The sequence below is a fragment of the Solanum tuberosum genome, unplaced genomic scaffold (assembly GCF_000226075.1).
Source record: "Solanum tuberosum cultivar DM 1-3 516 R44 unplaced genomic scaffold, SolTub_3.0 scf00157, whole genome shotgun sequence".
Classification (NCBI taxonomy): Eukaryota; Viridiplantae; Streptophyta; class Magnoliopsida; order Solanales; family Solanaceae; genus Solanum; species Solanum tuberosum.
The window spans coordinates 1,047,042-1,119,130 of record NW_006239084.1 but is presented as its reverse complement, the minus strand read 5'-3'; the positions used below and the strand labels follow the sequence as shown (position 1 = coordinate 1,119,130).

At 35.0% G+C, this 72,089-nt stretch overlaps 3 protein-coding genes and 1 non-coding gene across 4 annotated transcripts in view; 2 read left to right on the top strand and 2 right to left on the bottom strand.

Annotated features, from left to right (window-relative positions):
* The window catches only part of LOC102590671 (pentatricopeptide repeat-containing protein At1g09900-like), a 13,308-nt gene extending 13,013 nt beyond the window's left edge, over nucleotides 1-295 (top strand). The window contains exon 7 of the mRNA XM_015311463.1: nucleotides 1-295. This exon is cut by the window's left edge and continues 177 nt beyond it. The gene's annotated coding sequence lies outside the window, so the exon portion shown is untranslated.
* Nucleotides 296-14,839: 14,544 nt separating this feature from the next.
* Nucleotides 14,840-29,574, bottom strand: LOC102590327 (RRP12-like protein). The gene is made up of 18 exons (XM_006353716.2): nucleotides 28,936-29,574; nucleotides 27,571-28,102; nucleotides 27,108-27,365; nucleotides 26,661-26,752; nucleotides 21,086-21,295; nucleotides 20,596-21,000; nucleotides 19,264-19,478; nucleotides 19,072-19,165; nucleotides 18,937-18,993; nucleotides 18,443-18,577; nucleotides 18,270-18,341; nucleotides 17,420-17,533; nucleotides 17,166-17,327; nucleotides 16,950-17,078; nucleotides 16,680-16,781; nucleotides 16,510-16,589; nucleotides 15,944-16,093; nucleotides 14,840-15,799 (listed from the first exon to the last, which is right to left on the bottom strand). Exons 1-18 carry the CDS (start codon nucleotides 29,434-29,436, stop codon nucleotides 15,223-15,225), a joined length of 3,885 nt encoding a protein of 1,294 aa, XP_006353778.1. The 5' UTR covers nucleotides 29,437-29,574; the 3' UTR covers nucleotides 14,840-15,222.
* Nucleotides 29,575-42,507: 12,933 nt separating this feature from the next.
* On the top strand, nucleotides 42,508-42,559 carry MIR1886H (microRNA MIR1886h). The gene has a single exon (NR_127171.1). It is a non-coding gene; the product is annotated as a microRNA MIR1886h (primary transcript).
* A 2,659-nt stretch (nucleotides 42,560-45,218) lies between these two features.
* LOC102590014 (21 kDa protein) lies at nucleotides 45,219-46,250 on the bottom strand. The gene has a single exon (XM_006353715.2). It carries the CDS (start codon nucleotides 45,980-45,982, stop codon nucleotides 45,413-45,415), a length of 570 nt encoding a protein of 189 aa, XP_006353777.1. The 5' UTR covers nucleotides 45,983-46,250; the 3' UTR covers nucleotides 45,219-45,412.
* Between the last annotated feature and the right edge of the window lie 25,839 nt (nucleotides 46,251-72,089).

Below are 72,089 nucleotides of genomic sequence, written 5' to 3'. Positions count from 1 at the left end.
ATTTGGGCGCGATGCCCCAGTCTTATGCGGAGTTTTGGCTAAAGTTGATTTAAAAAGGACTGCTAGCTAGTTGAAGTAGAATCAGACTCTATTGTTCCTAACCATTATAAATAGACCCTTAGGGCTTCATTATTAGGGTTTGACTTTTTATTGGTGTGCAAGAGCAAGTATCTACGTTTGTAATAGGTTTTGATCTTCTAACTCTTCTATTTTTTGGAAATCGCATGAACAATTGTATTTTGTGATTTTCTAATAGTATGAGTGGTTAAACGCCCTAGTTTTGGGGTTGTAGCTACGAATGGATTGTTGATTATTAAAGGCTTTTTTGAATTAATTCTTGGTTGTCATTATAAGTTACTTATATATTCTTGTTTTAGTATTTTATGCTTGATCACCATGAGATAAATATATTGTCTAATCTTAAAATCGAGAGAGGCGGGATTAGATAGACCAGAGAATATAGAGAGCTCGGTCCACCCATTAGATTGAGGTGATTAGTGTTCAGGAGTGACGCCCGGACGAACACCTTACTTGGTTACAAAATAGGATGAAATATAAATGATCGTCAGTTAGTCTATTTATCCCCGCTCAACGATGTAGTTAGATAGCTAATTGGAGTAGGCGACGAGAGGTATGTAGCCCGACTCATATAATTAACCTTATAAACCAGTTACTTGACAACTGAAATTAGCTCTACGCTGATAATATGATACATGAGATTCAATACATTCTGCAGCCCTGGAATTGTCTTTTACTTGCTTGAAACATCATCTTTAAGTCGTTCAATCTTGGTTACTTTTATTTATTGCGAAAGTAGTAGTAGTTAACAATCAATCACCAACTCTTGAAAAGGTTACTGTTACTTTTATTTGTAGAATTGTGTGTTTAATATAAATTGATCATAAGTCCTTTGGGAACGATAACTCGTTTCTTTAAGAATCTATATTACTTGCGCGACCACGTACACTTGCGTGTATATTGAGAGCAACAAGTTTTTGGTGCCGCTACCGGGGACTTAGAAATTGATTTATATTCGATCTTCTTAAGTCTACAATTAGAATATTCAGGTATTAATTACTTGATCTTAACTTGTTTATTGCAGACACTTGATTTTCAGGTCTGGCTCGGAAGGGAGAACTTGTCGAACCTTACAACGAACCCGAAAGAGTTTTACGCCAGCGCAGAAAAATTAATCAAGGACGTCCAGGAGAATTGGGGTTAGGTGCTCAGGGAAACAATGATGATAATAATCAAGATAACGTGAATAACCCGAAGAACATGAACAACCAAGAGAACTTGAATAACCAAGGAGTACCCCTTGTCGTACCCGCTAGACCAGTCCGTGATGTGGCAGTCCCACTCATCGCTAATGTGGCATCTAGTATTAGGAAACCTCCACCGAGAGTAGATTTGAACTAAAACAGGGCATGGTACAACTTCTCTATTCTAATGGGCAATTTACTAGTCTCCCTCACAAGGATCCCCAAATCCATCTTAGGAACTTTATAGAGATCATTGATACATACATCCTAACTGGAGTCTCATCGGACTATGTGAGGCTAACGTTGTTTCCATACTCATTGTTAGGAGCCGCAAAGCATTGGTTAGATATTGAACCACCAAACTCCATCACTACCTGGGATTACCTAGCAAAAAAGTTCTTGAGTAGATTCTTTCCATCCAAGAAAACCGCACGGTTGAGGAGTGAGATATTATGCTTTAGGCAAAATCAAGGGGAGGACATGTACCAAGCATGGGCTCTTTTCGAACAAATGTTGAATGCTTTCCCGCACCACATGCAAACTAATGGGGTACTTGCTCACACTTTCTTTGAGGGTTTAGATTATAATGCTCGTGTGCTTCTCTTCTTAATAGTGCAGCAGGTGGACATGCCCTAGCTAAAACATGTGAAGAGTTGTTCGACTTACTCGATAGACTCTCTGAAGGAAACCCAGGATATGAGGGGGATAAGCCTAGAACCACAACCCAAAAGGCCGCGGGGATCTTAGATGTAGATCAAGCTACAACCATAAATGCCAAATTAGATGCAATGCAACATAACATGACCTTACATTTTAAACAAATGGCTCTAAACCATGCACCAGTAAACATTGTACAACAGGCAGCCAATTGGTGTGAGGTATGTGGTAGTGGAGCTCATGAAACTGAGCAATGTGAGGCAAACCCGGATTCCGTAAACTATGTGGGTAATGTGCAAAGGGGTAGAGTTCAGCAAAATTATGGTAACACTTACAACCCTAGTTAGAGGAACCATCCTAACTTCTTATGGAGTGGAAACCAAAACCAAAATCAGGCTCAAGGGGCTAACCAATACCGTTCTCAAGGGGATGGGCAACAATACCAAAATCCTAACCAAGACGCAAATCCTAGTGCATCAAAATGGGGGATGACCAATGAAGAGCTACTCCAAAAGCTCATGACTAAAATAGGGACCAAAATAAATGCTAGAATAGATAAGCATGATGAGAACATCAGAAACATCCAAATGTCCCAAATGAGTTTAGAGAAACAAGTTGCGCAAGTAGCTAATTCTTTGAACTTGCGTCCCCAAGGTAGGCTGCCTGGTGATACTGAACCCAACCCAAAGCAATTGCATGCGGTAAGTACTAGAAGTGGGTTACAATTAGAGGAACTAGCTCCAAAGAAGAGAGATACTGATGTAAGTAACAAAGAAAAGAAGGTGGAAGAGGTAGTAAAAAGCTCCAATGTTGAGGTACATGTTCCTCAAAAGAATTTACCACTTCTGTTTCCATAAAGGCTTAAAAAGTAGAATGAAGATGAATGTTTCGGTAAGTTTCTTTCTCTCCTTAAACATGTTCACATTAATCTGCCCTTGGTTGACATTTTGCAGGGTATCCCAAAGTATGCTAAATACGTGAAGGACATCGTGGCTAGCAAGAGGAGGCTCACGGAGTATGAAACTGTAGCACTTACTGAGGAGTGCGGCTCTAGGATTCAAAACAGACTATCCAAAAAGTTAAAAGATCCGGGTAGTTTTACTGTGCAAATTACAATTGGGCAAAGTGTTCATACCCGCGGATTGTGTGATTTAGGGGAGAGTATAAACCTGAAGCCCTTATCATTGTATCTAAAGCTTCGGTTGGGTAGTCCAAAATGAACCACTGTTATTCTCCAACTCGCTGATAGATCCATTGCTAGGCCTGATGGGGTGGTAGAAGATGTGTTAGTTCAAGTAGGTTCATTGATTTTTCCTATAGATTTTGTGGTCTTAGATTTTTAACCTGATTCTGAAGTTCCATTCATTTTGGGACGTCCGTTCTTGGCCACGGGTAGGGCATTGATTGATGTGACAGCTGGTCAACTAACTATGAGGGCACATGATATGGTTGAGGTATTGATGTTTACTGTGCTTTAAAATTGCCTTCTATCTATGAAGAGTTGTCTGCTATTAATGTGGTTGATCAAATAGTAGAATCACAAGTAGTTGTGCCTGAAGATCCCTTAGAGAGAGTGTTAATAGGTTATGGGGTGGAAGGAAATACTGAGACTCAAGAGATTGAATCATGCTTGAATCTAGCACTAGTTGACACTCGTAAGCCTCAAGTGGAGTCATTAGATCACGAGTTAGGTCCCCTACCAAAGCCATCGATAGAAAAAGCTCCTAAGATGGAACTAAAAACTCTGCCGGCTCACCTAAGGTATGCTTATTTGGGTACTAATGAAACTTTGTCTGTTATACTTTCTGCAAAGTTGTCTGATATACAGGTTGATGCGGCATTGATGATCTTAAAGCGGAAAAAGAAAGCAATTGGATAGCAGATGACTGATATTCATGGGATTAGTCCAGCGTTATGTATGCACATAATTTACATAGAAGAGGATCACAAACCAAGGGCATAACATCAACGTCGACTAAATCCTTTGATGAAAAAAGTGGTAAGAAATGAAGTAATAAAGTGGCTAGATGCTGGAATTGTGTACCCAATCTCTGATAGTAAGTGGGTAAGTCCGGTACAATGTGTTCCCAAGAAGAGAGGTATGACAGTAGTAAGAAACGAAAAGAATGAATTGATTCCTACTAGAACAGTGACCGGATGGAGAATTTATATGGATTACCAGAAACTAAATAATGCTACCCGGAAAGATCACTACCCTGTTTCCTTCATTGATTAGATGCTTGACCGACTAGCAGGGCAAGAGTACTATTGTTTCTTATATGTGTATTCCGGTTACAACCAGATCTTAATTTCCCCCGAGGACCAGGAAAAGACCACGTTCACTTGTCCTTATGGTACCTATGCTTTCAAACGCATGCCATTCAGACTTTGCAATGCACCGACGACTTTTCAAAGATGTATGATGGCCATTTTTCATGATATGGTGGAGGACTTTATAGTGGTGTTCATGGATGATTTCTTCGTCTTTGGGAAGTCTTTTGAGGTATGTCTCCGGAATCTTGATAAAACACTTGCTAGATGTGAGGACACTAACTTAGTTCTAAACTGGGAAAAGTGTCATTTTTTTGTTATAGAGGGGATAGTGTTGGGACACAAGGTGTCTAAGTCTGGTGTAGAGGTTGATAAGGCAAAGGTAGAAGTTATTGAAAAATTGCCCCCTCCCATTTCTATAAAATGGGTGCGTAGTTTTCTTGGTCATGCAGGCTTTTACCGGTGATTCATCAAGGATTTTTCCAAGATTACAAGACCTATATGTATCCTTTTGGAGAAGGATGTGAAGTTTGACTTTGATGCGATGTGTTTGAAAGCTTTAGAGATGTTGAAGAGGAACTTAATTGAGGCTCCCATCTTAATTGCTCCTGATTGGGAATTACCATTTGAACTCATGTGTGATGCAAGCGACGTATCAGTGGGTGCAGTGTTGGGACAAAGAAAGAATAAAGTGTTCCACTCGATCTATTATGCAAGAAAGACCTTTGACTCTACACAAGTTAATTACACAGTGACTGAGAAGGAGATGCTGGCTCTAGTGTTCGCCTTCGACAAGTTCTGATCGTATTTGGTAGGTACTAAAGTGATTGTTTTTACTGACCATGCAACTATCATGTACCTATTCAACAAGAAGGATGCTAAACCAAGGTTGATTCGATGAATATTGCTTCTCCAAGAATTTGACCTTGAGATCAAAGATAGGAAAGGTACTGAAAATCAGATAGCGGATCACTTGTCCAGGTTGGAAGATTTTTCCCATGTGAATGAAGGTGAGCAAATCCGGGAAGAGTTTCCGGATGAACAATTGATGGCATTAGATATATCTCAAGTGCCATGGTATGCAGACATTGTGAATTTGATGGTAAGTGGAGATTATCCTCCGGGTGCAACCACCCAACAAAAGAAAAAGCTCAATCATGATGCTAAGTTCTATATCTGGGATGAACCATTCTGTTCAAGCAAGGTGTGGACCGGGTAGTGAGAAGATGCACTCCGGAGTCTGAGGTTCACAAAGAGCTCAAAATTTGTCATGCTAGCCTATATGGAGGTCACCATGGAGGAGAGCACACTGCTCATAAGGTACTACAATTTGGTTTCTTTTGGACCTCGTTATTGAAAGATTCTATTGCTTTTGTGAAGGGTTGTGATAAATGTCAAAGGTTAGGTACTATTTCAAGAAGACATGAGATGCCGCTAAGTAACATTTTGAAGGTGGAAATCTTTGATGTGTGGGGTATTGACTTCATGGGTCTCTTCCCGCCATCTAGTGAAAACCAATACATTCTTGTGGCTATGGATTATGTGAGTAAATGGGTTGAGGTTGTCGCTCTTCCTTCGAATGGTTCAAGGGTGGTGATAAAGTTCATCAAGAAGCACATCTTCACTCGCTTTGGCACTCCAAGGGCAATCATAAGTGATGGAGGTAAGCATTTCATTAACCATCTAGTTAAGAATCTTCTTGCTAAATATGGAATTCGTCACAAGGTTGCTACAACTTACCATCCTCAAACGAGTGGCCAAGTGGAGGTTTCGAACAGAGAAGTGAAACAAATTTTGCAGAAAATGGTGAATGCGCAGAGAAAAGATTGGTCTGAGAAGTTGGATGATGCGTTGTGGGCATATATGACTGCGTATAAGACACCTATAGGGACTTCTCCCTATCACATGGTATTTGGGAAAGCATGTCATCTTCCGGCGAAATTAGAACACCAAGCTTATTGGGGGGTTAAGAGGTTAAACTTAGACCCCGAGCTAGCCGGTAGAAAGAGAGTGAATCAGTTGCATGAACTTGAGGAGTTTAGGCTCCACGCGTATGAGAATGCCAAGCTTTACAGAGAAAAGACGAAGAGGTGACATGACAGCACATAGTTGCTCGAACTTTCACTCCGGGAGAAAATGTACTACTCTTTAACTTTAGATTGAGGTTATTCCCCAGAAAACTAAGTTCTAAATGGAGTGGTCCTTTCGAAGTGATAAGAATGACACAACATGGGGTTGTTGTACTTAAAGGTGAGACTGACCCTACGTTCTTGGTAAATGGGAAAAGGGTGAAACACTACTTTGGTGTGGATTCGGATCGTGATCGGGAGGCTCTTGAGCTAAATAATGAATGATCCAAGTTGAGTCGTGTTGCGACGTTAAATCAAGCGCTACACGGGAGGCAACCCGTGAATGATATGTAATAAGTAGTATTTTTGCTTAATTTTGAAATTTTAGCTTAGTTTCAAATTCCTAAGTGTAGAGTTTTTATTTTCTTATTTATTATTTAGATAGGACTTTAGACGTTATAAAGAAAAATACAAAAAGATAAGTCGTGCCACGACCAAAACTAAGGCGCTGTATAGGAGGCAACCCACCATTACTATGTCACATTGTTTGGTTGATGCGCAGGTCATGGGAGGAGAAACCACCCGAAAATAGAGGAAATACGTTGAAAAATGCAGTTTGAGCGCAATTAGGGCGCGCCACGCCAAAGCTAACTTACTGGGCCTCTTTTTGGCGCACTGGTAGCACAACGCGCCAGGCCCCCCAAAGAACGCCGATGGCAGGGGCGTAATGGGCGTACCGCGCCACTTGGTTGGGCGCAGCACGGGCGCGCCGCGCTAAGGTCAAGAGACTGCGACCCATTTTGGGCACACTGGCAGCGTGTCGCCCCAGCCTGCCAGGCGCGATTTCGGCGCGCCGCCCCCGTTTCTGGTGAGTAAAATTTTCAGAAATTTTTTTGAAAAATTCGTGGGACCCACTAATCCAACCTTTTAACTCCTCCATCTACCCAAATAAACCCACTTTTCTAAATTCTCTCTCTCTCTAAACCGTTCCCTCCCCCAAATTCTCTCTAAACCCAAAAGTTCTTCTTCTTCTCCACTTCTTTCTTCCCCAAAATCCCAAATTCCTCCATTAATCCCAACCAAAGCCTTCCTCCCTTCCCTTTCCCTCAACTCTAACACCTTTAAACCCATTCTAACTCACAAATTTTCAAAACCCACCCACCCCACTGCCTACCCGACCCCATACCTCCTTTTTACCCATTTTTTTTCTTTTTTATATTCTTCCATTGTAGGGTGTAAAGATGGCTCCTAAGGGTAAGAATGTTGCTAGTGGTTCGGGTAATAAGAGAAGTAGGAAAGGAGCGGCTGTTGGAAGTTCTAGTCGGGAACCTAATAATTTGCCACCCCAAAAAATTCGGCGGGCAAGCTGTAATGCACTATAGAAAGGATTGGTACGAATGTCAACGAGAATCCAAGTACTTAGGTGATGAGTATGTAGATGAGGGGAGATTACGACAGGAATTTCCCAACATTCTCGCCAAAATCAATGCTTTAGGACTCCAATATATCTTCATGGATCAAGGTGAGTGTAATTTTAGTTTGTGAATTTTATGCGAATTGGAATACACGTCGTGTTGAGATAAACAAAGGGTTCATTAGGGATAGTTATGTTAGATTTTCTGTTGAAGCACTGAATGAAATTTTGGGTACTCCAAATTGTGACAATGCTGATTTTTTGACTATGATTTAAAGACCACCTTATCGTGATATTAGGCATACTTTGTGTGGGGTGAATTATGTTGCGCAGTGGGATAGGGTTAGAGACACGGGACATCATTTGACTTTTCTCTATGGTCACTTCAATTTGGAGGCTCACATTTGGTTAAAAATTGTGTGTAGCACCTTACTACCGTGTAAGCATGCGACTGATGTCACTAGGGAGAGAGTGGTGCTAGTATACCGTTTGATGAAGGGTTTACCGGTGAATGTTGGGGCTATTTTGAAGCAAAACATGCTTAAGTTTAGGACAAATAAAAGATGATGTTTCTGTTATGGGAGCATAATTACTAGGTACCTCCATGCTTTACAAATTGAGGAGGAAGTTCATGATGTGTCCCCCCCGTGCCCCCTACTTAGTGTGCCGCTTGGTTGATGTCACATGAACTAAAGCACACGATCCATCGCAAGGGCCTGTATTAACTGTTATTGATAGGCAAGCTCGTGATGATAGTTGGATGAGGCGTATGTTTGGAATAACTGAGCTACAACTGCGGATAGGTGGCCGTCAGGTGACTGAGGATGAAATGGCGACACTATCGAAGCGTTACCCCTTGACGGATAGTGCGATGTATATGTGTCGGATGGGCCCGGCTTTCCAAGAACCTATTGATGATGATGATGCCACTGCTGATGAAGAGGATAGCTCGGCGGAGGATGAGTCAGATGATACTGGCCCCGGAGATGATGATACTGATGCGGGTGATGGAGATGGTAATGCAGCTTCGATGACTATAGATTTTGCCACCAATGTGGCAACCCGCTAATTTGAAGCACCTGGCCTAGAGGTCGACAGGGAGTTCTCTTTTACCTTTGCACTTTATTTTATTTTGCACACTGAGGACAGTGTTTTGTTTAAGTGTGGGGTGGAAGTTGAATTTCATTGTATATAGTTTACTGCTTTATCGAGTCTTTTTAATTTTTAGGTGTGTTCCTCGCATTTTGTTTTCGGTTCTTTTCCCGAGGATAGTCGCATTGAACCGATTAGGAATAGTTTGTTTAGTTTTGTTGCGTCTTAGAGTTGTTGTAGGAGTGACAGTTCCCAATGATGGATGGATGACGACCGTCTTAAGGAAAAATTAGTCACTAGGAGTAGAAAAGTTGAAATCGACCTCCTTGGCACTTTGAAATCTTGTCTTGATAGTTGGCTAGACGTTATGGGTGGTAACACTTTGTTTGCAATATTTAAATGGTGACCTTGAAAACAAACATAATCTCTTTGTCTTGAGTCTAAATGGAAAATAAAGAATATGGGCTTAATTGTGTGGAAACACCGTAATGCAATTTATGTGAGCATGCCACAAGTATTGGGTCCTTAATGTGTGTTGTGATGCCATGTGTGGAGAATATTTGCTTAGTTTTTGTATTGGATAACATCTAGAACTTGCCCCAAGTGTGCCTAAGGAGTAACTTGTGTGAATTATGGAATATGATTGAGACATTTCTTTGAATAGCCAAGTTTGAATTTCCTTATGTGCCTCCAAATAAAATATCCCTAGCTTAGCCTCATTGAGCCTTGTAGCCTTGATTTTGTTCTAACCCACTGAATTGAGCTGAATCCCTTTTTATTGATACCATTAGTTTGATCCCAAAAGTAATCCTTAATGCACTATGTTGAGTTGAAGAAAATGATAACTTTGGTTAAAATGGATAGGGTGGAAATGTTTGGTTTTGTGGAGAAGAAAGAGAAAGGTAGACAAATGATACCCCATAAGTCCTAAAAGTTTGTGATTGGCCCTGGTCCCTTGGGACATTGTGCACTTCGATCAAGGCTAAAAAGCCTAAGTCAAAGGTGGCTAATTCGTAAAAAAAAGATAAAAAAAAATGGCCCTCCTTCTTACAAGAACAACATGCACCTTAATTAGAGTAAAATCGATAGGTTGAGGGTGGCTATTGTTAAGTGTGAAAATAAATAAATTTATATAAGTAAAGAGGAAAGAAAAAGGGGTGTGTGCAAAAAGAGGGCTCAAGTGAAAGTGAAGGCAAGGTGTTAAATTCAATTGGAAAACATCTAATGGGGAAATCAAAAGGGAAGAAAGAGTTGTGAATGTTAGCAAGGAAAACAAAACATGTGCATTAGGGAGGATGAGTCACTAATTTTATCCAAATGTATCCTCCTTTACCTAAAGCTGACATTACAGTCGAATGAAAGTCCTCTTGATTCTATGAGTAACACTTTGTGAAAATTAAAGTACACCAAGGGCAAGCTTAAGGCATGTTAGGATATGTGAAAACTTCATTTGTGAGTGTGAGAATGAATTTTATAAAAAAAAATAGTCTTATGATTGAAATGCATTGTTGTTAGTGTGAAAGAAAGGCTATACTTAAAGTGGTGAGGGAATTCACAAAACATGTTTGGTGCTTAATCTTGTTTGTCTTGTCTCTATGATATTGCATTAGCCCGGAATTATTTGATAAGAGTCATTCATCGAGGTTGTGAATTGTTGATTAGTAGACTATAAGAAAGAGTTGAAATTATTGCATGTAGTGTGTGCCACAAGATCATGATTAAATGTGTTTGGCCGATTGTAAAGCGAGGTGAGGAGTCTAAGGTTTAAGAGTGTGATTTGATAAGATAGAGTTTGTTCGAGGACTAACAAATCTTTTAAGTGTGGGGTGGTGATCTTAGGCATATAAATATGCCCAATTACTACAAATTACCCATCTTTAACGTAAGTTTTAGGACATTCACTAATCTAACTAGCATATTTTGGCTTAAGATTGCGATGATTGCATACTAACATACATGATTAGCAATTTTGCAGGGTTCCTAAGGGAAGTGATTGAGTCAAGGAAGAAAAAAGAGTTAAAGATGAAAAGCGACGCCAAGAGCAAAAGCTAGGCGCGGCGACCCAACACCACTGGCGCAGCAGGGGCACGACGCGCCAAACTCCAGTTGACTGAGGCCATTTTCGGGCACACTGGCAGCGCGGCGCGCCAGCCTTCCAGGTGTGATGCCCCAATCTTGTGCGGAGTTTTGGCTAAAGTTGATTTAAAAAGGACTCCTAGTTGAAGTAGAATTAGACTCTATTGTTCCTAACTATTATAAATAGACCCTTAGGGCTTCATTATTAGGGTTCGACTTTTTATTGGTGTGCAAGAGCAAGTATCTACGTTTGTAATAGATTTTGATCTTCTAACTCTTCTATTTTGTGGTTTTCTAATAGTATGAGTGGCTAAACGCCCTAGTTCTGGGGTTGTAGCTACGAATGGATTGTTGATTATTAAAGGCTTTTTGAATTAATTCTTGGCTGTCATTATAAGTTACTTCTATATTCTTGTTTTAATATTTTATGATTGATCACCATGAGATAAATATATTGTCTAATCTTAAAATCGAGAGAGGCGGGATTAGATAGACCAGAGAATATAGAAAGCTCGGTCCACCCATTAGATTGAGGTGATTAGTGTTCAGGAGTGACGCCCGGACGAACACCTTGCTTGGTTACGAAATAGGATGAAATATAAATGCTCGCCAGTTAGTCTATTTATCCCCGCTCAACAATGTAGTTGGATAGCTAACTGGAGTAGGCGATGAGAGGTGTGTAGCCCGACTCATATAATTAACCCTATAAACCAGTAACTTGACAACTGAAATTAGTTCTACGCTGATAATATGATACATGAGATTCAATATATGCTGCAGCCCTGGAATTGTCTTTTACTTGCTTGAAACATTATCTTTAAGTCGTTCAATCTTGGTTACTTTTATTTATTGCGAAAGTAGTAGTAGTTAACAATCAATCACCAACTCTTGAAATGGTTATTGTTATTTTTATTTGTAGAATTGAGTGTTTACTATAAACTGATCATAAGTCCCTTGGAAAGGATAACTCGTTTTTTTAAGAATCTATATTACTTGCGCGACCACGTACACTTGCGTGTATATTGGGGAGCAACACCTATCTTTAGTGTATAGCCTCCTATGTATAGCCACATATAAAGCAAATACCCATTTAGGACTGCCAAGATTGTTGCAAGTTAATCTTCTCCAAGAAACCTTACTGAATTCTCCTTTTAGCTTCTGATACATTTCTTTGATATTGAATTTTGTTTCCTCCATGATCTCATTGATCTGCAATCCCCTTTCATTCTAACCATTGTCCTGCTGTAAGGATTTTATTCACCACCCATGAAGCTTGCTTGATTGCCACCTCCCATGGCTTCCTACCCTTAAGATATAATGTATGAATCCACACAATCCATAAGAACAGAGAGTAATATGGAGGGAGGTTGGTGCCCATTCTCTATTTTACTCTCCAAATGTAGAGAATAGAGAGTAAAATAAAGATGGATTGGAGATGGGGTTAGAGAATGAAGAGTAAAATAAAGGTGGATTGGAGATGGGGTAAGATGTACATACATGTTTGCCGCCAGCACTATGCCAATGAACAATCTGTCAATGAAGCTGCAAAAATTGTCACTAGTTGTTCCATAACACCTAGGTTTCAAAGTCTGAAATATTGGTCTCAAATTCATGTATCCTTTTTCTTCTGTATATAGAAGTACTAAATGTGTTGCTTTAGAATCATAACACTTGGGTTTCACTCCTTAAAGTTTGAAATATTGGTCTTAAATTCATGTATCCTTTTTCTTATGTATATAGAAGTATTAAATGTGTTGCTTCAGAATCAAAATTTGCCAACAGTTATTTTAAGTTACATTACAAGACAATGATGACATCTTGTTCAACGCTGGTTGTATTACAGAATCTGTATCTTTTTTTTCAGTTCTCATTTTCGTCTAAGGTAATATCATGGCTAAATATATGTCTGTTTTCGCTACAACAACAAAAATTTCCATTTTCACTGAAAACAAGCATTTTCCGCTACGGTTTTCCTATAAATACCATTTGACACTGGTCTCTTTGCTTCTTTAAGAATGTTTGGGTTGAGTCTAATTTATATTTGAATCAGTTTAGAAGATCATATATTTAATAGTATTGACGGATCCCTTTCAGTCATCTCAACGAAAAAAAAATACTTACCCGCACTTGTTTATCAAACACATTTACGATTGTTTTGCCTCAACATTTTATCCAAAACGTGTAACTGCTTATTTTAGAAAACTACTTCAGAATTTGAGAAGTGTTTTTTAGTATTTGACGCTTAAAAACTATGTAAATTGAGCTAATAATCGGGCTTTATAGGTTAACTTTCTTGGGTAGATATGACAGAGACGTGTCACGGACTTAGAGTCTCACTAAAGCTCCGTGCGGCACTTGACAACTTACTCACTAATCTTAAAATCCCCTTTGAACTAAGATCGCTAAGAGAATGTAAGAAAGACTTGGAAAGTTTTGGAAAAAGGCTTTGTATGGCTTGGAAGATGGCTTACAACTTGTTTGATGAGTTTGGAAATGGGAGGCCTCTATTTATACTACTTCTTAGGGGCCTTTGTGTAAATAATATTTACAATATAAGTCCCTCTATATTTACACTTTGGTTCATATTCTAGAATTCTCTACACTTTCTAAGGAATTCTAAAGTCTTCTTGAAAATATCTAGGGGGTTTTAGAGTTCTGCATAAGCTTCTCCACAACTTTAGATTCTTCTCCCTATTCCGATGCCGAATTTGAGTGGCGGGACATGACAAGCGGGACTATATTGGTATATGAATTTTCCTCATTTTATTTTTCAAGATCACTATCTATTAGTGCACTTGGGTTTCATATATATGGCTGACAAGGTAGGGGTAAGGTCTGCGTAAACATCCTCGTCTTCTGACTCTCCTTGTGAGATTACACCGAGTGAGTACGTTGTTGTCCCTGCAGCTGTGAGATTTTGTTGCCCAAGAGTTCCTCTTTTCTCTGCTCTTTCATGATCTTCATTTTTATTTTCTTTATTCTTACATTATCTATACAGACTACAATCTAATTAGGTTGCAAGCTACCAGAGGCTTAGAATTGCTACTGTGACGTACTTTTAACATAAACTTGAAACTGGAACGCCTCGTCATTAGCTTCATATATAAGAATATCTATGCATGCAACTTAGATTAGTGGAATTATAAATTATAACTGAATTAATAAATCTAATTAATATGATTATTGCATTTGAAAAAAGTTCACGGAATTGGAATAAACGTTGAATGCAGTCAATTTATGAAATATTATATTGGAAGATCTTAGCTGACAAGAGAGATCTATGAACGTTGAGACTATCCGCAATTTGGTGAACTAGATATAATGAGTGTAAACAACTAGAGGCCAACTCAAATCTTCATATAGCAAAGGCCTGCTAAGTATTGTCACTCTGTTTGGATGGTTATTAAATATTGTTTCATAATGTATCGTATCATATTATATTATGTTGTATTGTATTGTATTGTATTGTTTTAGATCATATCGTTCTCCGTCGTTACATAATGTTATACATCAAGAATTTGATCCGTCGTTACATAATGTCATACATCAAAAATTTGAGTGATAAACCTACCAGGTAGGATACTATGAGAAAGTAGGGTAAAGGATAAATATTAGACAAAAAGAGAAGAAAATTAAGATAACACAATCACACCAAATCAATCGTTACATAAAATGTAACTTTTAATAGTTGGCTAACGATGAATTTAAACGATAGGCATTCCACCCCGTTTTAGTGGAGGGGCACGCTATTTGTTTACATCCATTAGTTTGCAAGGGATTCAATGCCGATTTTGATGGAGATCAAATGACTATTCATGTACCTTTATCCTTGGAGGCTCAAGTAGAGGCCCGTTTACTTATGTTTTCTCATATGAATCTTTTGTCTCCAGCTATTGAGGATTAATACAATAGAATTTAAGTAACAATCAAAATAAATATTGTATTTAAACTAACAATACAATACAATACAATGGGTAACAACCATCCAAACAAGTGTGAAAGGAAATCCCTCTTGGTTAAAACTGCAAAATGCAAATCAAATGCATTCATTAAATTTACTAGTATATTACAGATGACTCGGATATACTTTATGTAATTGCATCTTGCAATAATATATTACCAATAACTCACCAACTCAAGTAGCTTGTATTGAATGCATTTGCATACGTACACTCGATTTCCTACCTACAACCCTATCAAAAAAACAAATCACCTGTTGAAGGTGATATACACGGATGAATTAAATGAAAAAAGGATACGCAAAAAAACACAGGGTACTGGATATCCAGAAGCCCCAAGTACAAACTATGGCACAAGAGCCTCTGGACAGAGCTCTCCATCTTGACGTAGCATCATCAAATCAGACTTCACCTTCATCCTTCTATTTTTGAGATCTGGTTTTCTTTTTAGTCTTAGTTCTCTTTGCGGACAGCACAGATGATGCACTCTTGCCTTCAAGCTTCTTTGTTAGCTTCACAATGCTTGACATTCCTTTTCGTGCTGCTGCCCGATGTTCAGGCCTCCGGCTCATCATCTTGCGGTCAAGGGGCCAGTAGGCATATGGCTCAAGTTTGTCTTTCTTCTTGACATCACCACCTGCCTTCTTGCTTGCATACTCTGTTCCAGTGTACGCCCATCCTGAATCAGACGTTCTCCTCCGTTTCTGAGAATTCCTTGAGCTCTCTGAAAAGCGACTCCCTGCTTTGCTTCTTACATCTACTAAATCATCAGTAGCTGGCTTGACTCGTTTTTGCTTCTTATCTCCCTCGTGAATAATCAAACGGCCTTCAGAGTCTATTTCTGCTTCGTCTTCTGATTCAGGCTTCCTCTTGAGATTGCCAGATGCTCTAAGAGCTGACCTGGTCTTCTTCTGGTCAAGTAAGTCAAGTGGCTCATCATCTAATTGATCAAACAGATCTTCCTGCAAACTCTTGGCTAATTTCCGTGTTTTCTTGGACCTGGAAATATGACATACACCCACTCATCTTACATGTGAAATAGTCTAAGCTACAAAGCATCATTAATTTCCTTTAAAAAATTACATTTAACTTCCAAGTTCCAACGTACTGTAGAACATTACATCTTAAAACATTCCCACTCACCGTAATAAAGATGCTTTGGAGTCTGATACTAATGTAGCCTTGCTCCTACGACCAGCAGTAGTTTTCGTGTCCATATATTCTGCATCACTATTCTCAGATTCTCCATCATCGAACTCAGAAAATATTTTTGTATGATTCCATCTGCTTAGCCTGTAACAGGATGGAAAAGTTAATACCACAAGTACTAAAATAATACTTGACAAGATACCAAGGCATTGAAATGACTTCTTATCCATGCAATACAAACTACAAAGATGAGAGACCAAAGAGTCATTGTCCATCTTAACTGGGACAGATCTGAACATTCAACACTAACACAAACAGTCAAAAAGAGGCAAACATTTGTTTCATGATAAATAAATTGTTCCAACCAACAAAGGTATATAAAATACTCCAACATGTTTTAGTCGCTTCACCATGTGTCAGGCATCCAATATGTGTAGGTATATATGGAGGAAAGGAAACCACAACAAACATTTGTTTCATGATAAATAAATTGTTCCAACCAACAAAGGTTTTGTTCTCAACTTCAGTATGTAGGTACATATGGAGGAAAGGAAACCAACCTTGATGTTGTTGCTTTTGTCATACGGGACTTGCTTTCCTCAGAATTCGAGGCGAGGCTCCTGTCTCTTCGCTCCTTGATCTACATTTTCATCAGAAGAATAAATAACTCATCTGAACATTTAATATCCCACGAGCATTTTCACAGGTTTTAGTCCATCTCATAACTAACCTTTCTTATGTTAGTAAGGAGTTTCATATGCCCTTCAGGCATCACCTCTTTTACAGCATCCAATCCACACTTCTTGACAAGCATTTCAATAAGCAGCTTAACCTGTAAAACATAACATGCACCCAGCCCCCTTTCAATCAACAGCTAAGATTTTCATAACAGGAAAGAGATTCCACAAACCAGCTTTAGAAAAGACCACTGAAGATGGACTAATTGAACCAAAACTAACTCAAACCAAAGTAGTTTTGGATCTAGAAGAAAAGCAAAAACCTTGGCTTTGAAATGGTTCTTGGTACTATTTTGCCAACCAAGAAGGGCCTCTACCATGTTCTTTAAATGTGCTTGCAATCCATCGGCAGTCGATTTTGTGACCAGTACCTTCAACAGCCCTAAATTAGCCTGCATTCAAGACAAGTTTCAGGTGACATTCATAAGATGGCGGGTGAACATAGTTCGAAGTGTGTCCTAATACAGACAAAAACACACCTTAATTATTTCTTTGTTCTCTCTCTTAAGGAGAAGAAATGTTGATGGTAGGACACTGTAAGCAGCAGAAACAAGGTCTGAAAATTCATAAGCAAGGCGAGCTAGGCCTTTAACCGCTGCACTGATCATATGAGGTGTTTCCCCGGCAAGACCCCCAGCAATCTGCAAGCGAAACATCAACAACAATGATGCTTATGTCAAACTGAAAGATCCTACTTCATCACATAAATTCATCAAATTATTACTTGTCATACCATATTAAAAAACTGATGCAGGTTCTCCTTTCTGCCACCTTTGTCCTCATCTGCACAAGTATGGCCAATCTTGACAAGAATCTCATACGCTCGGTTCCTTGTTTTCTTGTTAGCCTTATATGGAATCATCAAATAACTCAGCACATAAATCAAATAATTATGATGTAAACAATATATCTGTCCTTCCAGTTATGCAGCCAAGACTAGTTAATGGTGAGAAATTATAACGTTATGAACTTCTAAAAGAACTCAAAGCAAAATGATCATGCATGAAAGAAGAAAGTAACTATTTTAGGAACTAACTTGACGCTTTTGCTAAGTTACCCAATCTTAAAGAGAAATCGAAGACCATTCAAGGCTATGAACAACAAATGAAAGAGTAACTGTAAATTGATGGAGGTAAAAAGATGAGAGAACAAAAATGAGGTTACAAGTGTAGTTTGTGCAATCATATTCCATCAGAATCCTACAAAGACTAATGCTTAGCTCACTGTACTTTAGAATGTCATTTCACATGTAACTACTAACAAACATTTATTAACTAATAGCACACGTAGGCTATAGGCTAGGTACTCTTTAAAAGTTTGACGACATGAACTGTGCACTTTCTATAGTCAAGGTCCCCACAAAATGATTCATGAAAATTATCTCATGGCACTGCTTATTGCAACACAAGTTTAGAGTTTCCATACGTTCCATTTAGTCAGTCACCAAACTGGTTGGTACCACTTCACAACTATGGGAGAAAATCAGGAGGACAAATTCACAGATTAACAGCCATATAAATTCTTATGGAAAAGAAATATGGGTAAACTTTAGAGTGGAACTCCATCAAAATTAATAAGTATACCTCTTTGAGTGCAAGCAAAATTTCAGTCATAAAAGAAGTAATACTGTCACGCCTCCTCTGTTCTGATTCAACCTGTAGAATGCAATAAACTGTTAAAAGACTTTACAAAATTTAGTAAAAATTTGCATAAATCAGAGGCATCTTAGTATTATCCACAAGAGGATAATCCTCACCTTTGTAACATGGACAATCAAAAAGTATAGGCAGTCAAGTCTGTGACGCTTGGCTGGAAAATGACAGGCAGGTAGTGCTTCAATCATCAAATTAAGCAACTCTTCGGTCTTCGTTGAAATAAATTCATCACAGTCCTGTACACAGAAGTTGCAAAACTTATTAGTCACAAAATAAATGTGTCAAAAATATAATTAAGAATCATAAAAGAGGTGCTTTAACATTATAGTTCAGATTACTTGCTTCAGAACAAGGACAAGGGAATATATTAATTTCATGCTAAATTCAACCTTGGAATTTAATTCAATTGGGTACCATCAAATGACTGCATTAACATGAAAGGCCTGAATCGCCTTTCCTCCAAATATTTTGAACCATGATAATGATATTTTACAAAGCTTACTCAACTCACAAGTTATCTTGAAATCGTTTCTAATTTTTTGGATATAACCGTCAAGGCAACAATAACTTCATGTTACGTGGGGAAAAAACTTACCTGAAGGATCATGGAGAGAACTTTATATGCCTTCTTCTGGATCAAGCCTTCCTCGTCCTGTGCCTCATATTAGTTAATAAACTTTCGACATCAAGAAGCTAAAAGTGCAGAAGCAAAGCCACAACTGCTACCAACCTTTAAAGCAGGCTTTAAAGCACCAAACAGCACACCAATTTCTTGAGCATTTAAACCAGGCAAGAATGAAACTGCCAGGTCAAACAACTGTGCCCTAAATGGTAGCAGCAAGAGATATGGATGTCATTAACACAAAAGGAAAAAGGGCTTGACGGCAGAAGGAATGAAACAAATGTGATTTAATCATCCTACCTCTCCGACAAAGAACTTTTACTGGATGAGTCATCAATCTGCATTGAATGCGATTTTTTGTCCTTCCCTGCCTCCCCAACTTCTTGGGTCACCTCCAAAAGCCTCTGCATGATTTTCGTAAATAGCACTCTTACCACCCTTCTTTTTCCTTTGGATTGGTCGAGACTCTTTTCTCTCACTTTGTCAGCAATAGAGGCCAATACACCAATTGTTCTCTGTATTTAATACTCATTATCAAAAAAACTGAGCAAGCAAAATATTTTCACTAGTTTTTCTAAAAAGCAATTCAAATTTTCAGATATTAATAATTTAGAAAAAATAGAATTGCCAATTCACCAATAATGATTTCTCTACATGCATCATCAAACAAACCAGACAGAAAAAGAAAAATGTTTAGCACACAATCTTTTGGATTCCAATAAACAGACCTTGTCAACAGCTGAAAAGAAAATGAAATACTATGAGATAGCATTCCTCCAATCGACAATGTGGCAATACTATCAAGGATCTCAGTCGAAACTTACGCAATGTGACGGATAATTAAAACTGCAAATTAAAAAAAATTAAACGAGCAAGGACAAAGGTTAGGCAGAACCTTACAGAGACCCTTCTTCTTAAATCAATAACACCTACTACCTCTATAACAATAATGTGTTGATTTGGAGCGAAAGGATCGAACTGACCAATTTGCAGTCTAAACTTGGACACAGATTCAAATACTTTTTGCAAAAGAAAAAAAAGATATGGATAACATAATGTTAATAATTATTTTAGATGTAAAATAATGTTATGTTAATAATATATCAGGGTAAGGTTAAATATATTGAAATTTTAATATATTCATGTGCTGAGTCTGGGTTTACTTAAAACACAGTATAGTAGGTTGATGCAGCTTGATCACAGTTTCCTTGGCTCAACTCCATCACTTTTATAGGATATACATAGAACAGTTAAGAGATGCAGCCTTTTGGAGCCATTACTTGATAACATCATTGGAGCAGAAAAGAAAAAAAAGAGTGGTTTCCTTTCATATCAAGTATCATATGGAAAAGCAATAAACAAAAATGTCAGAGTGGTCGAAATAGCTACAGGCCCACAAACTATTATTGAAAGACGAAGTTCCAACAAGCTTCTTTTGTTTCTCACATGACACTATGATAATATGCAGAATATGCATTTTGTTTCTTTTCTTTTTTCCCTTTTCATTGTACACTGTTTCTTTAAAGCAGTTGTGACTGTGATCCAAGAATTCATATATCAATTAAAACATCAATAAAAGAATATCATCCATCACTATTAAACAGGGGGTAATAGTATCTCTTTTAAACAAACCTGCAAAAATCCACCAGTATCTTTAGAGGATTTCAAGAAGACGTCATAGAGAACAGGCAGCAGTTTCTGCGCAGAAAGGCTCAATGTGTTCAAGTTATTGTCTGCAACTTGCTGGTTGTAACGTGCAATGGCTCGTTCTCTGGAAACGCTTGTTTCAGTATCAGACAAATCCACTTTCCCTTTTAAAATACTATTGTTCTGCTGAATGAGGATCTGCAAACTGGAGCATATTATCCCACAAACATCAGGCTCTTCATGTAGAGCTTTGCGGAATACCTTCTCCAGATCCTTGAAGCTTTCAGCAGTGTCCACAGGGTAATTACAAAATGAGGGTAACAGTGACCACAATGAGTACACAATTCCATCAATAGTTCTCGCTGAATATATCTTTCCCTCGCGCTCAAGCTGGCAGAAAACATAAGAATGAGCTCACTGTGTAAATAAAATAAAGTAGGGAGGGGCAGGAGATGTGATTGATCATCAAACATACCATTGCAGACCTCTGCTTCATAGCTGCAACCATCGACAAAATTGAGTTGGTAAAGAAACTTAAATGCGCACCAACAATATTTTGCTTTAGAATTGGGAAAAGCCAGATGTTGGATTCTGATAGATCTTGTGCATCCAGTTCAAGAGGAAGAAGAGTAAGAAAAGATTCAGGTCCCATTGCACCAACAGCTGATCCAACACATTCGTGCAGCTGTTATCAACAAAGCCGTAAATTATCAGCATATTCTATTAGATAAGAAAATGTTATAGCTAAACAGATACTCACAAATCATATCCCTAAGAACATTAAGGAATTACAGAAAAAAACAACTCCACAAGGGCAAAGATCCCCTGCTAAGACACGACCTATATTTTCACGGATAATGGTTAGGGACCATGGTCAGTCTCTGCCAATATTTTGGAAGCGGGAGGTTATTTGAGTAACTTTTATATTTGAGTAACTTGCCAAGCAGGCCTCAGATTTTCATGGTTCTTTTTTCCGACTGAATCTAATTTTAGGTGAGAAATAAGATCCACATAAAGTAAGATCTTACTTGTGCAAAATTCCACACATATTCCGTTACATGACTAATAAGATGGACAAGGTAAACCTTGGAGAATACGAGAATCATTAATGTTTCAAAAACCAGCATTACTTTGAGCAATAAACTGTTCATCAAAGAAATTGTTAGCAACAACATATCCAGTGTAATCCCACAAGTGGGGTTTTGGAGAGGGTAGAATGTATGCAAAGTTGCAAACCTTACCCATACCTTTGTGGGGAAGAGAAGTTGTTTCTGATAGACCCTCAACTCAAAAGAGAAGTTTTCGAAGTATATTGAAGTAGGATTGCAACAAAAAAAAAAAAAAAAGATGAAGCAACAAATAGTAATACACATTGAAGAACAAGAAACTATATGATTACTAAATATCACTACTAATAGGAATGAGAGGAGAGGAGGTTGGCCCCCTGCCTCTGCCACAGAGAGTGTGACAACACTCTTCTACCTACTAACCTTTTACCCTAATCATCAGCCTTCCGGTCATGTTGTTGTGTCATGTCTTTGTCTAATCACCTCCCCAAATTCTTCTTCGGTTTATCTCTACCTCACCTAAATACCACTACAGTCAGCCTCTCACACCTCCGTACTGGCGCATCCGCACACCTCCTTTTCACATGTTTGAATCATCTCAGCCTCACCTTCTTCATCTTGTCCGCCACGAAGGCCACTCCCTCCATACCCTATATAACTTTGTTCCTAATCTTATCTCTTCTAGTTTGCCCACACATCGATATGAGCATCTTCATCTCTCCTACATTCATCTTCTGAATGTACGCGCTCTTGCCTGTCCAAAGTCCAAACCCTTAGCCTCATCAACACAGTTGGTCTAACCACCACCCTGTAGAACTTACTTTTAAAGCTTAGTGATACATTCTTATGGCACAATACCACGGATGTGAGCCTCCATCTCATACACTCTACTCTAATACGATGTGAGACATCATCATTAATCTCCTTGTTTCCTTGGATTATGGTTTGAAGATACTTGAAGCTTCCTTTCTGGGTATGACTTTTGCATCAATCTTCACTAAACTTGCATTCTAGGTACTATGCATAGCCCTACTTAATCTGAAACCTTTAGACTCTAAGGTTTCTCTCCAAACTTCCAACATGTCGTTAACTCCACCGTGCATCTCATCAATCAATATTGTCATATGTGAATAAATACACCACGACACCTTCCCTTGAATATGTCGTGTCAGTTCATCCATCACTAAGGCAAATAGGAACAGACTAAGGGTGATCCCTAATGCAATCCCATCATGATTGAGAGGGGTTTTGAATCACCTCCATTGTTTTAACTTCATAGTACATGTCTTTAATTTCCCTAATGTAGAGGTGTCAATGATTTTTTAAAAACTAATTTACTAAGTGAAACGAATATTAGGTTTCTCTTAATATAACTGAAGACTTTTATATAAATGTGTAACCATACAGAATAATCGGGTAGGTGTTTTATTTTATAATGTGTGCCTCTTCTTCACCAACACTTCGTCATTATCGTCCTTGATGCACTTCACTTGGTCTAGGTTACATGGCCTCCTCTCTCACCTTGGCAAGCTTATACAACTATATATTCCCGCCTTTGCACTCAAGCTCTTCATACATGTCCTCAAAAAATGTCGTGACTGCTAGCTTCACATCCTTCTCCACTGTCTAAACCTTCCACTTTTCCTTAGACCTTTCCATTCCACCACCAATCCCTTTTTTACTCACCTGGGCTAACCCTCGAGACCCCTAAGTTGAATCTTTAATGCAATCAACATGTTAGTCAAATCATCCTTACCATGACACTTATATGTTTTGTCAAACATATGATACAAATTCGTTGCATTGAATCACATTATTAGAAATAATGATGATAAGGGCAATTCAAGAAATCAAGTTGGTCTCGTTTGGAAATTGATGGTGTTGACAAAAGGCAAAAGGCCAGGCACACCCATTAAACGCACCATCCAGAAATCAAGAGCAATTATAACAAGTGTTCAACACAATCATTGATAAAAAAAAAAAAATTATGATTTTTGTAGTGTATCTCACACTTAGAAATAAATTGTGGTTTTTCGTAGTGTATCTCACACTTAGAAATAAATATATTTCATGACATAACAATCATCAACAGAAGGAGTTTGTTGATCCTTTCTTTGCTAGGTCTCAACTACTCTTTTTAATTCTCAAGCATCTCTATTCTATATTTTTCCTAGTCAATTCTCTTGTTGGTGACAGAAGGGATCAAACCTGTTTTTTTATCAAGAGGGTTATGCCATTTGTCGAATAAAATGTTATGTATAAAACATCAGTCCAAGATGTCTCGAACGAAAACTAAAATGCTACTCCATCCTTTGTCTCTACATTCTATGCTTTCTAGAATTTTCCGCACAAACTTGTGAGAAGAAGTTAGCAAGGTGGAAGTCCCAATATCTCTCCATGGGTGGAAGATTGACCTTGATAAACTTTGTGCTTGATGCCTTCCAACGTATATGATGTCATTATTTCCTATCCCAGCAGGAATCATCAATAGTTGGATAGCATCAAGAGGAAATTTCTATGGCAAGGGAACAAAGACAGGAAGGGTTACCACCTAGTCAAACGGAAGGCAATGATCAATGAGAAAAGATTTGGGGGGATTGGGGATCAAAACTCTAAAGAATCAGAGTAAAGCTTTAAGAATGAGATGGTCATGGAAATATTCAAATGAAAATCGAAGTCTATGGGTTAGAGTCATTAAAGCTAAATATGAGGCGATGATTGGATGACAAAGGAGGTCACTACTCCTTATGGAAATCTATCAGAATTTTGTGAAATGAATTCAAAGTTAATACCATAGTCAAAGTGACAAATGGAGTTAAAACTGTCTTATGATTGGCATGAAGCAGGCAACATGGAGACATTATTCCTAGAGAGCACAATAGCAGAATTGTGGACACCTCATGGGTGGAATTTTGTGTTCAGGAGACACCTCAATGATTGGGAAATACCAAGAGTAACAAAATTCTTCAGCACCATTGACCAATTCAGTGTTTTGAAGGCCGGACAAGACATCCTACAGTGGCAGGGAAACAGTAACGGGACTTTTAAAGTAAATGCAGCTTACAGGAAGATGAACCAACCTTCAACTAAACCAGCAGATACTTCGATGGCCTTGGAAACAAATTTGGAAAGCCAAAATCCCACACAAAATAGCTTGCTTTGTCTGGTTATTGGTTAAGGAAGTAGTGCTGACACAAGATAACTTGATGAAAAAGGGGATCCCTTTATGTTCGAGATGTTTTTTTCTGTGTGGAAACTGCAGAAACAGTGGTTCATCTATTTATACATTGCAAGGTCACAAGTCAACTATGGAGATTATTCCTATGTCTCAAAAACATATCTTGGTCCATGCCAGGGAAAATCACAGAAGCATTACACAGTTAGGAAGAAGCAAGGAGTTCACACTAAAAACAGAAACAAATGGAGAATTGTACCTGCAGCTATATGGAAGGAGAGGAACCTTAGAGTCTTTGAGAATATGGAGAATACTATAGAACAAGCCAAAATAAATTGTATTTTGACTTTATGTTTTTGGTGTAACCACATATACTCTAATGATATTGTCTCTATCATTGATGTCTTAAGACTCATTATAAGGATAGGACAGTAGATTTTGAGTTATTTTGTAAATATGGGTTCAGTACAACCCATGTACTGTGTTACAGAAATAGAAACAGTTAGTTACCTATATCAAAAAAAAAAAATTACATATCAAGTTCTATTATTAACTCATTTAGTGAATCAAATTGATCCAGATAGAAATCCATATAAATTTGATAGATTGTAGCTAAGGACAGGAATGAACGAAAAATAAATTTAAATGCATGTAAAATACTAGCTTGTCTTTTTAATGAAAGAATATTACCTTGCTTTTATCAATCAGACATATTTAATATTTGGCTAATATAATCATTTTTGTAGTTCATTTAAAAAAAATTCCTTTCTGATCCTATTCTACATACAAAAGTTTTGTGTTCATTTGCAACATTTAAAGTATTAGGATCATAAAACATTGTTTATCAATTTTTGAGATCTCCATTCAATCCAATGACTGAGCAGTAACAGTACTGTACTATTTTAATTGCAAAGACCAACTTGATCAATAATCTTCACTAAAGTGAAATGCTTCACTTGGTTAGTCATCAAAAGAGCCTGCTCAACTCAAGAAGTCCTACAGAAGAAAGGAATGCAACTAGTCCCTAGGTGTTTCCTATGCAAGTTGATAGGGGAAAAAACAAACACCTATACCTACATTGCAAATTCACTACACAGATCTGGGAGCTGTTCCTCACATCACAGGCTTCAGCTGGACTATGCCAGCACACACTTCTGACCTTTTTAGTTGCTGGATCAGAAGGAGGTAGCAAGACTCAAAAGAAGCGGTGGAAGCTAGTTTTGAAGATAGATCTAATTCCATTCACAAAGTAAAATGGAATTGTTTGGTATCACTACTTTTTCGGTGTAAATAGCTCTATATAAAAGATGTAAATCAAATTATATTAATAGGGAGCTTGTAATGGTGGAAGCTAATACCATCATGCATATGGTGGTCAGTGTGGAAGGAAAGAAATGGGAGATGTTTTGAAGATAGATCTAATTCCATTCACAAAGTAAAATGGAATTGTTTGGTATCACTACTTTTTCGGTGTAAATAGCTCTATATAAAAGATGTAAATCAAATTATATTAATAGGGAGCTTGTAATTTTGGTTAGGGCAGTAAATTTTTTAAGGTGGCCAGCATGTCCTTAATACAGAAGAATACAACTTTACCAATGTTAAAAAACAAATTCTAATTGTCAGTCAGATATCCAATAAGAAAAATGACAAACTGTTGCCTAAGAGGTTGAATTGTAAATAGCAGCAACATAAGAATAAATAGGTGAGGGAGAAAAGTAAAAGAAAAAAGGATTCCCCCCATGACATCATGGTTAACACGACAAAAGCCATTTCCATGATTAAACAACCCCAAAAGCAAGGCTCACCTGTCTACGGAAAGGGAAGTCTTCATCTGGCAACTTTTCCATATCAGCCAAACTCTGTAGTGTTCCCTTCAGAAGGTGAGAAGAATAGCAACCTAAAAAGAAGTCAATGAAAAACACCACTTTGCTTGTCATTCCTTGGTTGATGTATAGGAAGAAAGCAAAACAAGAATTAAATCTAGCTCATTACATCACCAATTCCGTCCAATGATAAGTCACTTACTATAGGCATGATCATTAGTAGAATACTAAGAAGGAAAGAAGCAATAATAAGTACTCAGTTTTATCAAAGTGGATATCATTTTAGGAAGTCCAAATCCATGAAACCTGATTTGAATTAGTGTCAAAAACTATATACACAAAATAATTTATAGACCATTCAACAAATTTGAAACTAATTATTGAGTTTTAGAACTTAAGATGGCTATATATTTTTTAAAAGATAATCACCTAGCTTATCAAACATGGCAACCACCACTTGAAATGACATGTCCCAGACTGCTGCATAGTGATAGGTAAGCAAGCTCTCAATTGTGGCACAGATTTTCTCAATGATAGTTGGTCCAGATTTTTTCATATCAGTATTCGAACTAATTATGTTATCCACACCCTGTTTGATCAAGTTTTCATCAATGCATTCATGTATTAAGCTCTTGAGTGCCTCCAGCGCAGCCCTTATAGCTTCCTCATGTTCAGAACCCAGTACATCTGAAAGGCCATAAAGTAAATAAGTAATAATGAAACAACAATTACCAAAATCAGAATTGGACAGGAAAATAACTAAACTGGTAGGTGAAGTGAAAGACTTTATCCCCCTCTTTATTTTGCATGAAATAAATTGAATTCTTAATATTATTTTATTCAGAAGTGTGCAATCTATGCAAGGTAAGAAAATAGGGGGGAAAAAACCCACCACTAAGAGAGTTGAACACCACAGGGAGCTTAACCACACATAATTGCCTGTTAATTGAATATACTTTTCTCATCCCAATGCCAAGCAAGCGAGCTGTGAATGTCAAAGTATCAGCAGATGACTCATTTGCAGAAACTGAAGCAGCAAATGAACCCAAGAGGTCCAGAAGCACTTCTGGAAATACTTCTGCTGTTGGATGGATACAAAGAGCATTCAAACCATCTGTAATGCGCCTATTAACAAGAGGTTGATGCAATTCCAATAAAGATTTGAAGTACTTCAAAGTGCTATTCAAGTACTTTGAAGACATAAAAGGAAGACAAAGTTTCAGAGCATCCAGCACGTGTAACACTTCTTGTGCTCCTTTGGGTCTTTCAGAGGCATTTACAGTTGTTCCTCCTGCAAGAAGAAGGGACCTTTCAAAGAGATTTGTGATTGCCTCACTAGCAGGTGCCAATAGAGGAGCAAGCACAGATGATGACTGAAAGTTTTGCAGGAGATCACGTAGACAATTATGTGACATCTTCCTCACCTATTCAATTGACCAACCCAAAACAGAAGAAAAATCACTGACAATATACTTGATCTTCCCAACTTTTGAGTTGAAGCATTATGTAAAGGCTAAAAATAGCAAGAATATTATCCATAATACTATAAGCAAGCAGATACCCATTTTTACATCATAGCTTCCATATTCTCTAATCTCTGCCTTTGCAGGGGATTGGCATCCATGTAAATCTATAAAAAAAAAATCCTTCATTTGTTTTTATCGTTGTATTCTCTCATTCCTTTTTATGTTATCACACCAAACACTTGTTGACAAAATAATCTCAAATCTAAAATCGTAATTTCTCTTTGTAGTAACTACTATGGAATCCAAATAAAAGGATCAGAGTTGCTGGGCATGGCTGTACGCATATAACTTTTGAAATACACATTACATCGATTATTGACCCACAAGAAGATCATTCTGCTCATACTCGTCTTTTATGACATAATCAATATAACTGTGTTAACATCATGACTTAAGAAATTGAAAATCGATCAAAATTGTAGATGACTGGATTCTGTAAACATGCATCCTACTAATTGTATCATTACATAGGAAGCTACTAAGCTTGTGCCAGCAGTCTGTTACTTAGTTGAGAAAGCCATTTTGCGCTTTAAAATAATTACTTTTACTATAGTCTGCTGCTCTACCTAAGAAACATGGACTAAATAAGATAAAGACCGAGTCTTTTCATGTAATGAAATTTCCATATTGTTAAAGATGAGCTTGATAGATTAACCAAAAGAAAGGCATGATACTAGAGGGGAATGCATTAAATTTCTTATCAAAACTGTTAAATAAAGAAAAGTAGTGACCTTTTGCCGATCATCTGTTATATACCCAATAAACAGACCATAAAGTTGAGCGACATCAGACCAGTTCCCCTTGGCTCCAACAATTAGCAAATGCACAACACACTTCAAGCACGACACAATCCCTTCAATACCAATAGTCTTCAATCCAAGAAGTTGAATCATAACATCAGATAAATATTCATACTTCTTCCTCAACATAGCTTGGTTTATTCTAGGAACAACGAGAGACAAAATTGTGGACAGAGCATCAATAAGATGGGATGGCGGCACTTCAGGGGCAGCGGTATATAGGGTTTGGAGTGAGGAACAAGTAGCACCGAAGTAAGCAATTGGCGTAAGAGGAAAACTCTGCTCTCTGAGCTCCTGTGACATTGTACCAATGGCGGTGCAGATGTGGACGTGGTGCTCATTGTTGGAATCGCAAAATTGTGATAATACAGTATTGCAGAAGTCATCTGACGAGTTCTCCGGGAAAGGCAGTTCCATTTCAATCCCCTCCATCACTGTGAGGGAGCTTGAACGGCGGCGGCAAGGAACTTGAACGGCGGCGGCAAAACCTAAAGCACTAAACCCTCAAAAATATTCAAGCCAAACAAAGCACTAAACCCTCAAAATTATTCATTGATGTTATGGAGTACAAAAATATGAATTTTATATTCATTATTAGTTATTAGTACTATTAAATAAAATTTTCTTAATAGTTTGTATTTTGTAGGAAAAGAAAAATATGAATGATAAGTTGATTACTGACATTAGCCTCCTGGGCGTTATAGGTTTACATATAAGTAAAAGTTTTATTTTTAAGAATCTTCGTGATTTTAATATAACTAGCTAAATTTACATATTTTACACCATATATCGCGTTAGTTAATAATAAATAAATTTTAAAAAATTGTTATATGTTATAGTAATAGTAAAAAAAATCTTTATAAAAATAACGTAAATTTGTAAAGATAAAAAATGTACTTAGATGAATATGAAAACTCACCATTGCACAAACAATTGAGGGATAAAATTTTGCTATTAATATCACAAGTTAAATTGTGTTGGTATCCATACACAATAACACACTCTAAAAAGATAAGATAAAAGAAAAATAAACTACATTATATATAAGTATAATAATGTGATATAAGTATAATAATGTGATACAACTATTTGTAACAAATTAACAATAACAAAAAGGATTATTTGTAACAAACTAACAATAACAAAGGATTATGATAAAGAATAAGATAATAACTTGGAAGTTATAATAGAAAAAAATTAAAAGTCACCTAATAAAACACTAATAAGAGGTCGTTTGGTAGAGTGTATAAGAACAATGCAAAATAGGGTGTATTAGTAATGTTTGCATTAGTTATGTCTGCATTATTTCTTATACACTGTTTGGTTTGATGTATTAAAAATAACAAATGTTGCATAATTTCTATGAAAAAAATGTATGTTTACAAAAATATCCTTCACACTTTATTTCTTTGTACACTTCATTTGCAACAAGGTTCTTTGCTAAAACATCACAAAAGATTTATTTGCTAAAACATTATTTATGTTGTAAAACTAAAGCAAAATAAGACAAGAAATATAGAAGATGATACTAGAAATAGGAAGACAAGAGATAAGAGCTTTTCTTATTCTTCCAAATATTCAAGTGTATACAATATGAACCATTATGCCTCTATTTATAGTGTAACATAGAGGCATACAAAAGGTTAGTCATAAACATGAATATAATGGTGGAGGTTATGGAAGTGAAAGGTTACAAGAATAATGGTTATAAAGGTGGAGGTTATGGAGGTTATAGTAATAATGGAGGAAAGTAATAGAGATAATGGGTGAGAGTAACTTTTTGGTGTAGTGGACATCCACACTATAATATTTTATAACACTCCCCCTTGGATGTCCATAGATAATATGCCTCGTTAAAACCTTACTAAGAAAAACCCTGTGGGAAAAAATTCTAGTGAAGGAAAAAGAGTAGACATATCTTTTAATACGCTTTGAATGTTGCCTCGTTATAAACCTTACCAGGAAAACTCAATTGGGATAAAATCATGGTTAAGGAAAAGAGTACAACGCGTATTTTTCTCCCCCTGATAAAAACTTTACTTGATATCTCGGAAGCAATGCATTCCAATCTTGTATCACAACTTCTCAAATATTGATATTAGCAATCTTTAGTGAATAAGGTTACAAGAGTATCACTTGAATGGATCTTGGAATGTCTATCTCACCATTTTGTTGAAGATCATGTGTGAAAAAGACTTTTGGTGAAATATACTTTGTCTGATCTGCTTTGATTGTAGCCTCCCCTTAATTGAGCTATTTATCATTTTTGTATATGGTAGATGAAATATCCTTTTCAAAAGAAAATCACATATTTTCTGAATATGATAGATCATGATTCCAACCAAACACACTCCTAACTTAATTCATAGATCAATATTGTTTCTGCATGATTTGAGAAGTGGTTACTAATGTGATTCTTTGAATTTCCAAGATATTGTTGTGTCTCCATATGTAAATATTAGTCCATTTGCAATTGAGCTTTATGCAGATCAAATAAATATTCTGCATCTACATAATCAAATCATTTCTGACTCTGGGATTGATCATTTCAATTTTATCGAAGCTCGCCTTTTCTTCTGAAAGAAAATCACACATCTTCTATGTGTTGAGTCACTTGGTTTGTTAGTTTCTTGTCATAACTTGAATGATACTATGATAATATTTTCACATAACTTTCGTTATGTACATCAAATAATCTTCTAGCATTTGCATAACCAACAATCTGTAAGTGCACCAATTGCACTAATATATGACATTTTAAAATCATTTTCATGAGATCAAAAAGATTCTTTCTCTGTGTTAAGCAGTCTCAAAACCATTGGATACTCAATGGAATTGCTTTAAGACCTTTTAAATCCTTCAAGGATTTTCATATAACCTTCATCGTCTAGTTAGACATAATAATCATTCATTATGCATATTCAAGTATTTCATCTATTGTCAGACTGAAACAAGTCTCATTGCATCCACCACTGAAGAATATATCTCCATTTAATAATGTCAGGACTTCTGCGAAAACCCTTTATGCCCCGAGGCACAAATCGTACGTTATATCTTACGGTTATACTTTAGTACAATGATTCATTTGTACCCCACTGACATATATTTTGATCTATGAACTATAAGTTCAAAAACATCACTTTTCTAAGTGAAACAAAATATACTTGAATAGTGCATTTTATGTGGCCAATCATTTATCTGTCCACATTATATGACAAATTCAAATTAAGATCTTTGTAATCATTTATAGCATTGAGTGATACTTCATATCAAAGATACCGTCGACGGCCATTTTGATATCGATTCCAATACGACATAACTTATCGAGATCTCTTCATTTTTCATCATTTTCAAGTACCTGAACCTTTGCCAAGGTTTTATAAAGTGTTACGTCATAGTGCTCTTTCAAAGCACTTACCTCATTATCATGACCATTTTGATAATTTGCGCATCTCCTTCCTCAAGGATTCTTTAAAGCAATTGCCTCATTATCATGGCCATCTTGATCATTTGCTCCTCTCCTTCCTCAAGAAATTTTACATTTGGAATTGATTAGTCTCTCACGCTTCAGACGTACCATATATTTTGTCCTTAAAGGATTTCTCATTGGAGCATTTGCAACTGAAGTGTAACATAGAGTAAGAAAATACACCTGACAATTATCTCTTGAACTTCAAGTTTACTTTTTTAACGAGTATCTAGATAATTCACCCCACACATAATTTTCAACTGTTAAACATATCTCCCCCTAATGTTAGAAAATCTAACATTTACCCTCAACCTCATTTGGGGATCCATCTTTGTGTGTGGTGGATCAATAAATCATATGTGCACAAATCAAATATTTAGATGGAAATTAATTGGTTCCTGACCCTGAACCAATTGTGATGGGAGAACCTTGATGCATACACATTAAATAAACTCATCTCATACCAAATTTTATTTGAGAGATTTGTTCTCATAATCAATGGTCTAGCTATAATTGGAGGCAAACAATTTCTGCTAAACCAACTAGTATTATCAACATAATTTTATAGTTTGGACATGCGCTCTTAATTTAACAATTTGAGCAAACAACCTTACAAAAACCAAATTGTAAGTTGATACAAATGCACATGTGACCATACTATAAATGCATCTATTAAATTATAATAGTTAGCGGTCCACATGGCAGGTGAACGGGACCATATTCACCTTTTTATATGTTCCAAATAATTTAGGGGATATAATCCCAACCTTAGCTGGTACAATGATCATTTTATCATGAGAACAAACAACACAAGAGAATTCTTGAAGAATCTTTTATTTCTTCAAACATATAGTCATATGAATTCTCAATTTCTTTTGCATCACATTTGAATTAGAATGGCAAACCGATTATGCCAACAGATATTTATTCTAGTAAACTTCTAGTTTACTTTTGTCATGTGATTCCATCATCATGCCCATATTTGTATACAACAAACAACGGGAAAAAATGGGTAATCTTATACTTTGGTTGTAGTAATTTGAAGATATTAAATCTTCCCATAATTTATAGTCTCAATATAATATTTTTTTCTTTTCTAATTCTTTCCGAAACTTAAAAAATTTACTTTGAGACTTACTACAACCCCAATATTATGAACAATTTCATTCCTCCGGATAGTAACAAATTAATCCTTTCAGAACTCTCAATTTTGTGTACTACCACAAATTTCACAACGCCATTCTTATGGTGACCATCTCCTTCAAGGAGAAAATTATTATTATTGTCATGGTTAAAATTATCACATGCAAGACTTATTTCTTGACAACCAATGACAAATCTGTATTGCCACACAACAATATTTATTTTGGTCATGGCCACAACCTTTATAGGAAAGAATTATTTCTTTCTTTTGTCCTTCAATAGTATATAATTTAACATACCACAATATTTGTGTAGTACTTAAAGTACATGACTAAATGACCATTTATGTCAAATTATGTCTTTCTCAAACCTCCGTAGAGGTGAGATGCGACATTTATCCAATAATACATGAACATGTTCTTATCCATAAGAACACAAGTCACATTTTCTTTAAGAAATTGACCATAACCATTTGTACATGCTCCATAAATTTTTATTAGAAACTCATTGTCATGCTTTGACTTTATCAAATTTATGTGACCCACCTCAACATTACTTTAAAAGGTCAAATGTACTAAATGTACAACCACTTTGTATTCCTTTATTTTGATGGAGGATTTTCAAAACTTTTCAAATTGGATTGCACCAACAACAATGTGCCCAATAACCTTTCATACCACTTTGATGGCCAAAAATTATCTTCACATTTGAAGGACCATTTTAAGAACCCATAATGTTCTTCCTTTTAATTACAACAATTGACCATTAACATTTTACCACACTCATATCCATACATTTAACCACTTGTTATTTTCAGACACATTATGTCCTGCTACCACATTCACATAAGAGAATGGAGCAAATCAATTGGACAAATTTCATGACTTTTATCAAGAACATATCAATTTGCTCAACCATCATTACATCGTCATTATCTAACGTTGGGACTTGAACCCAACGTCTTACCATAAGAAGACTTTTTAGGTCATTATTTGTTGGGACCCAACCTAACATTTTATTATCATGATGCACCAGGACTCTCACCCGATGTATTACCCTCTTGGTGCGATAGGACTTGAATCCTTCGTCTTACCCTCAATCAATGACATAATAAGCCAAATATAATAAGACTCGCCACTGAGCCTTAAAAAAATATTGTCATTTTGTGATTAACATGCACAAATAATTATATAACAAAAGAAACACAATAAAAATATTCTCAACAAAGTATGCACTAATATCTTAAACTTGTCAAAACAGAGAGTTACATATAACATTATATTATATTATGTTTGGTGCACAATAATTAAGCTAGTGAATTACCGTAATAAATCAAAGAACCAATTGCACACTAAGAAAATAATAATTTCAATTACACTAAAATTAAACTGCTCACTAACACCACTCTTTTTTCAATTTCCATGTGAATCCAAAATATTTCACAAACAAAATAAAATAAATTAAAAGCTCATGCAATAACCAAAACAGTGAACATAATCATAGATAAAATATAAAATAAGTTTCACATACAAAAGAAAGTATATATAGTCATAGGTGGAAAAAGAAATGCACAGTAACAATAATATTAATCATTCACCTTGTTCACACGTAAAATATAAAATAGATTCCACAATAATTTACCTTGTTTCCGAGAGAAAAATAAACACAATTATTTTACCTTATTTTATTTACTTTACTTCAATCTTGCAATGGTAGAACATTCGTGCTGATAACGTTTTGTAAAACTAAAGCAAAATAAGATAAGAAATATATAAGATGATACTACAAATAGGAAGACAAGAGATGAGAGCTTTTCTTATTCTTCCAAATATTCAAGTGTATACAATATGAACCATTATACCTCTATTTATAGTGTAACATAGAGACATACAAAAGGTTAGTCATAAACATGAATATAATGGGGGAGGTTATGGAAGTGAAATGTTACAAGAATAATTGTTATAAAGATGGAGGTTATGGAGGTTATAATCATAATGGAGGAAAGTAATAGAGATAATGGCTGAGAGTAACTTCTTGGTGTAGTGGACATCTACACTATAATATTTTATAACAATTTACTCCTATACTTCTTCTTTTTTTATTATCAAATATAAAATTAAATAGTTATTACTATATTGAAATAAGATTTTTTTTAAAAAAGATGTCAAACTTCTTCACATTTTTGCCACCATATTTCCCAAACTAAAGTTTACCAGCAACATACTTTGAAGCAATACTTCACATGCTCAAATTAACGTGTTCCTTGGGATTATTACGATAATGAGGCGTTTGATGAATTTCTTCCGAATAATCAAAATGTAACAACACCACAAGAGTACGAGGACTACTCAATTTGGAATTTGCCAGCTCCATTATTAGTAGATTCCCAAAATAAATTTCATCAATGGGGTCAAAATTCTTCATCTGTTTTAGATCATCCATATATATTAACTGTAAATTTTCCAACCCTTATATTTTTTCGTCATGATACTGAACTGAAGAAAGCATCTTTAGCAAGGGCTTCTACCGAGCAGCTTAAGCACTACAAAGAGCTTGTCACCTGAAAGCCAACTCGTATGGCTACAACAGATGGCTAATGATCTATTCTTACGCCAGCATAATCGCCAGTTGCTGGCCCTGAGCTATGCGGAGGTCTTGAAAAAGAACTCGAACAAAGTTGAACCAGCATACTATTTTTTTTCTAGCACGATCACATTGCAGAATCTTCTATTAGTCACATTTGCTCATTACTGCATGACAAAGTAGGACACCAAAGTTGATAGACTTAATTGCATCGACAATTACCTCCATTCCTATTTTACGACTGCCTTTGACAAGGATGACATCACCACTATTTAGATCATTGATAATTTTAGAAGCCATCTGGTGAGCATTAGTAGTGCACAACAGTTTTATCTCTGGCCCAAAGTCTATACTCCGAGGCCCCAATTGCACTTACAAACTTTGTTCCAACAAGTGCAACTACGTCAAAGTGAGCATCACAATAGCTATGAACCATCAACTCGTGGAACTTGAACTCTGTTAGACAAAGTTCAAGCATGTCCCCCAGTATAGCAACTCGTTTACCTTTGCAGTCAATGTTTCTTAACAAGTCAATTGCAGCTTAAGTACTAGCTGGACTTGCATTGTGAACATCATTTATTATCGTAATCCCATTCTCAGTTACTTCAAGCTCTGATCTCCAGTGAACAGGTATAAATCTGGGTAAGGACTTTCCAGCTAGAGCAAGAGGAACGCCAAGAGCACTAGCGACAGTAGCAACTGCACATGCATTAACGGCCAAATACAAGCCAGGACTGGAGATTATGAATTTAACCCTGAATATTTACCAACATGTCAAATAAATAGAACTGTAAATAACAGTGATCAATTGTTGTTAATGAATAACGCAAGTTATTTGTGTCTTAGACTAAAATAGCCTAAATGAAGAAAGACATTTCCTTGATGAGACAATTTCTAAGAATATTTCGTCAACCCAAGTTCTTTAAACGGTGGTAGTACTGACCTTTCACATTGAAATTACATAACATATCTGTTTTAAGAAAGTAAAGTTCATTTTGTTCAAGAATAGCGTCAAGAGTGTAGCGCTAACAACAGATGTAAGAATTACAAAAATCTCTTCTCTATTAGATATGAAAAGTCGCACTTTACATCTAATTAATAACATCTAAGTCACACCAAAGAGACAAAAGATGAAGACCTGCTTGTAAAAGCCTTTCCAGATAAGGAACACACAAATATATACAATTTACATCAATAATAGAATAATTTAAAAAAATTAAATAGCAGTCACCTTCTTAACTCCAACTGGAATTGGGAGGCTCATGACAAGGGGATCATCACCATTCAATACACACACATCCCCTGACATTGCTTCTCTTAAAATTTATCTTTTTGCCATAGAAACCTCCTCCAAGTTCGTAAAGTTCTCCAAATGTGCAGCATTCACATTCAAAATTACCCTTACATCTGGTTTACACATCTAGGACAGCTTCAAGATTTCTCCATCTCCAAAACCCCAAACGCAACATCCCTCGACATCCCAATAAGCGATAACACAACCTCAATCTCATTATTCTAGTTCCCTGGATTATAATAAACCGTTCTGACACTCTCCAAAGCTAATGCTACCCTATATAGTCTTTGTAGTGGTTTTACCTACACTTCCTGTTACACCAATTAAACGAGTGTTAACTAACTTTTTTATTTATAAACGAGCAATCCCCAATGGCCAGCTGATGCATTGTTCAAACATAGTAGGTAATGGGACTCAAGAAGGCTCAAAATTCGATCACATATCTTGCTAAGCTCAGCCTCAATTTTGGCTCAACTAGCTTGGCCATGTACACATTTTCCTCCCCGGGAACATAATTTCCAATTAAATTGTGAACAAATAGAAGCGAACTTCTTCACCTCTTCCATCACACACATTCATCAACTTATAGAGAAATTAACAATGAAAAACAGAGACCAGACAGAGAAATACAAGACAGATTAAAGACCTGTCATAGCATCTATATAATTGCATTTCAGAATCTCAAAATTAAATGGCTACACGATAATTTGAAGAGCTGTAATGACAACTATATAATTACATCTGCACTTAGCATTGACACAATAGTTGAGATATTTTGATAAAACTTAGTTACACAAAAAGATTTAACATGCTCATGCGCACATTAATAATGGAAGGTGTCAAAAAATGCCACTGTTGTCACACTTTGAAGTGGTTTCAAGCAAAAATTACTAAACTAGTGTAGCCACTTATATCATAAGTTCACCGTACTTCAAAGTTTATCATGGACAACCATCCACATCATTGTCTGGCGATCATGTTCACCCATACGTAAAAATAATTCCATCTTTTTTGTCATCTATACAGAGAATCATTGCAGCTTTTATACGTTGCTCTGTGGTGTACAACTCAAATACATGGAATTCAAGGATAGAATAAACTTGACCACGAACATCAGATCGATCACGATCCCCCATTTTTCAATCAAGGAACCAATTCTTTTGTCTTGACTTTCAGTAAAGTTTTTCATAACTTTCATCCTACCCTTAAGAAATGTCTCACTATCATCCTCTATTATTTTTTTCCTTTTCTTGCTTTTCTCTTTCTCGTTAACATTAGAAGATGACATTTTAGAATACTCACCTTGTTTATGACTTTTTCGGGATCCAGCATGTTCATTTTTAGAACCAGCAACATTTTCTCCTTCATTAAATACGCTAGGTCCAGTGACATTTTCAGCTCCAGTAAATGAACTAGATTCGGTTAAATCTTCAGTTGTAGCAAATCCACCTTGTCCAGTGGCATTTTCAGCTTCTTCAGTACCAACTTTAAAGCTATGGTAAGCATTTTCTTCTTCATCATCATCATCATCATCATCAAGATCAACATCAATAGGAAATCCCAAACTCATGACATTAGAATGTTGTGGAGCTTGACTCTTTTGAATTTCTTCAATAGCATCTAGCGGCCCTTCATCGAACTCTCATGTTGCTCTATCCTTACCAAAGATTTCTTCCCAATCCTCAAACAGTGGCCATTTCTTAGTATTCATTTTCTTGGCTTGTGGATCAATCTAGAAAATTAAAAAATAAAATAGAACAATAAGATATTAATTAATTGTAAAAGGATCTAAAGTGAGGCTAGATGCTACTGTATATGTGATGATAACAATTTACTTGATCACTAGTTTAAATGCACACCAACTATGAATAATTAAAGTAACTAATAAGGAAAGTACCATATGAAATACTCCCTCCGTCCCATTTTATGTGATGTACTTTGATTTGGCACAAACTTTAAGAAAAATGGAAAGACTTTTAAAACTTGTGGTCCAAAATGAATGATAGAAATTTGTGTGGTTGTAAATCATTTCATTAAGGGTAAAAAAGACATTTTATAGGCAAATTGTTACTTAAAATAGAAATGTGTCATTCTTTTTGGGACTGACTAAAAAAGGAAAGTGAGTCATATAAATTGGGACAGAGGGAGTAACAAAAAATATATTAAATTACCTTTATAAAGTCAATCCAATGTTTTGGATCGTCAACTATTATAGTTCCATCACTATATTGAAATCCAAACACTTCGAGTCTTCAACAAAGTTATACTTCCATAGCATCTTTTCCAATATCTCTATTTTATTTTTGTTGTGTGGTTCACCTTTCAATCCACTTATAGGATGATATTTGTGTATATAACGCTCTAACTCCATCAAGTGCCCTGGTCTAAAGGCTCCATTATCACCTCTCCAATCATTAGCACACAACTCTTTAAGCCCGTCTAAAAGAGTTTGTTCTTTTTCTGGAATCCATGTCCTTCGTGTTGAAGGTGTTGTGTTGCTTCATTTTTTTGATTTCTTATTTGATGATGTTTGACTATTCATTTCGCCTGTAAGAACTTTTATTCGACAGATTATCAGAAAAATCAGGAAGAACCAAATATCATAAGATTCACCATAAACTAAAGCATACAACAAAAGAGATGTGAAGAGTACATAAAGGTGTGCAATTAAGGTCACAAAAAAATAGAAGTTTCTGGCAGTTAAACAATTTATACTAGGCCAGTTCTAAAGAGCAAATGAAGTCCATAAAGGTTCTATAGCTAACAAGTAGCAACATAGTTCAAAATGTAGCAATATGTCAATTGTTAAATCTTGCATTCCACATTGATTGAGCCAACTCATCCCTCCAAGTGGTCCACTCCTCCGACGATTCAACAACATCAATATTCTCATGTTGATACTCCATTTGTTCTTCTATATCAATGTCTAAGGGATCCACTTCCATCTCTACGAATGAAATTATGAATCAAGCAACAAACACTAATGATCATGTTATGAACCTTAACCGAGTACCATGAAGAACTTCTAAAAATTTCCCAACGTCCTTTCAACAAACCAAATGCCCTTTCAATTACATTACGAGCTATAACATGCCTCATGTTGAAAGCTCTTTTTTACATCGAGGCGATGGATTATCGTTATGCCAATCCTTTAACCAATATTTATAACCTCGATAAGGTGAAAGAAATCCTTTTCCATTCGTATATCCTCCGCCACACAAATAATATTTACCTATAATATAAACATATAATTTAGTTATTAGTGCATTTCTTTCTATGATGTAACTTGAAAGCATATAAAAGGCCTACCTCATGAATTTTCAAACCATTCCTTCATACTATAGCATCTCGTAATACACAATCATCGGCAGCTGAACCTTCCCATCCAGGTAACACGTAAGTAAAATTGAGATTTCTATCACAAACTCCCAAAACATTAGTTGCTATCTCTCATTTTCTTGTTCTATATCTTGGTTTGTGTTGGTTTGGAACTCTAATGGGAATGTAAGTACCGTCTAGTGCACCTAAACAACCCTTTAAGATAAATTATAGTGTTATCTCAAAATATATAATATTTTTCTAAAACTGTTAAAACTGCATATTTTGTATATAAGTTAAAATATGCTAAACGACAATTTCACCTACCTCAAACCATTTACATCGATCTTCAATCGCATCCTCAAGTACCGGTTTAGGATTAACAAGTAGCAATGGAGAATAACATTGAAGCATTCATTGAAAGCCTGACTTACTCTCCATCCCGATCTAATATAATCAACCTTGATGGATCTATTTTTCTCATGACGAGCCAAGATATTTAAAAACATTGCTAATTTTCCGTTGCTTGACATACTTTTACTATTAGTCAGACCTCCAATATCCTTAGTTAAGAGAACTCAAGTGTGAAAGACATTTCTATCCATTCTCAACTTATCGATACATACACTATCATTATCATTTATGATATAGTGTAAGTGAGAAATGATTTTCGAAACTTGAACACTCATACGATACCTAACCTCACGTCTGTTTCGACATCGGCTTCTTATAGAATGACCATGACTAGCCATGAAAAGACAAATAAGGAAAACAAGAACTTGCTGAAATAATATCTCCACAAGAATAATATATTCAATACCCGATAATGGTTGAAGATCCATAATAACACCTATATTTGCCATAAAAATAAGAATGAATACATATAAAGCTTTTAAATAAGTATCTATGTGCATAAATTCCAATTTTTTGACCATATAAAGAGTGAAATAGATGAGCTCAAAGCATATTAAAAAAACAAGCTAAACCTAAATTTCATCATCAAATCTATTAACTTTGGACGACTGACTTTTTCACAACTATTTGCTAAATTAAAATTAACAAAACACTTTGATTGCATTCCAAAATGGTTGGCAAACTCTAAATCGTTGATTTTGATAGAGAAAGAATTATACTTAAATTGTGAAAGAGAGGTTGAAAAATATAGATTTTAATGAAAGATAAGAGTATTAACCTTGTGAAGATGAGCAAACAATGTTTGATTGAGGAAAAGGAAGAATAATAAACCTACTCTTGAATTTCCATTGACAAAGTACAGAGAAGATGAAAGGTTTCTAAAACAAGTACTATGGAAAATGTTTTTTAAAAGGCTTTAAGGGTACTTTTGTAATCATATAATCTAATGCAAGTGTTAAAATGCTATGTATTACTAATACCTAGAATTTCTTGGTGTTAGTAATACACAACTTAATACATAATATAGTGTATAGCTAATGCTTGCATTAGTTATACTTGACATAAAAAAGTGTACCAAACAAGGTATTACTAATACACACACCTAATGTATGCATTATTTTTCCTAATACACGCTACCAAACGACCCCTAACAATATGATATTTTTGTATAGTCTGGTGTCTTTATTTTTTGTGGTAAATGAAACAACTCCAACCTAGTTCACATGTCAGGACATTAAGTAAGTGTTTGGTCATGCAATATTATATCACGATGTAAAAATCGTGAGATGAGATTAACGTTTGGATATATGATTTTACGTTGATTTCATCTCATGAGATGCAAGGGCGGACCCACATGCACCTGATAACTTTTAAAAAAAATCATATATATATATATATATATATATAGTTGATCAAACGATTATATATTTAATTGTGCATCCTTATAACTAGAAGTCGCCTAGGTGAATTGGTCGAAGTCGCCCACTCGCAGTGCGGCCGCGCGAGATCGATCCCCGTGGAAGTTAACGTTTTTTTAACTTTAAAATCAACTTTTTTCTTTAGAGTTAAACCTTTTTAAAAATTGCTTTTATTAAAACTCGTTTTTGTCACCTCATCTGACCCCACCCCCTTTCTTAACTAAAAACAAATAAAACGCTAGCACCATTCTATACAAAATATAAGATTGCTAGAAAATCTACCACACACAATTCTAAACAAAATATAAGACTGCTAGAAAATCTACAACTTACAAGTATTCTTCACTACATAATTTAAGTCCAACTCCTATTATCTTTGCATAAATTGGTAAGTTCTTCTTTTTAAGCGTTTTTTTTTTTGTAAGAATTTGTTGTTATTTCTTGTGATTTGAGATGGATAGACTATGTAAAGAGAAATGAATGTGATTTTTTCACGAAAACTGGTTTTAAGACTTGAAATCATAGTTTGGAACGATTCAATTTACATGTTGGTGAAGTAAAATAGAGTCCACAATAGGTGTTTCAACAAGATGCTAGATTTTGAGAATCAATCTCAATCCATTCAAGTTGCTTTTAACAAGCAATCTAAGAAAACAAGAAGTGAGCATCGAATCCGTTTAGAGGCTTCTACTAAAGTGGTTTTATTCCTCTTGGAATTTGGATTGTTTTTTCGAGGTCATGATGAAAGTGAGTCTTCAAAAAATAAAGGTCTTTTTTTAGGTTTTTTGGATTGGCTTGGAAAAATGCTTCCGGATATGAATAATGTTATTTTAAAACATGCTCCAAAAAATGCTATGATGACTTCTCCAAAAAATGTTAACGTTACCCTTGTGTCATTCCTAGCCTTACCCTTGAGTCACTCTTAGTAGTGCCCCCTATCTTCAAATCTTGGGTTCGCCTCTGATGAGATAAAATCTCATATTCTCCAAAAATCATGATTTGAGATTTTTGAAATATAAAAATTGATCCACAAATTTATATTTTAGTATAACAACTCCACATTTATATCTATTAACCATTTATTTCATATGTAAATAAAATTTATAATCATATCATTACCTTTTAAAATTTATTATTCTCACCAACATAAAATTTATAATTACTTTAAATCAACTCTTACTTTATCATTTATATTCACCAAATTCGTTATTTTTTTATCAAATTTATTTATCAACCAAATTTATTACTACTACTTTAATGTTTGATTAAAAATATATTTTTTTATCGCTATATTGAGTGACCGAGACTGACCACAATAACGCTAATTGAAAAATATATTTATTAGCTGCCAACAACTTTAACATTTATTTCACAATTGACAATCATAAAATATGGAGTACTATATAGTCACTTTATCATTACTCGCACCAACCTTATATGGTACATTCTTTCACCTATATATCAATACTCCTATTATTTTTTACGGGTAAGTGAATTCCTTTAATTGGTGTGCCTAAATCTAAAACATCAATTATTTTGGACAAGACAGAGTTATACTCTATTTGTATAAATTTATATTACACTTTTTATTTTTTGATATTTAAATTTGATAAGTTTTGATCAACATTATAAAATAGTGTTTTTAATCGTTTTAACACAAGAAACATGCAATTTTATAGTAATTTTTATATAATTTTAGAATATGTAATTTTTAGAATATAATATTGATTTAGTCTAATTTAACTTCAAATTTTAGTGATAAATTGAGAGAAATGAACAATTTGTGTTTAATGAGTTATAATTATAACTGAATCAGTGACAAGTTTGAATATGTGATTAATGTATTGTCTTGCCTATATTGTTATGTTGTTATTGTTGATTGTCATTAATTATATTATAAGGTTATTTTTTAACGAAACATATTCATTATAAAATGATAATATAAATTTTTGAATATTTTTAATAATTTTTAAAACTTATGGATATAAATCATATTTTTTAAAATAGTCAAATTTATTTGAAAAAATTTGAGGCCAAACAAATGGTGAAATTTCACCAAAAACTTGACCCAAATATGAATTGCTAAGAATATTTGAGAACTTGGGTCTTCGGCCAAACAAGATCTAAAAAGTGCACGTAAATTAAGAGAAAGGAAGTAGGTACTCCTGTATTATTTGACGAATTTAAGGCTCTCTTTTCTAACTTCTTCGTCTAATTTTCTGGTATAATAGTATAAACATTTAAATTATTTACACCGACACCGTATCTGTGCTATATCCATAAATGGCCCCTAATTTTCCTCATCAACTAAATCCACCTGCCCATCCCATCTTAGAACATGTCGTAAATTGGGACGAAATCCAATTCGTTTAATAGGAACAAGTTATTTCAAGATTAATTATTTCGAAATAAGTTATTTCACACTTATCTTAATACCGCCTAATACTTCCAATCAAGTCAAAATAAAATAATTTTGCATTTTATCCCTGAAACTATTATAATTTATACTTGGCACCCCATCAACTCGTAGCTAAAAATGTCAAACAAACAGTATTATTGGAGGTATGGGCAAGAATGAGATAAGTTTGTCTGGTAAAATCAAATAAGAACAAGGCCAAACTGGAATTTAGACAATTCTTACCTTAGGATTGCACCATTAATAACACTGGTTTAACTTATAAAATAGTACATAGTTAACACAGAAAAAGAAGAAGCATTTGTGGAAGGGCGATTGTTTCTCCTGGTAATGTTAATTAGCCGAATTAATGATCAAGGATGAGGAATTTTGTTTCGAGAATCATCAAGTCGATTGATGAGGTAAAGTGCATTACTAGTAACTCTAGCAACATTAGTAATCTTTCGTTTCACATCAGACCTGATTTTGCCATCAATTTCCTTGAATCCATCAAGACATGTATCTTCATTTGTCAAAGCAGCACTGACCCACGTCTCCAAATTGCTCATTTGCCACTTGAATGCATTTCCCCTGCGTAGATGTTTGAGTTCTGACAAACTCTTGCTCAGCTCCTCCATCGAGTCTCCCATCTGTTCGATACAATCACTCAATGCCCCCTTCTCTCTTTTGCTTCCCACTTTCACCTGAGACAGGAACCCAGACGCTTTGTGTGCTCGAGAAAGGGTGATTTTCACCGCGGCTTGAGCTAAATCCTGTGGGGTGTTAATAGCAGAGCCAGAGTAGGAAGAGAGTGTTCTGATGCAAATTGTCGGATAGCTGGCGTGCACGCAAGATGAGCGGACAATGTCACTAACAGAAGAAGATGTGGTTATAATTGATGAAATTAGATGGAGGAGAAAAAGAGGAAGAAGTAGAGTTTTCATGATTTTCTTAGCGTAATTACTAAAAGGATTTGATTTTCTTGTGATGGATTTAGTGAATGTATGTGTTATAGGCTGTTGGTAGGGGGCAATGAGAAGAGGTGTATTGTATTATGAGGGGACAAAAAACAGAGAGGGGGCAAGAACTAGCTGTGATTTCTTTAATTTTAGGGGTTGGTGAATTGATGAGCATGCATTTATATGCCTTCAAATTTTGGAGGAAAATGTTAGCTTGGCTTGTTTCCCATCCTCAGTTTAGTCCTACACGTCTTTAAAGATATTTATTAAAAGTGGGCAACTTTCATGAAATTATCACGTGAGATTCCACTCTTAATTAGACAATTATGGGAACACATTTACGTTTGAGGTATCACATAGTTGGGACCTTGACAGATAATGTCATAAAATGAGTAAGAAGTGAATGCACCGCCCCTCAAAGTGTGAAGTGTGACCCATGGATGAAACTACTTTTTCCTTAATTAGAAGTTTCAAATTTTTGCTGTGGTATGAAAAAATCTATGATAAAGGGTGTTACCTCCTAAATGGGGACGTGAATTTAGAATAGTCGAACTCTAACGAGAAAAAAAACAAAGGGTACCAGGAAAGCAGTAAATTACTGTTCTCTCTTTTATCTATCCGGGCTAACCCATCGGTGGCCCCCTAAATTTGGCACGAAGTTTCACTTAGGCACCTCAAGTGGGCGACGTTCATTTTAGACACCTCATGTAGGGTCTCGCTGTGTCATTTTGACACTTTTTGCTGACTAAGCACAGTACGTGTGCTACACGAATTTTGAGCGCGTCAGAGACTTTTTTCGTAAATATTTTGAATTTTTTTGTAAATATTTTCTTCTCCTTCTTCTTCATTGCTTTCTCCCTTCCATCTTCCCCACCTTCTACCATCCTCCATCACCACACAACTTTTTTAAACTCTTTGATTCTTCCATCTTCTTTGAAAATCGAATTTGCATCTTGATTCATATTCAAAACAAAATCGATTTCAAGGGAACAAAAAAGAAATCAACTTCTTTCAAATGGAAAAACTGATTTACATTCTTACTTTCTCCAATTGAAAATTAAATTGATTCAAGGAATAAAAAGAAATAAAGAACAACCTCCAATGAAAAAAAAGAAATATATTTTACATATCCTTCATTGTAAATCCCAATCGTAGTAGCACAAGAATCATTTTCTTTTAAATGTCATATAAAAACTTTTCGATTTGGTATGATTTCCCTTATTCTCCAAAACGTATTTTACTTTGTAAACTAACCTATGTTATTGCCTTTTTGATGGAGAAGAACAGATGAAGGGGAAGCAGGCGCAAGAAGAAGAAGAAGAAAAGAGGTGGGGGAATGGGGTTTGAGATCTGGAAGAAAGAAAAAAAGAAAGTAAAATTGAGATTTTTAAAAATAAATTAAAATTTCCACGTGTCACATATCAATTCGTTTATTTTTCCACATAAGAGGCGTCTGGATGTACGCACTTAAAATGCGGTTTTGAAAATATAAAAAGTGTCAAAATGACACAGTGAGACCCTACATGAGGTGTTTAAAATGAATATCGCCCACTTGAGGTGCCTAAGTGAAACTTCGTGCCAAGTTTAGGGGGCCACCGATGGGTTAGCCCTATCTATCCAGCAGTGGCAGGTTGGCACTTGTCTATTATCTCGTAGATGTACCAGCCAATTGGGAAAAAATGGGACAATGGAAAGAAAATAGGACACCAATTATTTATCACGTAGGGTCCAAGTGTTAAGTTAATTTATTATTTTATATTTTAAGACGAACAATATTTAGTTAGATTTTGACTATTTAACCCCACAACTCACAAGGTGCAATGTTTGACATGGCTGCCAGGTGTCAATTGATCACAAGTTTTTTGCAAAAATCAATACTCTCTTTTTAACATAAACACACACACACAGTGCTGTTTAATTTGTAATGATAAGCTACTGGTATTTAAGCTATTTATATTTGTTATACTTAGCATGATTGTATAAATATTTCTTTCACATCATTAGTTCATACATCTTAGACCCTTGGTAATATCCATGGCATTACATATCTATATTGATGAAGGGTATGTGTTTACCCTTGAAACAATATAGTTGAATTTGTACGCGTGGTGTGAAAACACATGAGTTGAATTGGCCACATAATTAGAATAGCTGTTGAACTCTGACCATGCACCCAGGTTTGTCAGATAGGTGGTTTGTAGCACGAGGCCCATCGCGGGGAAGAGGGTCCACAACGCAGGGTCTATCTCGAACTCCTACTTCCTTGTTCGTGCATCACAAGTTCATCGCATAAAATTTTGGTTTCAAAATCTCGAGAAAAAGGTGCGGCGCGGGCCATCGCGAGGCAAGCACCCTTGACTCTAATTCTGCAGTCTCTTTGGCTGGATCTTGATTTGGGATACTTTACTTTGCGTTCCAATCCATCTTTTGGGTCATTTCTTGTTGTTTTTGGCCTGAAATCAATATAATCATATCTATTAGCTGATTACAACAATTATACATAAAACACATAGATATTCATAAGTATATACTCAAAACTTAGCTAAATCATGAATAAATTATTGTAATTGAATTCGTTATACACCTCATATTTTTGAAGGATGAGATCATGACTTAGAAATGAAAAGAAAAGAAAAATCAAAATTAATGGAGATATTTCAGGAACTTGTCCGGTTATAATTAAAAAAAAAAAATCATGTCACAACTGTTTTAGGGTGCAACATTCTTTGAAAAATCAATTAGAATAGTTTGGTAGGAGGTATTAATTAGAATAGTTAAGAAAGATAATATGATATTTTTACGTTTACTCGATATCCTTGTTACTCTCTTATTCTTATTAGTTTTGGTGGATATTATTATCTTTGTTAGCTATTTATTTCCCAACTATAGTTGCATGCAGTCCTATGGGATGAGAATGTGAAAGCAAATGTTAGAAAATGAAAGAAATGGTACAAAATGTGATGGTCCATTTTATGTATAATGAATATGAAATCACAAATGAAAAGTCTTTCCATTTTCACTTTATTTCCAAAAAGATTGGGCAGGACATGTGCAACAGTGCCTGAAATGGCCCCTCTTTCCCTCCCATAAATGTTCCTTTACATGAAAAAGTATTGCACCTGCCTAATGCCACCAATTTCATTTCCAGGCCAAAAATGTCAACAAGTCATTTTACGGAAAAGGATCATATTTGTCTTTATATTCTTAGAAAAATGATTATATTTATTCTTTGTCATAATTTTTTATATATATTTGTATTTATCATTCAACTTTAAACACATATTTGAGCTTGGGATGTTAACTCTCATGTTTCCACCCATATTGTATGACATGACGCCTACGTGGATATATTTTTATTTCTATTAAAATTTTCTCCCTATATAATTCTTTACCTAATTCATATATCCGACCCAACAAACTCAATTCCTAAATTAGAATTAGGCCTTATTTATTTGCACTTAATAGAGGTCTGAATCTGAATGGTTCAGACATTAGACCATTAACTGCGCTTGTTCTCTTTTACTGAAAAATCTCTTAATGTGTCTGAATGAATCAGATCTGTAACAACGTCTTATTCCACTTCAAACTCTTTTAAAGACACTTTTATTTTTCTAAAAAAATTGTGCTCCATAAAAAAATCCAAGCATCTCTCACCCTCCAACTTAAGTTATCCAAATTATTTCCTTAACTTTTAATTGTTCATGATGCTTGTTTATCAAGAATTGATAAAATTTATTGTAAAATTTGTATTTGATTAAAGTGCAAATTAACTTTATTAATATGTGTTGTTGAAACGGACTATGATGCCTTTATAAATTTATTTAAAATCTTTTGAATGTATCATGTTCATTATTTATTGTAGAAAAGAGTACACGAGTTAACACATTATGGAACATAGAGATGTTTCATTTATTTATTGAAGATTAATTTGTGTTGATTTTTTTTCTTTATAAAAACGATTACTATATATTTTTTAAATAATTATTTTTATTACTATAATTTATATATGTAATCCATGTAGTTCCATTTTATTTTTATCAAACTTAAAATATTTATTTATAATTCAAATATCTTAAGTTCCTTAACGTTTATCAAAGAAATGACGTTTTTTCCTAATATTTTTTAATGTAATATTTAACTACCATTTAATTTAAACATATTCAAGTGTTCAAAAACAATTCGTCTTATTCAGTGTTCAGATCTACGGACAAGATCTTTATTATTCAAATGTGCATTCAGATTCAGACGTCTTAATTTTAATGAAAACTGGGCCTTAGTCCGACAGTGGTTCCAGATATCGAATGGTTACGAAAATAAATGAGTAATATTTTATCACTATGAGTAATGCCTGACAGGCTTTAATTCCTTTTTTTATATTTCATTTGGTGATAGACTTTTGCCATGGAACTATAGTAAAAATAGTCTTTGAAGATGACCAAAATTTCAAGGTTTGAGATGATGATAGTTGTAAAATGTTTTGCTCTTTCAGTTCACACATGCTGATTTTGACATGGCTCTAATTAATTCTCATTTGAGAATTACTGTCCAACTGATACACAACAACAACTAATGGCTGATATTAATTACATGCAGAGCACATAGTAAATAATTATGACTATATAAGCCAAATCATAAATATCTCAGCAACTCTTATTGGTGCATTACCAGATCCAAATAACAACGACTTCATCTACCATGTAACCCTCTGGGACTATTAGAGCATTATTTCTTTGGTTAATCCGTTGAAGCTTATTGTAATATAGAAGAGATGATAATTATTAGGAAAAGTTCGACCAAAATTTTTTTTATTAGGAAAAGGGTTAGTTGGATCACATAAAAGAATTATAATGGGAGAAAACTTTAATAGGATAAAATATAGGAAAAATTACTTATATACACAACTTTACTTACCTTATTCTCCATTTTTTCCTACCTTTTTGAAATATTTCATAAATCCCTTATTTCTTTCAATTCTTAAAACTTTCGGATACATAAGATCCATCAGCCAAAACCCACGTTTACCATTCTCCTTTTCACTCCTCTTTTATCTCCCTAAATTCATTCCACATTCTTAGCGGTTACAATTTTCAAATTAATTTGATTTTCAAAAGAATTCTCTCTCAAGTCAATCAATTTCAAACATATGAATAGGTAGGGTTTTGTCTTCACCATTGTTGTCTTCTTCCATTTTTGTTTTCAGATTTTTTTTTCCTGATACATATGGGTCAGACCCCTTTATTTAGTATTGGGGTTACTCAACTAAATTCTTCTAATACTAATATGAGATCTTGGGGTCCATCTCGTCCTCCTCCAAATGTCGATGCTGCTAGACTTGCTATGACAATGTATTGGCAAGGTTTTTATTGTGCACCCAATGGACTACCACAAATGCAGCAACAATCAGATACATTATCGATATGTTGAGAAGGAGATATAGAATCAGATTGTTGGTTTTTTTGTTACAAAATTGTTTCTTGGAAATTGATTCAACCCATTTGCTAAAAGCACCCAAAAGAAGTTTTCGTCTCTTTGTTATGCTTTGAATTATTTCTTATACTCGACGATTTCAAATTGATGATTTGAAATCGTGAATCGTTTGTCCAATCATCTACAATGGCAGATTTGAGATTCAAGATTTCGAATTGATAGAGAAGATAAAAATTTGATTTTTGAATTTTGTGAAGTTGTTACATATTGGAATGGATTGATATCAATCAGTTCTGTGTGATTTGTGAAAAAGAAAGTCAGTTCTGCGTGATTTGTGGGGGAAAAAAAAAATCAAATTTTCGTTAATATTCCATAGTAAGCGCAATAGATAAGTTTTATAATGTATCACAATTAATGTATCCGGATGAAACTTATGTATCCGAATGACTGATATTTTAAGGGATTTTTGTAAAATAGAAAAAAAATAGGGATAAGATGTAATTTAGGGTCTTACACTAGACAATAAACCTTATAGACAAGTTTTGACGGCGACCTAGTAGAGTTTTGACGGCGGCGATTTGTTTCATGTTACCGTCCGAAGGCCAGCCACCCAGATGGCTGGGTTGGATCCTTCATCATCAAGTAATTTTCCACCATTAAATACCAAGATGGTACCCAACATTCATACAACTCCAATTACAAGTTCATTTGCAATTATTATCAAAGGTCATCGAATGAATGATAAGATAGGCAAAGGGAAAACCATTGATGATGTAGAACCCATTCCATAGAAAAAGCCAAACCTAGTAGGAGGTATTCCTACTATCTCCTGGACAGCTAATGGAATACAAAGAATGAATATTTTAGAGAATTTGCAACTTGCTGTGGTGGGTAAATTCTCCTATGGAGCTATGAATTACGACCCTTGATTCCAAATTAATGTGGGATAACAGGGGGATGTCAGATTGGATATCTTCGTAATAGACATATTTTAATAAGATTTGATCGTATGGAGGATAATATTAAAATATTGTCTAAAACTTCTTATTACATAATTGCAAGATGGATTTGCATATCAAATGAGGCCATTTATATATAATGCAAATTTCAAAGCTAGTGAAGAGACGACGAAGGCTACGACTTGGATCTCTTTCCCTAATTTGTTGCCAACTTTCTTTGTGAAGGAAGTATTGTTCTCTCTTGCGTCTGTGGTTGGGAAACCCCTTCAGTTAGACCTGGCAACAATAAATAAGCCGCGTCCAAGTTGTGCAAGGGTGAAGGTCCAAGTGGATTTGCTAGCTGAAAAACCTGAATTTGTGCAGATGCAGTTAGATGATGAGAACACTTTTGAGAATAGAGTTGTTACAGTAAAAATTCAGTATGATTCATAACCAGCTTATTGCAAAAAATGTAAATTACAGGGTCATGGTGAAGACGATTGCAGGATACTTCATCCAGAGTTGGTGCAACAATATGAGGACAAACAAAAAGCAATACAACCAGTATATGAGATGCATTCTTACAAAGGAGCTGTAACGAGAAAATGGAAGACTACTAATAAAAATTTTACAAAGAATGCTGGAGAATTAATGAATACTAAGGTTCAAGAGAGTGAGGGGACCCTCAAAAATTCTTTTGAGGTGGTTGATCAACCAATAATGAGAGAGGTGGAAAATCAGTCATATTCTTCAAGGAGGAGTGGAGGGAGTAAGGAGTGAATCTACTCATGAGCCTATTAAAGCTGGAGGTAAAATGGAGGTTACAGTAGTAGAAGGTGGGGACAGTCATGGAAGTGACAAGGGGCCTTTGGTATAAATGGAAGATGCTATAGTGATTAATGCAGGGGTCAATGATGAAGTGAATTTGGAGATAGTGAGGATAGAAGAAATAATGCTGAGTTAGCTCATCAACAGTTGCCCAGCGAGCAACTGGAAAGTTGCCTAGTTCATGCTTCTTTTCAAATTCCCCTAAAAAAATTGGATCCAAAAGAGGAGAGGTTTCCACCTCATTTGCAGGGGTCTGTAATATTGACAAGGAAGGAGAAGGAACACAAAAATCAGGATATGAAAATAGTTTATTTTAAATCACAACATGTTCAAACCTTACATGAGATGGTGTCACACTAAGGGGCAGTGGAGGGTCAAGAAATGGTTAACAGTAATGTAACAGAAAAGAGTGAAGAAGAAGAAGTTTTGCAGATTACCTTTCAAGAAACAGGGATCTCACATTCATCATCAATAACACTTAGATGCAAAAGTAAAAGGGAAGCATTACCTACAAGATCAAATCCTAGAAGGGGGACCAGGAATGGGTCTAAATGATGATAAAGACTTTGTTTTGGAATGTGAGGTCTATTAGATCTCAAAATTCATTCCATAGAATTCAAATGTTACACAGATTTCACAAGTTTTCTATCATTGCTTTGATGGAGCCTTTTCAAGATATTAATAATATACAAAGATTCAAAATGAGACTGGGCATGGAGTATGTTAATTATAACTGTAATGGCAAAATTTGGATATTCATTAAAGAGCATATTCAGGTGAAAGTGATGGCTGATACAGAACAGTTATGGACTCTCAGATTAATTTTCCAGGAAACCAATATTCCATTGATTGTTTCTATAGTTTATGCCAAGTGTTGATGCTGAGGTAAGGGTTCAATTATGGAATGAGATTTATTATATTAGTAATGCTAATCAAAATGCTCCTTGGTTGATTGGGGGTGATTTTAATGTCATTATGAGTGAAGAGGAGAAGATTGGTGGCTTGCCCGTATATCCTAATGAGTATGAGGATTTTGCATTTTGTGTAAATTCTTGTGACTTGGTGGAAGTTAATTATAAAGGGAGCCCTTTTACATGGTGGAATGGGAGGATTGATAACCAGTGTATATTCAAAAGGCTGGATAGATACATGATGAATAATGACTTTATGGGAGTCTTTGGGATGCTAGAAGTAGAACATTTGGCAAGAACAATGTCTGATCATGCTCCTATGTTACTCTCTTGTGGACAGAAGAATAATGTTCCTAGAAGACCTTTCAGGTTCCTTAAATTTTGGACTGAAAGATCATATTTCCATCAAGTAGTGAAGGACAGTTGGGTTTCTGAAGAGGTTGATGTGTTTATAAATTTGAAACAAAAGCTGAAAAATACCAAAGCTGCCTTGTCTAGTTGGAGTAGAATGACTTTTGGTGACATTTTCAAATAAGTTGTTATCAGGGAGGAGATTGTAATGGTGAATGAGCAATTATTTGAAGAAGCCCCCACTGCAGATAATAGAAGAACTCTACATCAGGCTTATGCAGAATTAAAGAAATATGTACATTTTGAGGAAGAGTATTGGAGACAGAAAGCTGGAATTCAATGGTTTATTGAAGGGGACAAAAATACTAGATTTTTTCACAGATTGGTGAGAGGTAGAAGGAAAAGAATGAGCTTCAACAAAATTCAAAACATAGACGGTGAATGGATGGAAGGGGAAGAACAGGTGGCAACACCTGCTCAGGAATTTTTCAAGAATCAATTTACAGGCAACTATATTATGGGGGAAATCCCAATATTGAGATATGTTCAGAAGAGTGTTACTGATGATGGCAACTGCAAGTTAAATGCACACCCTACTAAGGATGAAATTAAAAAAAAAAAATGTTTGCTCTCAATGGGGACAGTGCTAGTGGCCCTGATGGGTTCACTGGTCATTTTTATCAACTATGCTGGGATATTGTTGGTGATGATGTGGTTAAAGTAGTTGATGCTTTCTTTTCAGGTGCTACACTTCCTAAGTCTATTACTCATACTAACCTGGTTTTATTGCCTAAGAAAGATGATATTCAATCTTTTTCAGATTTACGACTAATTAGCCTGAGTAGTTTTCTTAACGAAGTAATTTCAAAGGTGATGAATGATAGAATTGGAGTTCTCCTTCCCTCTTTGATTTCACAAAACCAATCATTGATTTTGTGAAAGGAAGAAGTATAACAGAAAATGTTTTGCTTGCTCAGGAGATTATTTTTTATATTGGTAAGAGAGGTAAACCTGCAAATGTGGTGATTAAGTTAGATATGGCAAAGACTTATGATAGAGTGGAGTGGATTTTTTTGATAAAGGTGTTGGAGAGATTAGGTTTTGATTCTGGTGTTATGGATAAAGTTTAGAGACTGGTTGCTAACAACTGGTACTCTATTCTTATAAATGAGCAGGCTACTGGCTTTTTTCACTCAACTAGGGGAGTGAAGCAAGGGGACCCTCTATCCCCTGCCTTGTTCATTCTAACTGTTGAAGTTCTCTCTAGAAGCTTAAATGCTTTGTGTTACAATGAGGTCTACAAGGGTTATGAATTACCAAAATGGAGTGATAATATTAATCATCTTTCTTATGCATATGATGCTATTATTTTTACTTCAGCATATGGTACATCTTTAGAGTTATTGATGACAACTCTGAGGGATTATGAGAAACAATCAGGGCAGATGATTAATATACAAAAGAGCTCATTCTTTGTTTTTCACAATATGGCAAATGACTTGGTTTCTGACATTGAAATGAAGATTGTTTTTTCTAGATGGAGTTTTCCAATTATGTATTTGGGTTGTCCCATTGGTTATGCCAAGAAGAAAAAAACACACTTTGCAGAATTGATGAAAAATGTGCATAACAAGCTTCAAGCTTGGAAAGGAAAGTTGTTATCATTTGGAGGTAAGGCTGTTCTAATTCAAAATGTGTTAAACAACATCCATTTATATATCTCTTGTCTGCTATTATTCCTCCAAAATGTGTTATGCATGATTTGCATAGAGTTTTTGCTAATTTTTTTTTGGAGATTTAGGGATGTGGGCAGTAACAAGCACTGGGTGGTTTGGTCAGAGTTGTGTAAACCCAAGGAAGAAGGGGGTTTGGGATTTAAATCTCTTTTTGATGTTTCTAGTTCCTTAATTGCAAAACTATGATGGATATTTAGAACTCAGAAGTCTTTGTGGTCTAATTTTATATGGAATAAATACTGTAAAAAGAGAGACCTGAAATGGTGGAATGGAAAAGGGGTTCTTTAACTTGGAAGTATATGCTGGATGCTAGAGATTTGATTGATCAACATATTTGGTGGGAACCAAAATGTGGACATTCAAGTATTTGGTATGATAATTGGTCACAATTAGGGGCACTTCATTACATTATGCCTATTGACTCTGCTAGAAATGTACAATTGGAAGAGGTCAAACAGTGCTTTTTGAATGGAGAGTGGAATTCTAATTTATTGCAATTAAGTTTTGGGGAAAATTTCAGTAGACATATAAGTCAACTTCTTAGGAATTCTGAGGACGAGGTGCATTGGGATAAACCTTGGTGGATGTTGAATGCTACTGGAAAGTTCACAATTGGTTCTGCTTGGGAGTTTCTAAGGGAGAAAAATGAAGCATGTCTGAACTACAAACATATTTGGATTGCAGGAATTCCTTTTAAGGTTTCATTCCTTACTTGGAGAATATGGCAACACAGGTTTCCAATTGGTGAAGTTCCTGTTAGAAATAGAATGTGTGATGGGGTGGAATGTGAATGCTGTGCAGATGGAGCTCATGAGACTATTGAACATTTATTTATTAGATGTTCAGATACTAATTCAATATGGACATACTTTGCAGGTACAATAGGAGTGGAGGGTCCTTTTATTCATTTGAAAGACACTGTGTATAAATGGTGGAATGCAAAATGTTCTGTAGAACTTAAACCTCTGATAATGGCTATTTCAATGTTTATTTTTTGGCAAGTATGGAAAAGAAGAAAGGTTAAGAAGTTTGGTGGTTGTATGTCTTATATGAGCATAAGGGGAGGGATTTGCAGTAATTTAATACTATTGGCTAAGCAGAGATATCCATGGATGCATAATATGCCCAATAATTGGCCTGAAATTGTACGATTCTTGACTGAATATAGTCCTACGGTAGGCTGTAAAGTGGTTTACTGAAAGTTACATATGCAAAATTACTTTAAGTGCAATACAGATGAAGCTTCCAAAGGCAACCCTGGATCAAGCTCTTCTGCTTTCTGTGCTAGAGATGATCAAGACAATCTAGTATATGCTGAAGGAAAAAGGATTGGAGTGTCAAACAATTTAAAAGCTGAAATAGTAGCTATGAGACTAGGACTGGAATATTGTAGGATTCACAGTCTATTTCCTTTGGTTCTGGAAACAAATTCATCAGTTGTTAAAAAGATGGTAGAAGGAGAATGGTACTTTCCTTGGGAGGTGTCACTTGAGATTAACAGAATACGAGTTCTTAAGGAAGGATTGGACGTGGCCATTGAACACACATTGCGAGAAGGGAACAAGCTGGCAGATTTTATGGCTAACATTGTGTTTTCTTTTGCAGGTACAAATTTCATTAGTTATAATAATTTTCAAGCATTACCTAGGGAAGCTAAGGCATTATTAAACATGGACAAAAGTCAGATTCCTAATCTAAGGGTTACTATGCTGGAAAATGGAAATTTTTCACATAATGGATGAACCAATATCAACAGTCTGGTTACAGTGGTATATGATACCAAAAATCAAGACATTGCAAACACATGTTGGAATTTAAAGGTTAAGCTAATAACACAAACAGAGTCACGCAACAACAGTAGCACAGAATCACAGATTACCTGAAGGAGATCATTGTAGCTTTGTCCTAAAGTTGTAGTCAGTGGTATTAGCTCCTTGTTGAGCTCAATCTGACACAACTAAGGGATGAAACATACGAGGGTCGAAATCAGGTAAAATTAACAGTGAAAATAGAATATGAAAGTGAGGGAGTGTCGCCACCTGACCTGAACGTCAATTGAATATCGTTGAGTTGGAGAAGTCTTCGGTTGGGATGATTTCATGATGTTAGTGAGACTTGTTAACGTCTGATATGAAATACACCCATAGCTTGATGTACCAATTTAGTTGTTCCAGGTTCATGGCGATGGGATAAAGCTTTCAATTGCAATGGGAACTGCAGCTAGGGCTATTCTGGAGAAGAAGACCCGTCCCTTTCCCTTTCCTAATTTGTTCTTTTTTGTTTCCTAATTTTAGAATAGATTTTACTTTAGGATATTGGATCGGGTCCTTCTTTGGGATTAGTCGTACTTGTATGTTTGCTTTTTTTTTTTATATCAAAAGGGCTTTACCCATCCGTTTTAATTTAAACAAAAAAGATCTTACATTATGATGTAAGTTATTATCTGATATATAATTATTACAAATTGTATAATCTGCCATGTATCAATTGTTGTTATGTATCTGTAGTGTTTAATTTTTGTTCAGACTTATTTAAATTAGAATATTATGTGCCTGTACACATTACTCAATAAATATACTTGATACATAAACCTTATTATTATATAGATAAAGCATCGTGTATCAAATTAATTGATATGTACATGATACATAATATATATCAAATTCAACAGTTTTCAAACTCTATTACATGTATCATATACATATCAACTCACTATTGTGTTATGTATCACACAGAAAATATTATTGGGAAAAATTACATGTATAATGTATCTTTTTATAAAATACAATATTTCTCAAACAAAATAAGATACATAAATAGTAATGTATCATGCTATACATAGCAACTATCACAATTCACACAGTAATGTATCGATCTCAAACCTAACATCTTATGGGCAACAATTACTTATTTAATGTATCTAGTAGAAATACAATACTTACTAATTTAAACAAGATACATATATAGTAATGTATTGATAAATTTATCCATCTCGAAAAGACAAATCAAAAAACGATTATACAACATTATAAAAGGTATGAATGATCCACTAAAACTATGTATGTCTTCAGCCTTTTTGTATGTTGTATCAATACATAGCGGATACATTGAAAATTTAGTCTCTTGTTTCTTCACATCAACGATGTATCGGATCTTCAATTTTTTTCTCAACTCATCGATCTCTAACTCAACTACAATGACTAATTTGAGATTCACAAAATCAATATTTTAACCAACAACAATTTCATCACTTTTGCATCGTTCATACCTCACCTCACTTTCTCATATTGTGGAATGTCTCAACAAGATCGATAGGTTCATGTTGTATCAGTACAATTTGTAGATAAGTTTAAAAAATTCTTCAATGAACAAGGAGAAGAAATTTGAATTTTGAATTTAATTTATTGATTCTGTTAGGACTCAATTTGTTTCTCCATATTTATTATATCAACAATCTCTTCTTCAACTTCACTTCATTTATTTGGGTAACTGAAACACTTGTTTTATTCTTCATCTGCCACAAAAAATGACCCTATTTCAGTGCCGAATTCCATTTGCCGCCGTATCTCCATCTCTATCTCCAAGAATTGAATTTACAAAATTGTTTCTTGGAAATAGATTCAACCCATTTTCTAAAACCACCCAAAAGAAATTTCCGTCTCTTTGTTATGCTTTGAGCGATTTCTTATACCCGACGATTTTGAATTAATGATTTGAAACCGTGAATCGTTTGTCCAATCATCTACAATGGCAGATTTGAGATTCAAAATTTTGAATTGATAGAGAAGATGAAAATTTGATTTTTGAATTCTGTGAAGTACAGATTGGAATGGATTGATATCAATCAGTTCTGCGTGATTTGTGGGAAAGAAAATCATTTCTACGTGATTTGTGGGGAAAAAATAATAAGAATTTAATTTATTTCTTAAAGTAAAATCACTCCTCTTCTCCGACCTTCACGGAACCAACAGTAAGCGGCCACTCCACTAGCTCCGGCCGATAAACCTTTCACCGTCGTGAGCGGTTCCTCGTGTTATCTCCCCCTCGTTCTCCCTTTAACTATTTTCCTTTCCCCACACCACCGACGACCCCCTACGAACCACCAGAAATGAGGTCTCCTCTCCATCCTCTCAGCGTACTAGCAAACTCCCTCGCCGCCTCTTATTCTGGCAAAAAAGGGACCAACATCGCCTCCCATTCTAGCAAAAAGGGACCAGCGCTGCCTCTCTCCCTGTCAGACCACTGAGAACCGGCGAGCATCACCATGAAACCAACGCCGCTCTCTCTCCACTGATAATCGCCATGAAATTTGATGTCACGAAAGTGTCAATGCCAAGATCGGTTAAAGAAGATAATGATAGGGTGTGGAGAAGAAAGAAAAATGGAGTTGGGGCAGCAATAGGGTGGGAGTGGGGTGGGGTTGGCTGAAAAAGAAGGTGGTGTGGGGAAGAAGATGGATTTTTTTCTTTTAAAATTTATTATTTTATTTTTTATAATTTTAATAATTTAAAATTTAAAATGTCATGTTCACTTGCCTTAACACGCATGTAGTTATACTCTCTTGCCAACTCATCTATATTAATGCCACATAAGCATAGTCAATGGTCAGAGGGGTTTAATATGTTGTGTTTATTGAGTTTAACACTCTGTTTGGATTATTGTTGCCCATTACTTCATAATGTATTGTTTGTATTGTACTCTATTGTACTGTATTGTATGGCAGATATAATGTTTGGCTAGACTGTATTATTTGTTGTTGTTTAATAACATTTTAATTGTTTGGTTTGATTGTATTGTACTGTATTGTAATTTATAAATTTACTAAAATATCCTTAATTATTCTAGGGTAGGAGGTTTGACTAGAATTAAATAATATAAGGTAAATGGTAAAATAGTATTTTGAAATATTATGTAAAGATATAATTGGAAAAAACAATTAAGTAACAATGGGAACACACTAAATCAGTTGTTCCATAAAATAGGGGTTTTCATTGTTACGTAACAATGAAATTTAACTATATAATACAATACATTTTAAGTAACAATCAAAGCAAACATTGTAGGTATAGTAACGATACAATACAATCAAATGGGTAACAACAGGGGCGGAGCCACAACCAATCAAGGTTGTGCATGTGAACACCCTTCGTCGAAAAATTATATGGTATACGTAGGTCAAATTTATTGAATATCTATTATATATTTAAATTTGCACAATCTTGACATGGTTACAGCCTCTAGCTCAGTGGTAAAAGGTGTGCAATTGACTCAAAGGTCAAAGGATCGATTCTTGCGTTTTACCTCATTTATTTATTAGTCATATTTCAAGAGTGTTTTTGTTGGTCCTGTACTCATTACTTTCATATTTCAAGAGTGTTTTTGTCGGTCCTGTACTCATTAGTCATTACTTTCTTTTCTTCATTAGATATTAGAACTATTAGCTATTATTTCCGTTATCACATTATTTAATTATTTATGTAGTTATAATTTATTTCATTATAAAGAAAAGATTGATTTAAAATTAAATAAGAGTATAATTTTAAAAATTAAATTATTTCTAATTATAGACAACATTCATTTTGAGACATACTAAAAAACAAAGTATGTCTTTAGTATGTCTCATTAATTAAGACAAAATAAATATTTATTAATAACTAAATTTAATTGAAACTTTCATATTAGATATTTTATTTTATTAAATATTAAATAGTATTTCAAACAAGTTTCTATCTAAATATATATTAGAAGAAAAGATTATGTGTAAGGAAAAATCCTTTTGGCCAGAAATTTGGTCAGAATTTGGCCAGAAAATTAAAAGAAATATGTTATTTTATCTTTTTAAACATTTTTACCCTTTTAACTTTAATACATTTTAATTAAAAAATGGAAAACAAATCAGTTTAACTTTAAATGAAAAGAATACTATTGATTTTTTTTAATTTTCTGGCCAAATTTTCTAGCCATTTAGCATTACCCTGTGTGTAATTATCCATGAACAAGTTTCTATCTAAAAATATATTAGAAGAAAAGATTATGTGTAAGGAAAAATCCATATATCATTGTTAATTTCTTCCATGATTATTTTTATAACATGTTAATTTCTTCCATGATTTTATAGGCGAATCAAGAGAACTAACTGGAGTTTGACACTTTTGATTAGGATATTCACATATTCTTTACCAAAGCACAATAAATTTAACATTCATTAAATTAAGAAGTAGCAAAATCAATGATAAAAATAATTTAGATTTAAGTAAAAATCGATAAATTAGTGTTATGTTTTCTTGAATGTGTGATATGTGTTTAATAGAAATTTTGACTCGTACATTATAAAATCATTATTTCAATCCATATAATTTACGGTGTGCTTTTATAACTACAAGCAATCCAAACTGAAGATAAAAAGATATATGAATTATATTTGGTTGAAAACAAATTATGACGTTATTCATGATCGATGGTAAAATCATTATCTTAAGCAAGATAAATGTGAACCTACTCGCTAAAAAAATTTGTTAGTTGCTTCTTTAAATTTTGCACACCCTTAATAAAATGTTTGGCTCCACCACTGGGTAACAATGATCCAAACAAAGTGTAAGTGTTCAATTGACAAAATGTTAAGTAGAAGAATCCACAATACAAACTCATACAAGTACAAGGTTCCACCAAACCATTTTGCCAAAATAAATATTGGTGCAGTTGTTCTTTGGTGAACGTAGGATCATTTTGATCCAAACCATGTTAAATATTGTTGTTCTTCCTTGTTCTTTAATTTCACGTTTCCGCTAACATCTAAATTATCAAACTATATATAAATCATATATGGGTAGCCTTGGTCAAGAAGAGACTAACGGCTGACATTTTCCTTTATTCTAATTAACAGGATATTCGACAGATGTATTGTTTTCTTTTCCTAATTTTGTCAATGTTATATATATAAGGGATCGGATTAGGGTGAGAGAGGATATTGAATTAGATGCTGATGGCAAGGTAAGATCCAAATTGGTATTATATGTACCACAAAATGTATTTGGGGTTGAAAATGTTTGGTGCACGTAATGGCAGAACTCAATATTGAAATAGACCAATATGTCGACTACAGTCACATGTTCAATTCAATGGAACAGCCAAAGTCTGATAGTGTCTCAATTCTTAAATTACGGCGCCATCGCAATCCTATTAGTAAGTTGCTGCCTGCTGCTCTCGTTTCTCTATCGACTCTTTTCACTAAATTTGTGTGTGTTAAACAAAATTGATTGGCAGCTTAGTGGTAAGGAAGGGGTTATGGAAATGTCTTTGAGCTCTGGATATGGAGAAAATCTTGTTGAGAGCATCACCTGTTAGAATTCTGAGCTTGAAGCTCTTCTAGACAGAGATGAACAGAGAATTAGAAACAGAGAAGAAGAGAGAATTTTTATTGATCTGTATAATAGTCTTACCACAATGTGAAGCATTCTCAATGCTTTTATACACACAGATTACAAACTTGTAGAAGCATCTAGAAGGTTCTTAACTAACACACCTAATGCACATGTCAGCCTAACAACTTAACAACTTGTAACAAACTTCTCTGTTAACTATCTGTTTCTGTTAACTAACTTTGTGACACCACATTTTGTATCATCTGATCATTTTAACACACCCCCTCAAGCTGAAGGGTGCAAAACATTAAGCACACCAAGCTTGCCCAAGAGATAAGAATGCTGAGCTTGACTGAGCCCCTTTGTCAATAAGTCTGCAAGTTGTTGTTGAGTAGGAACATGTATAGTGGCAACCACCCCTGCTTTGATTTTATCCCGGATGAAGTGACAGTCTATCTCGATGTGTTTGGTCCTCTCATGGAAGACCGGATTTGCTGCTAATTGTATGGCTGATTTGCTGTCACTGAGAATGTTGATAGGACTTTGAACTGGAACTCCCAATTCAGTGAACAATCCAAGCAACCAAGTGACTTCAGATACAGCTGAAGCCATGCTTCTGTATTCAGCCTCAACTGAGCTTCTGGAAACAGTTTGTTGTTTCTTAGACTTCCAAGACACTAATGACTCACCAAACTTGACCACATAGCCTGTAATGGACCTTCTAGTGTTAGGGCATGCAGCCCAATCAGAATCACACCAACAGGTAAGAGTAGTGGTAGGTTTGGCTTGCAACCATACACCCTGACCTACTGTGCCTTTTAAGTATCTAACCACCCTAAGTGCTGACTCCCAATGTGACTTCTTTGGGGACTGCATAAACTGACTGAGGGTTTGAACTGCATAGCAAATGTCTGGTCTTGTAATGGTTGCATAGAGAATCTTACCAACCAGTCTTTGGTAAGAAGTAATATCTAGTAGAGGAGCATCCCCAGTAAGACCATTTACCACATCATGAGCAACTGAGGTAAGTTTCAAATTGATCTCAAGAGGAGTGGAAGCAGGCTTGGCACCAGTGAGGCCTACATCAGCAATGAGTTCCAAAACATACTTTCTCTGATTGAGAATAACACCTTTAGGAGATCTGAGGACTTCAATGCCCAAGAAAAACCTAAGCTCACCTAAATCCTTGAGTTTGAACTTATGATGTAGACTGTCTTTAGCTTCAATGATCATTTTCTCACTAGTGCCTGTGATGAGTAAATCATCAACATAGACAAGAATAACCACTATGTCTGCTCCTCTGGTCAAAGTGAATAAAGAGTAGTCATGAACACTTTGAGTGAAACCAGAGTCCAACAAAGCAGTAGTAAGTTTCAAATTCCACTGTCGAGATGCCTGTTTAAGGCCATACAAAGACTTGAGTAACCTGCAAACTTTGTTCTCCCCTGGCTTCTTAAAACCTTTTGGCATGTCCATGTAGACTTCTTCATCCAAGTCACCTTGAAGAAAAGCATTATAAACATCCATTTGGTATAAACTCCAGCCTCTAGAGACAGCTAAAGCAATCACACATCTGACTGTCACCATCTTGGCCACAGGTGAGAATGTATCATGATAGTCTAATCCTTCTTGTTGGCTGTACCCTTTAGCAACTAGTCTGGCCTTAAATCTCTCCACTTCACCAGTTGCCTTGTATTTAACCTTGTACACCCATTTAGAACCAATAGTATGCATGCCTTCAGGTAAGTCAACTACCTGCCAAGTCTTATTGTCTTCAAGGGCCTGAATCTCCTGTTGCATGGCAAGAATCCACCTGTCATCCTTGGCTGCCTGTTTGAAGTTCTTAGGCTCCATATAGTCAGACACTTTACACAAATAACTCCTATAACATGAGGTTAACTTCTCATAGCTAAGAAAGTTGGCCAAGGGATGTCGAGTACTGCTTTGCTTCCTTCCAGTAGTGATGTAGTCTTGCAACCAGGTTGGTGCTTTAGTGGGCCTGGAGGTCTTTCTGATAGAAGGTGCCATAGGTGTACGCAAGACAGGAGGAGAAGAATATATATCAGGTCTGATGTCTGCAGAACTATTAGTTGAAAACTGGGAATCATCATTACATATAATCTCAGTAGCCTCAGCATTGTCAGTAACATCACCATTAGCCTCAACATCAACATTTTCAGTTGCATCATCATGGTCAGGGTGAGTAACATCTTGAAATAAAGGGGAACCAATAGAGCTAGTAAACAACTCAGTCTGTGGTAATGTTGTAGTAAAAGGAAACACATCCTCTTCAAAATGCACATCTCTACTCACAGATAACTTGTTTGATCTTAGATCCAACATTATATACCCTTTCTGCAGTTCAGAATAACCTATGAGAATAGCAGGAACAGCTCTTTCTCCAAACTTGTCACTTTTAGGCAATACTGTGACATAACCAAGGCATCCTATTACCCTTAGGTGAGATAGAGATGGGGATTTTGAATAAAACATCTCATAAGGACTCACATTATCCAGGGCAGAAGAAGGCAATCTATTCAGCAAATACACTGCAGCTTTGATACAGAATCCCCAAAACCTAATGGGCAAATGTGACTGAAATCTGATAGCTCTAGTTGAGACAGATGATGTGTAATACTATGATGTGGTCGTGATATGGTTGTGATTGAGACAGATGATGTGTAATACTATGATGTGGTCGTGATATGGTTGTGATTGAGACAGATGATGTGTAATACTATGATGTGGTCGTGATATGGTTGTGATTGAGACAGATGATGTGTAATACTATGATGTGGTCGTGATATGGTTGTGATTGAGACAGATGATGTGTAATACTATGATGTGGTCGTGATATGGTTGTGATTGAGACAGATGATGTGTAATACTATGATGTGGTCGTGATATGGTTGTGATTGAGACAGATGATGTGTAATACTATGATGTGGTCGTGATATGGTTGTGATTGAGACAGATGATGTGTAATACTATGATGTGGTCGTGATATGGTTGTGATTGAGACAGATGATGTGTAATACTATGATGTGGTCGTGATATGGTTGTGATTGAGACAGATGATGTGTAATACTATGATGTGGTCGTGATATGGTTGTGATTGAGACAGATGATGTGTAATACTATGATGTGGTCGTGATATGGTTGTGATTGAGACAGATGATGTGTAATACTATGATGTGATCGTGATATGATTGTGATTGATGACATGTGCATATTCATTATTCATCCCATGTGTGAACTATCTGTTGCATGAGTTCTGAGACACTGATATGAGGATGGATGGATATGAGACACAGTTGAGACTAGCTCCGGCTAGAGATATATATGAGATGGACTAGCTCCGGCTAGCGATTTGGATGCCGATGGGATCTGGTTCCGGCGGTGATACATGGTCCATGTGTGGCCCCCATGGGTTATGATTTGAGTATTCAGCGCGGTCTGAATTACGTCAACAGATGTGTATCTTAGGACAGACATGCATCACGACTACATGACATCATTATTGCATTTGCATCGCATTTCACTTCATCTTTGTCTGTGGTGTGTGGATTTTACCTATTTGCCCCTCTTCATGTGATATATGATCTATTTGCTCTTATATGAGGATATGAGGTTGATTTTGAGACACTGTTGGATATATATGTTGATTATGAATTGTGTAGTTGAGACACTGTTGGATATATCTGTTGATTATGAATTGTGTAGTATAGGTTGTTGGTTCGCTGTTAGAATGAAGTTTCGGTGGTTCGGTTGGGATTGAAAGGAGTTGTTTGTAGCTGCTAGTTTAGCTTAGTTTAGTGTTACTTGCGAGTACCTGTTGCTTTTGGTACTCACCCTTGCTTCTACACAGTTGTGTAGGTTGACAGCTCTATCAGATCCGGCTTATTACTCATCTTCAGATTAGAGCTTCCAGACTTACTTGAGAGGTATACATTTTTTATCGATTTTCATTTTGATCATTTTTTTTTTTTTGCACACATCATTTTAGATTCTTGACTACTCATAATTGTGACCGTATAAGCTTCTACCTTGGGAATTGAACATAACTTTGAGAGAATCAAGTAGAAGTTCATTTACGCCGGAAGGAAAAAATATCAATGAATTCTAAATTAACTAGTTGATTTTTGAGTCTATCGTTTGTTTTATTAGAAACTCTATTTTGTATATTATACGATTAATACTAATCATGCGAGATTTTTTTTAATCGCACAAATCTTATACTTTTGAACGGTTAAATTTTTAATATTGGTACTTATGAGATAAAGAAAAGTCAGTCATGTATAATACGGAAAATAAAGTTTTTTCGCTTTGTAAATATAAGATGATGATACGTAACATAGAATATATCGCATCAGACGACATGCAGCACAAGCTAGTGGTGAGAAATGTTTGAATATCTAATTTGGCTTCTTTAATTGGATATTCGCATATCTACTCTTGGATTTATTTAACTACTCCATTTCTTTAATATTTTCTAAAAAGTATTGTGGTTACCATACCATCATTACTAATATTGTAATAACCAATAGGGGTGTACAAAATCGAATCAAACTTTAAACTGAGTCAAATCGAAAAAAAAAACTCGACTAGTGGTTGATTTGACTTGGTTTGATGTTGAAAAAAAATCCGACAATATTTGGGTTGGCTTGGTTTTAACTAAAAAAAACCAACCCGAGACCAAACCAACCCGACATTGTATATATAATTTTAAAATTTTATTTTATACATAAAAATATTTACTTTGATATAATTTTTAAATATTTCTTATAATTTTTCATAGTTTTTATCTTTTAATATAGGGAAAATGCATAAGTACCCCCCAGTATATGCCCAAAATCCCTGAGACATACCTAACCTTTACTAAGGTCTTATTACTCCCCCGAACTTATTTTATGGATAATTTTCTACCCCATTTCGGCCTACGTGGCACTATATTGTGGGCCCAGCGCGTGTTGACAATTGTTTCAAGGATAGTGCCACGTAGACCGAAAAGGGGTAGAAAATTATACATAAAATAAGTTCGGGGGAGTAATAAGACCTTAGTAAAGGTTAGGTATGTCTCAGGGATTTTGGGCATATACTGGGGGGTACTTATGCATTTTCCCTTTAATATATTATTTCAAGTTTGAAACTTAGAATTTTGAATGGTTCCATAAAGATTATAGTGGTAATTATAATAAAACTTAAATCAAAATCAAATTAATACTAATGCAAAAAGAAAATCAATTTAACACTAAGAATGACAATACTATTGAATATTTGTTCTTTGGTTTTACATTGGTTTAGACAATTAAAGTACATAATCTAAATTTAATTTCCTTTAATATTTAGTCATGTAACTAATACTTATTATACTTGTTTAGCATGATTTAGTACTTTTAAATTATGATCATTTTCATTATGACTTGTTAATTTGTAATATTTGTTTTACGCAATTTCATTATTATTATTATTATTATTATGGATATTTTAGCGTCATTAATAATATCATTGTTTGTGTTGTATTCTTAAAAAACACCTTAGATAGTTGTATTTTGGTAGGACAGTAGGACTGAAGAATTATTTGAAGTACAAGTTAATTATATGTTTGTATGAATAATTTAGCGGAAAACCCGAAAACCCAATATACATGATCCCATTAATATTATAAATTAATATTTCTTTAAAAGTACAAATATATCTAAGACAATTTAGTAAAATGTGATTCTATTGTGTTTTATTTTTTGTTAAACTTTAAAACTAGTTGAAGTTCATCTCTAACTTTTCTTATTGCATCCAACAGTTCCGGTGTTCAGGGGCGGCTCAACGTACTTGGAGGCCTAAAGCGAAATTTCAATTAAAGGCCTAAAATCTTTTAGCTAGCAATTATTATATAACTTGTTAACATTATTCTATAAGTAATAAGTTGACAAAACAGCTTATAAGCTTCTTCTTTTTCTTTTTTTTTTTGATTTAAAAACACATAAAATAAGTCAATCTAAACAGGCTTGTAATTCACTTTATCCAAAACATGATTTTTACTATTTATTCATATTTTTTATAGAGCTCTAACTTACCTATAGTATAAAAGGAGTCTAGAAAATTACAGTGCGAGAGTTAGTGAAGAGAATGTAAGAAGACGAAACAAATTTTTCTCGACTTCTTCTATTTATTGAGGTTAAGGTGAATAAAATAATATATATATTTTTTAAGAAAAATATATTTATCTTAGATAATTATTTTTTTCTATAAAAAAAATTAACACATAATTTATTGTGGTAAAAATTAGAGGCCCCCTAAAATTGGGGGCCTAAGGCATATGCCTAATTTTTATAAGCATTGAGCCGGCACTGCATATACACCCCTAATAACCAACATATATAGTACTGTACGTTGTAATATAATTCTAAGTAGGCGATGACAATGTTTGATTAAAGTCGAAAAAAGAATATCTTAAAGTAATTTTAAAAAGTCGTTTAGAGCTGAAGTACGAAATTATATTGTATTTATTTAGGCATACATTTATATAATGACGTAGCGAGAAATTTGACGAAGAATATTTAAATTTGGATAGTAAATTAAAAAATTAAATCAACTCTATAGGGGTATGATCTTGCATGCTCTGCATAGTTCTGCATATCCACTTCCCACTGAGCTAATGCGCACTTCACATTAAAGTTGTGCGCCTTTTAATATTTTATAGATTCAGTATAAAGGATGCCATTTAAGTCCCCTTGAATATAGCAAGACTTGTTTATAACCTTGTTTGAGCTTTCTAGACTGAACCACAACTCTTCTGTCAATTTTTTTTGAGCATTTTGCATATACAACAGTAACAAAAGAGCTACCACTATTCTAATTCTTCTTGATCTTCATTGTAATGTGTTGTTCATGACCTTGAATAGTGGAAATAATACATTTATCCCCCTAAAAATACCACTATAGCCATTGGATCTAATGTCGTTATAGGCTTTAGAGACATTTTTAAAGAGCGTTAATTGCCCCTAAAAATTATATTTAGAGTAATTAAGTTATTGTCGCTAAAGATTAATTTTGATGCAGTGGTATATATCTAATGCTGTTTTCAGCTGATTTCATTTCTACCCAACCATTTTAAAGTATTCTTTGACAGCAGTTCCTATCACACTACAAAAAGAAAATCCAAAAATCATTAATTTCCATGGCTGCCATTTGTGAATATAGTTTTCATCATTTTTAAAATTTATTTTTAACACCTTGCATAGCCACAAAAGATATTAGAAAATGGAAGCAGACAGAGACTAGGTAAGAGTGTTAATGGTACAGTTCGGTCGGTTATTTTTAAAAAATTATATATTCTATTTTTTCGGTTATTTTATAATATATAACCAAGATTAGATTTTTTAGTACCATCTCAATCATATTGGTTTCTCTTCGGTATCGGTACGGTTCGGTTAATTTTCATTTTTTTTTACTTTTAAAATATCACCTCAAAATATACTACTATTAAAATATTTCTTTTGAAATATGTTCTTGAAAAGAAGCACTTTAATTCTTCATCAAGCGAGAGAAAAGTGCATATACAAATACAAATACAAATATATATATATTTTCGTTTATTGAAAAAAAAACATAAATCGATTCGATTCAATTAGATTCGGTCGATTTTTCATATTCTTTTGACACTCCTAAGACTAGGTACTATTTTGCAGCAACAAACCAAGTGTAAACAAACTAAGGAGAGTTGATGAGTAACACTAGGTGTGTTTTAGAGATATTAAAATAAATTGAAATAAAAATTGGGTTGGGTCCTAATCCGCCCAAGTTTACATTGGGTTCAAATGGCTTAAAAGCAGGTTGAGTCTTGATCCGCCCAATTTGACCCGATTAATCTCAATAATTTTAATATATTGTTATTTAAGTTTTATAACCACAATTTGACCTTTAACTCAAGAAAATTTTAAAAAAGAAGTTACAAATTGATAGATAAATCCCAAAAGATATAAAATAAATAGTAATCTATACCTTCAATATAAGAAAATACATTACACCAATGCAAATAAAGAGTTAGGTTGAAATTAGAGATTATATTGGGCTCAATTGAAGATTCTTTTAATGGAAAATTATATGAAATAACAAACTATTAATTCAAATTAAATGTTATAGCCATAGTTTATTTTATTTGTAATTCACAGCAAACATCCCATTTTTTTGTCATCTGGTTCGGTATACAATTATAACCATTTTCAGTATACAATTACCCATTTGGTATAAAAATGTATAAAATGCGTTTGTGTTTGTATAAAGTGAGAGAAAAAGTGTATATACAAATACAAATACAAATACAAATACATATATTTTCGTTCTATACACTTATAATTATACAAATACAAATCTTATTATACAAATTACAACGTATAAATGAATTTACACAAAACTGAACAGTTTGTATAAAATTAAATGTATCTAGCGAATTATACAAATCAAAAGCTCCATAGCAAACATAAAATTTGCTATGAAGCGCAATTATGCAAACTATAGCTATAACATACAAATATGATTTT

Coding starts and splice junctions, on each gene's coding strand:
- LOC102590014 (XM_006353715.2), bottom strand. CDS start 45,982: ATGAAAACTCTACTTCTTCCTCTTTTTCTCCTCCATCTAATTTCATCA.
- LOC102590327 (XM_006353716.2), bottom strand. CDS start 29,436: ATGGAGGGGATTGAAATGGAACTGCCTTTCCCGGAGAACTCGTCAGAT. Junction 16,782..16,949: donor AGAACCATTTCAAAGCCAAG/GTTTTTGCTTTT, acceptor TATGTTTTACAG/GTTAAGCTGCTTATTGAAAT. Junction 16,590..16,679: donor TCCTTACTAACATAAGAAAG/GTTAGTTATGAG, acceptor ATGAAAATGTAG/ATCAAGGAGCGAAGAGACAG.